This window comes from Arachis ipaensis, chromosome B06 (assembly GCF_000816755.2).
Source record: "Arachis ipaensis cultivar K30076 chromosome B06, Araip1.1, whole genome shotgun sequence".
NCBI classification, from domain to species: domain Eukaryota; kingdom Viridiplantae; phylum Streptophyta; class Magnoliopsida; order Fabales; family Fabaceae; genus Arachis; species Arachis ipaensis.
The window spans coordinates 58,746,228-58,800,176 of record NC_029790.2 but is presented as its reverse complement, the minus strand read 5'-3'; the positions used below and the strand labels follow the sequence as shown (position 1 = coordinate 58,800,176).

Sequence of the window (53,949 nt, the reverse complement as noted above, 5' to 3'; positions counted from 1 at the left end):
AAAGGTGTGCTATTTTATTAATCAGATGTTTTTAAAATGGTTTGAGTTGAATAAACAGGAAATTAAATTAGAGAAATTAAATAATTTAAATAAAAGCCTTGACTGGGAGTAGATTAGTTGGAAGCCCTATTCTTATTGCAGTACTCTCGAGATTAATTGATAATTGAAGGTTGTTCTGTTTAGTTATCCCTTACTAGGTAAGGGAAAGTCAAACAAGTTGGAATGATGTTTTACTCACAAGTCCCAATCCGCTTACTTGGAAGGATTGGCGTTAGTGACTAGAGAGCCATCCAACAATAAACCCAATAACAATTTCTCCTTTGAACATTCCAACTCAAGGGTTCCTTTCAATCAACTCCCCATCAAGTCAGGGAACTACTCGCTCATTGTGAATGTAGAACTCATAACATAGGAAAGGGAATGAAAGACATGATAAATAAAACTCAAAGGAATCAATTAAAAATAAAAGTAACTCTTGTATTAATAAATTCTAAAATAATCCAATAGTAAAATTGAGTAAATTAAAGGACATGGAAGAGTAAAGCCAAGTAAAGAAAATGAACTAGAATGACGAAGTCTTGATGAGGTAATAACTCTTCTCGATATCCCAATGCAAAGAACAATAGAAAATAAAAATCCTAAGAACTATGAGTGTGTAGAGAGAAAACCTAGAGGAGGAGTAAAACTAGATCTAAAAACTAAAATTGTGTAGAATGAATGTTGTTTTTGGTTTCTGTATGTCCTCTGGCTCTAGTCTGCTTTTCCGGGCCGAAAACTGGGTCAAAACAGGGCCCAAAATCGCCCCCAGCGAATTCTGCAGATTATGCAGATCACGCATGTCACGTGATCGCGTCATTTATGCGGACGCGTCATGCGGCGTTTTGCTTTGCCATGCGGGCGCGTCGTCCACGCCTCCATGTCACTTGTGCTATTCCAATCCGCGCGGTCGCGTGGGCCATGCGACCGCGTCACTGCGATTTCCTCTCTTCCGCGCGGTCGCATGAGCCATGCGGCCGCGTCACTTCTCGCTGGTCATCTCCTTAATTTATTGTGTTCCTTCCATTTTTGCAAGCTTCCTTTCCAATCTCCAACTCATTCATGCCCTATAAAGCCTGAAACACTTAACACACAGATCACGGCATCAAATGGAATAAAGGAGAATTAAAATACATAATTAAAAGTCTCTAGGAAGCAAGTTTTCAATCATGTAATAATTTTAGGAAGGAAATATAAATGCATGCTAATCATATGAATAAGTGGGTAAACAATAGCATGCTAACCATAAAATAGTGGTTTATCAACCTCCCCACACTTAAACATTAGCATGTCCTCATTCTTAGTTGAAGGAGATAAAATAAATGAGTAAGAACATGTAAAACTCATGCAATGCAATGCAACCTATATATATGAATGCAACTATATGATTTTTTTTGTCCACTTGATCAATAATAAATAAGCTCTTCAAAATAATTACAAATCAAATTCTACTAATTCAATTCTCATGTAGTAAGAACAGATAAAAATGATGCAGAATTGAGTCCAAAGATATAAACATAATAGTAAAAAGTCCTATTTATACTAAACTAGTTACTAGGGTTTGCAGAATTGAGTAAATGATGCAGAAATCCACTTATAGGGCCCACTTGGTGTGTGCTTGGGCTGAGCATTGAGCTTTACACGTGTAGAGGCTTCTCTTGGAGTTGAACGCCAGTTTGTAGCCTGTTTCTAGCGTTGAACTCCACTTTGCAACCTGTTTCTGGCGTTTGACTCCAGAATGCAGCATGGAACTGGCTTTGAATGCCAGTTCACGTCGTCTATCCTTATTCAAAGTATGGACTATTATATATTACTGGAAATATCTGGATGTCTACTTTCCAACACAATTCAGAGCGCACCATTTGGAGTTCTGTAGCTCCAGAAAATCCATTCCGAGTGCAGAGAGGTCAGAATCTAACAGCATCAGCAGTCCTTTTTCAACTTGAATCAGATTTTTGCTCAAGTACCTCAATTTCAGCCAGAAATTACCTGAAATCATAGAAAAACACACAAACTCATAGTAAAGTCTAGAAATGTGATTTTTAATTAAGAACTAGTAAAAATATAATGAAAATTAATTAAATCATACTAAAAACATACTAAAAACAATGCCAAAAAGCGTATAAATTATCCGCTCATCACAACACCAAACTTAAATTGTTGCTTGTCCCCAAGCAACTGAAAATTAAATAGGATAAAAATAAGAGAATATACTATAAATTCCAAAATATCAATGAAGCTTAGCTCCAATCAGATGAGCGGGACTTGTAGCTTTTTGCCTCTTGAATAGTTTTGGCATCTCGCTTTATCCATTGAGGTTCAAAATGATTGGCATCTATAGGAACTCAGAGTTCAGATAGTGTTATTGATTCTCCTAGTTCAGTATGTCTTTCTTTTGCTTTGGACCTCGACTTTAACCGCTCAGTCTCAAGTTTTCACTTGACACCTTCACGCCACAAGCACATGGTTAGGGACAGCTTGGTTTAGCCGCTTAGGCCAGGATTTTATTCCTTTAGGCCCTCCTATCCACTGATGCTCAAAGCCTTGGACCCTTTTTATTACCCTTGCTCAAATAACATGTCTCCTTTTTCCTTATTCTTCAAGAGCCAACATATTTAACATTCATAAACATCAACTTCAAAAGACATATGCACTGTTCAAGCATTCATTCAGAAAACAAAAAGTATTGTCACCACATCAAAATAATCAAACTAGTTTCAAGGATGAATTCGAAACCATGTACTTCTTGTTCTTTTGTTTTTAGAACAGTTTTCATTTAAGAGAGGTGATGGATTCATATTCATAACTTTAAGGCATAGACATTTAGACACTAATGATCATATAGTGAAGACACAAACATAAATAAAACATAAAGCTCAAAAATTGAAAAACGGTAAAATAAATAGACAAGGAGATTAAGGAATGAGTCCACCTTAGTGAGGATGGCGTCTTCCTCTTCTTGAAGAACCAATGGTGCTCTTGAGCTCCTCTATGTCTCTTCCTTGTCTTTGTTGCTCCTCCCTCATAGCTCTTTGATCTTCTCTAATTTTATGGAGGATGATGGAATGCTCTTGGTGCTCCACCCTTAGTTGTCCCATGTTGGAACTTAATTCTCTTAGGGAGGTGTTGATTTTCTCCAAATAGTTTTGTGGAGGGAAGTGTATCCCTTGAGGCATTAGTAGTTATGGAAAAACAAAAAAGCAATGCTTTTTCCACACCAAACTTAAAATGTTTGCTCATCCTCGAGCAAAAGAAGAAAGAAAGGATGAGAAGACGAAGAGATGGAGGAGATGGTGGTGTGTGAATGGTTTGGCCACTGGGGGTTTAAGGTGGTTATGATGTGTGAAAAGGAAGGAGTGATGGTTTGGATTTGAGTGGATGGGTGTAGGTGGGTATATGATGGTTTTGGAGGGGAATTGGAGGTGATTGGTGGAGGTTATTTTGGGGAAGAGAGTTATGAAAAGGTGTGAAGAGGAGAGAAGAAGTGGTGGGGATCCTGTGGGGTTCACAGATCAACTGGGGTCAAGGACTTAACATCCCTGCTCCAATTAGGCATGTAAAACGCCCTTGCTGTGTAATCCTGGCGTTTAACGCCAGACTGCTTCCAGTTTTTGGCGTTAAATGCCTAAATGTAGCTTGTTTCTGGCGTTTAATTCCAGGTAGATGCTTGTTTCTGGCGTTAAACGCCAGCTTGGTGCCTATTTCTGGCGTTAAACACCAGACAGTTGCTTGTTTCTGGCGTTTAAACACCAGACTACTTTCCTCCAGGTTATGCTATTTTCAATGCTGTTTTTCATTCTGTTTTCGATTTTTAAGTAGTTTTTATGACTCCACATGATCATCAACCTAATAAAACATGAAATAACAAAGAGAAAATAAAATAAAAATGATTAAATAACATTGGGTTGCCTCCCAACAAGTAGTTATCTAATGTCAATAGCTTGACAGTGAGCTCTCATGGAGCCTCACAGATAATCAGAGCAAGGTTGGGACCTCCCAACACCAAACTTAGAGTTTGGTTGTGGGGGTTCAACACCAAACTTAGAATTTGGTTGTGGCCTTCCAACACCAAACTTAGAGTTTGGCTGTGGGGGCTTTGGTTGACTCTGCAGTGAGAGAAGCTTTTCATGCTTCCTCTCCATGATTACAGAAGGAGATCCTTGAGTTTCAAACACAAGGTTGTCCTCATTCAGTTGAAGGATCAACTCTCCTCTGTCCACATCAATCACAGCTTTTGCTATGGCTAGGAAGGATCTTCCAAGGATGATGGATTCATCCTCATCCTTCCCAGTGTCTAGGATTATGAAATCAGCAGGGATGTAAAGGCCTTCAACCTTTACTAACACGTCCTCTACTTGGCCATAAGTCTGTTTTCTTGAGTTGTCTGCCATCTCTAATGAGATTCTAGCAGCTTGCACCTCAAAGATTCCCAGTTTCTTCATTACAGAGAGTGGCATTAGGTTTATCCCTGACCCAAGGTCACATAGAGCCTTTTCAAAGGTCATAGTGCCTATGGTACAAGGTATTAAGAACTTTCCAGGATCCTGTTTCTTCTGAGGCAATGTCAGTTGATTCAGATCACTCAGTTCATTGGTGAGCAAGGGAGGTTCATCTTCCCAAGTCTCATTACCAAATAATTTGGCATTCAACTTCATGATTGCACCAATGTACTTGGCAACTTGCTGTCCAGTAACATCTTCATTCTCTTTAAAAGAAGAATTCTCATCAGAGCTCATAAATGGCATAAGGAGGTTTAATGGAATCTCTATGGTCTCCAGATGAGCCTCAGATTCCTTTGGTTCCTCAGAGGGAAACTCCTTGTTGATCACTGGACGTCCCAGGAGGTCTTCCTCACTGGGATTCACGTCCTCTCCCTCCCTTGTAGGTTCGGCCATGATGGTTAAATTAATGGCCTTGCACTCTCTTTTTGGATTCTCTTCTGTATTGCTTGGAAGAGTACTAGGAGGAGTTTCAGTGACCCTTTTACTCAGCTGGCCTACTTGTGCCTCCAAATTTCTAATGGAGGACCTTGTTTCATTCTTGAAACTCACAGTGGCCTTAGATAGATCAGAGACTATATTTGCTAAGCTAGATGGATTCTGCTCAGAATTCTCTGTCTGTTGCTGAGTGGATGATGGAAAAGGTTAGCTATTGCTAAACCTGTTTCTTCCACCATTATTAAAGCCTTGTTGAGGCTTTTGTTGATCCTTCCATGAGAGATTTGGTTGATTTCTCCATGAGGGATTATAGGTGTTTCCATAGGGTTCACCCATGTAATTCACCTCTGCTATTGCATGGTTCTCAAGATCATAAGCTTCTTCCTCAGAAGATGCCTCTTGAGTACTGTTGGATGCAACTTGCATTCCATTCAGACTCTGAGAAATCATATTGACTTGCTAAGTCAATATTTTGTTATGAGCCAATATGGCATTCAGAGTATCAATTTCAAGAACTCCCTTCTTCTGAGGCATCCCATTACTTACAGGATTCCTCTCAGAAGTGTACATGAACTGGTTATTAGCAACCATGTCAATGAGTTCTTGAGCTTCTGCAGGCGTTTTCTTTAGGTGAATGGATCCACCTGCAGAATGGTCCAATGACATCTTTGGTAGTTCAGATAGACCATCATAGAATATATCCAGAATGGTCCATTCTGAAAACATGTCAGAAGGACACTTTTTGGTCAGTTGCTTACATCTCTCCCAAGCTTCATAGAGGGATTCACCTTCTTTCTGTTTGAAGGTTTGAACATCCACTCTAAGCTTACTAAGCTTTTGAGGAGGAAAGAACTTGGCTAAGAAAGCCGTGACCAGCTTATCCCAAGAGTTCAGGCTATCCTTAGGTTGAGATTCAAACCATACTCTAGCTCTGTCTCTTACAGCAAACGGGAAAAGCATAAGCCTATAGACCTCGGGATCAACCCTATTGGTCTTAACAGTATCACAGATCTGCAAGAATTCAGTTAAGAATTGAAAGGGATCTTCGGACAATAATTAGAAGGAGATGAGAGAGGGAATTTTCGAAAATAATTGAAAAGAAAAGAAAAATATTTTTGTTTTTAATTTAAAATTAAAATTAAAATTCGAAAAATTTAAAAAAATGAAATTAAATTAAAAGTTAAAACAATTAGTTAATTAAAAAGGAATTTTGAAAAAGAGGGAAGGGATTTTCGAAAATTAGAAAGAAAGAGATAGTTAGATAGTTTTGAAAAAGATATGATTGAAATAGTAAACTTTTAAAATCAAACAAAAAGTCAAGTAGTTAATTGAAAAAGATTTGAAAATCAATTTTTGAAAAGATAAGAAGTTAGAAAAGATTTTGAAATTGATTTTGAAAAAGATGTGATTGAAACTTATTTTGAAAAAAGATTTGAAAAAGAAATTTAAAAAGATTTTATTTTGAAAATTAAAGTTGATTACTTGACTAACAAGAAACAAAAAGATATGATTTTGAAATTTAAAGATTGAACCTTTCTTAATAGGCAAGTAACAACTTGAAAAATTTTTGAATCAATCATATTAATTGTTAGTAAAGATTTTGAAATTATGAAACAAAATAAGAAAAAGATTTTTGAGAATCAAATTGAAATGTTCGAAAATATAAAAGAAAAAGTGAAAAAGATTTGAAAGAGATAGAATTTTTAAATTGAAAATTTGATTTGACTCATAAGAAACAACTAAATTTTAAAAAGTTTTGAAAAAGTCAACTCAAATTTTTGAAAATTTATGAGTGAAAAAGGGAAAGATATTTTTTTGATTTTTGAATTTTTAATGATGAAAGAGAAAAACATCACAAAGACTCAATGCATGAAAATTTTGGATCAAGACAAGAAAAATATGCAAGAACACTTTGAATGTCAAGATGAACACCAAGAACACTTTGAAGATCAAGATGAACATCAAGACTTATTTTTGAAAATTTTTAAGAAAAGAAAAACATGCAAGACACCAAACTTAAAATTTTTTTTATTCTTTAGACATTAATAATTCAAGAATGCATATGAAAAATAAGAAGCAACACCAAACAAGAAATTTTAAAGATCAAGCAAGAAGACTTACCAAGAACAACTTGAAGATCATGAAGAACACCATGCATGATTTTTCGAAAAATGCAAGAAAGAGATAAACATGCAATTGACACCAAACTTAAAAATTGACTCTATACTCAATCAAGAAACATAAAAATATTTTTGATTTTATGATTTTATTAAATATTTTTTTTTGTATATTTTTTCAAAAATTTAATTGGAAAAAGAAAAATAAGGATTTCAAAATTTTTAATAGGAATTCCAGGAATCTTGCACTGTTAGTCTAAAGCTCCAGTCCAGGAATTAGACATGGCTTACTAGCCAGCCAAACTTTCAGTGAAAGCTCTGGTCCAAAACACTAGACATGGCCAACGGCCAGCCAAGCTTCAGCAGATACAAATCAGACATACAACAGCTCATACTTCATCCAACTTCATATGCTGATAAGTGGAAGCCTCAGTCCAAATGAATTAGACAAGGCTTTACAGCCAGCCAGGCTTCAACGTGCTTCATGAAACTCTAGAATTCATTCTTAAAAATTTTGAATAAAAAAATATATTTTTTTTATTTTTTCGAAAATAAGAATAATAAAAACAAAAAGGTTAAAATTAAAATAAAGTTACCTAATCTGAACAACAAGATGAACCGTCAGTTGTCCAAACTCGAACAATCCCCGGCAACGGCGCCAAAAACTTGGTGTGCGAAATCGTGATCATTCCTTCCTTGGTAACGGCGCTAAAAACTCAATACGCACGTTCATGTTCTTAATTCTGTTTCACAACTTCATACAACTAACCAGCAAGTGCACTGGGTCGTCCAAGTAATAAACCGGATTCGACCTCACTCTATTGTGAGTTTTTACTTGACGACGATAACCGGTGCACTTGCCGGAAGGAATTTTGCCGATCGTGCAATTTCCTAAATCGTAGCATAACACGTTTATGTGCATCACCTTACGTGAGTAAGGGTCGATCCCATGGAGATTGTCAGCTTGAAGCAAGCTATGGTCACCTTGTAAATCTCAGTCAGGCGGATTCAACTGATTTTATGAATTGATAAGTAAAAGATAAATAAAATATAAAATAGGATAGTGGTACTTATATAATTCATTGGTGAGAATTTCAGATAAGCGTATAGAGATGCTTTCATCCCTCTGAACCTCTGCTTTCCTGCTGTCTTCATCCAATCCTTCCTATTCCTTTCCATGGCAAGCTGTATGTTAGGCATCACCGTTGTCAATGGCCACCTGTCCTCTCAGTGAAAATGGTCCAATGCGCTGTCACTGCATGGCTAATCATTTGTCGGTTCTCGATCATACTGGAATAGGATCCATTGATCCTTTTGCGTCTGTCACTACGCCCAGCACTCGCGAGTGTGAAGCTCGTCACAGTCATTCAATCCCTGAATCCTACTCGGAATACCACAGACAAGGTTTCGACTTTTCGGATTCTCAAGAATGGCCGTCCATGGGTTCTAACTTATACCACGAAGACACTAATAACTCGGACTCGGTCCCCTGTATTAGATATCCAAGAGATATCCATTCAATCTAAGGTAGAACGGAAGTGGTTGTCAGGCACGCGTTCCTAAGTTGAGAATGATGATGACTGTCACGATCATCACATCCATCATATTGAAGTACGAATGAATATCTTAGAAGCGGAATAAGTTGAATTGAATAGAAAAACAGTAGTACTTTGCATTAATCTTTGAGGAACAGCAGAGTTCCACACCTTAATCTATGATGTGTAGAAACTCTACCGTTGAAAATACACAAGTGATAATGGTCCAGGCATGGCCAAATGGACAGCCCCCATGAAAGTCTAATATAGCATAAAAACTAATCAAAGATGATCCAAAGATATAAACATAATAGTAAAATATCCAATTTATACTAAACTAGTTACTAGGGTTTGCAGAATTGAGTAAATGATGCAGAAATCCACTTTTTGAGCCCACTTGGTGTGTGCTTGGGCTGAGCATTGAGCTTTACACGTGTAGAGGCTTCTCTTGGAGTTGAACGCCAGTTTGTAGCCTGTTTCTGGCGTTGAACTCCACTTTGCAACATGTTTCTGGCATTTGACTCCAGAATGCAGCATGAAACTGGCGTTGAATGCCAGTTTACGTCGTCTATCCTTATTCAAAGTATGGACTATTATATATTGCTGGAAAGCTCTGGATATCTACTTTCCAACGTAGTTGAGAGCGCGCCATTTGGAGTTCTGTAGCTCCAGAAAATGCATTCCGAGTGTAGAGAGGTCAGAATCCAACATCATCAGCAGTCCTTTTTCAGCCTGAATCAGATTTTTGCTCAAGTCCCTCAATTTCAGCCAGAAATTACCTGAAATCATAGAAAAACACACGAACTCATAGTAAAGTCCAGAAATGTGATTTTTAATTAAAAACTAATAAAAATATAATGAAAATTAATTAGATCATACTAAAAACATACTAAAAACAATGCCAAAAAAAAACATATAAATTATCCACTCATCACTTACCCATTCACTGTCTGAGATGGGATAGATGATATCTGCTTCCAGTAATCTGGTCACTTCCTTTTTGACAACCTTTAAGATAGTGGGGTTCAGTCTTCTTTGGGGTTGACGAACGGGCCTTGCTCCCTCTTTTAAAAATATGCTGTGCTCACATACTTGAGGGTTGATGCCTACTATATCTGCCAAACTCCACCCAATTGCCTTCTTGTGCCTCCTCAGCACACTTAGTAACTGCTCTTCTTGTTGAGAAGTAAGTTCCTTTGCAATGATAACTGGACACTTTTGCTTGTCCTCAAGGTAAGCATATTTGAGGTGTGGAGGAAGGGATTTTAATTCTAACTTCTGGTCATGGTCAGGCTCTGGGTTGTCTGGAGCTGGTAACAATGGTAAAGAACTGTCATTGTCCTCTGAGAATGTCCCCACACTTGGACCTTGTCCTGTGTGCTTCTCCTCTAATTCCTCCTGGTGAACTTTAGCTACAGTTTCATCTATGATGTCACACTGGAAGATAGAATGATCTTCTGGAGGGTGCTTCATAACTCCATTCAGGTTGAAACTTACTAATCGGCCATCTATTTCAAAAGAGTATGTTCCTGAAAAAGCATCCAATTTGAACTTTGTTGTCTTCAGGAAAGGTCTTCCATGTAGGATTGATGATGGCTTCTCTGAGTCAATTTGGGGCATCTCCAGAATATAAAAATCAGTGGGGAATGTGAGTCCCTTAATGCCCACTAATACATCTTCAGCAACTCCAACCACTGTAATAATGCTCTTATCTGCTAACACAAAACGAGCTGCCGACCTTTTTAAGGGAGGGAGCCTCAAAATATCATATATAGACAAACGTATTATACTCACACATGCTCCTAAATCACACATGCAATCAGAAATTATCACACCACCAATAGTACAATTAACTATACAAGGACCTGGGTCACTACACTTTTCAGGTAAAACTCCCATTAAAGCAGATATGGAACTACCTAAAGGAATAGTTTCTAATTCATTAATTTTGTCTTTATGTATACATAAATCTTTTAGAAACTTTGCATATTTAGGTACCTGTTGAATAACATCAAAAAGAGGAACATTTACCTCAACTTTTTTGAATATCTCTACCATTTTGGGATCAGGTTCCAGCTGCTTCCTGGGCTTCCTTACAAGTTGTGGAAATGGAATAGGAGTGGTGTCTTGTGCCGTATCTGCGCCCTGTGGTGCTTCCTCCTATGGTTGAACTTCTTCTTCTTCAGCTATGTCCTGTGTGTCTTCTTCCTCTTCAACATCTTCTATTTCCACTACCTCTTCAGCTGAGGCGTGTTTTGGTGGGCTTGGCTCCTCCTGATTCCTCTCCTGCAGTGTGGTTCCAGACCTTAGGGTGATGGCATTAATGCCACCCTTGGGATTGGGTAATGGTTGAGAGGGAATTCCACTGGAGCTCAAAGGCTGGTTATTGGAGTTATTCATTGATCCAATCTGTGATACAAGAGCTTGCAAAGTAGCGTTCAGACCATTTAGAGTGGCATTAATGTTATTTTCCATGGTTTGTTGTCTCCGATCGATAGATTGTAGTAAATCATCATTAGAAGATGAGGAAGGATAAGTAATTTCAGAGGTCTGCTGTTGGGTATTCTGTGGTCCTTGGGATTGTCTTAGGTGAGGTGCTCTGTAAGGCTGGTTCTGGTTCTGCTGCCTGTTGTTGTTATTATTCCACCTCTAAATTCCCTGATTGTCTCTGCCTCCTCTGTTGTTGTTGTCCCTCCAATTCTGGTTAGAATTGTCCTACCATCCATGGTTGTAATTGCCACCTTGATTGTACCCTTGGTTGGGGCGGTCATAGAAGTTATGAGTGGCTGCTACGGTGTTCTCTTCCTACTGGAGCTGCGGACACTCATCAGTATAGTGGCTATAATCAGCACAGATTCCGCAAACTCTCTGTGGGACTAACTGTTGGTTTTGCTGTGGTGGAGAAGGTTGAGCTTGCTGAACTTGTTGTTGATTCAATTGCATCTGCTTCAGCAAGTTGGTCATTTCATAGATACTCTGAGTTAGAGCAACAGTCTCTCTGCTAGAGGATACTTCTGCAACGGCTTTTGAACGGCCTTGTTTCTGCCTGTGATTCCGAGTAGATTCAGCTAAGTCGCTGATCAATTGCCATGCCTCATCAGTGGTCTTGTACTTTTTCATAGACCCATTGCTAGCACTTTCCAATGTGGTCTTATCTTGGGGCCTCATGCCTTGAGTGACCTAACTGAGTAATACTATCTTGTCAATCATATGGTGGGGGCATGCTTCCAGAAGATTATTGAAGTGCTCCCAGTATTCATAGAGAGTCTCAGATTCATCCTGAACAATCATGGAAATGTCTTTCCTCAGTTTATCAGTAACTTCGGCTGGAAAGAATTTTTCCAAGAATTCTCTTCTCAGTGTATCCCAGTTGGATACAGTTGCTGCTGGTTGAGTGTAGTACCACTCTCTTGCCTTCCCCTCAAGAGAAAACGGGAAAGCTTTCAGCAAAATTGAAGTTTCATCTGCTCTATCACACCTGACAGTAGAACAGGCTACTTGAAAATCTCTCAGGTGCTTGATAGGCTCTTTAGCAGGCAAGCCATGAAACTTGGGCATCAAATTGAGCAGTGCGGTCTTTATTTCAAATTCTATAGCCACCACTGGGTGATGCGCTTGAAATGGTTGCATTGTAAAATCAGGGGCTCCATCCTCCTGGATAGTAACTCTCCTAGCTGCTGCCATGTTACCTGTACGTAAATCAACCAAATCAGTAGAATGGGGGCTGGTTTCTTTCTCAAGTGACGTTTCAGATACGCCCTCAGAGAGGACTAACCGACGCCGAGCTTGCCTTATTTGTTAAATAGTTCTTTCAATCTCAGGATCGAATACTGGCAAGTTTGGATCAGGAAGTGAACGCGTCATCTAACGAAAGAAACAAGCAGCTCATGGTAGCAAGATAAAATAAAATACAAATAAATAAAATCCAATCAATAACTACCAACCAGAAATCTGCTTATCAATTTAGAAAGGTTGTCACAAAATTAAAATTAAAATACTGGGAGTATGATTCCCAGGTCGTCTCCCAACGAGTTGCAGAAAGGTGTGCTATTTTATTAATCAGATATTTTCAGAAAGAGTTTGAGTTGAATAAACAGGAAATTAAATTGGGGAAATCAAGTAATTTAAATAAAAGCCTTGACTGGGAGTAGATTAGTTGGAAGCCCTATTCTTGTTGCAGTACTCTCAAGATAAATTGATAATTGAAGGTCGTTCTGTTTAGTTATCCCTTACTAAATAAGGGAAAGTCAAACAAGTTGGAATGATGTTTCTACTCACAAGTCCCAATCCGCTTACTTGGAAGGATTGGCATTAGTGATTAGAGAGCCATCCAACAATAAACCCAATTTCAATTTCTCCTTTTAACATTCCAACTCAAGGGCTCCTTTCAATCAATTCCCCATCAAGTCAGGGAACTACTCGCTCATTGTGAATGTAGAACTCATAACATAGGAAAGGGAATTAAAGAAAGATATGATAAATAAAACTCAAAGGAATCAATTAAAAATAAAAGTAACTCTTGTATTAATAAATTCTAAAATAATCCAATAGTAAAATTGAGTAAATTAAAGGACATGGAAGAGTAAAGCCAAGTAAAGAAAATGAACTAGAATGACGAAGTCTTGATGAGGTAATAACTCTTCTCGATATCCCAATGCAAAGAACAATAGAAAATAAAAATCCTAAGAACTATGAGTGTGTAGAGAGAAAACCTAGAGGAGGAGTAAAACTAGATCTAAAAACTAAAATTGTGTAGACTGAATGTTGTTTTTGGTTTCTGCATGTCCTCTGGCTCTAGTCTGCTTTTCCGGGCCAAAAATTGGGTCAAAACAGGGCCCAAAATCGCCCCCAGCGAATTCTGCAGATTATGCAGATCGCGCATGTCACGCGATCGCGTCATTCATGCTGACGCGTATTGCGGCGTTTTGCTTTGCCACGCGGGCGCGTCGTCCACGCCTCCGCGTCACTTGTGCTATTCCAATTCGCGCGGTCGCGTGAGCCATGCGACCGCGTCACTGCGATTTCCTCTCTTCCGCGCGGTCGCGTGAGCCATGCGACCGCGTCACTTCTCGCTGGTCATCTCCTTAATTTCTTGTGTTCCTTCTATTTTTGCAAGCTTCCTTTCCAAGCTCCAACTCATTCATGCCCTATAAAGCCTGAAACACTTAACACACAGATCATGGCATCGAATGGAATAAAGGAGAATTAAAATACATAATTAAAAGTCTCTAGGAAGCAAGTTTTCAATCATGTAATAATTTTAGGAAGGAAATATAAATGCATGCTAATCATATGAATAAGTGGGTAAAGATCATGATAAAACCACACAATTAAACACATTATAAACCATAAAATAGTGGTTTATCATGGATCAAGCTAATGTAGAGGTAATTGAAAAATTACCACCACCTACCAATGTTAAGGCAATCAGAAGCTTTCTGGGGCATGCAGGATTCTATAGGAGGTTTATAAAGGATTTTTCAAAAATTGCAAAACCTCTGAGCAATCTGCTAGCTGCTGACATGCCATTTATCTTTGACACAGAGTGTGTGCAGGCGTTTGAAACTCTGAAAGCTAAGCTGGTCACAGCAGTAGTCATTTCTGCACCAGACTGGACATTACCGTTCGAACTAATGTGTGATGCCAGTGACCATGCCATTGGTGCAGTATTGGGACAGAGGCCTGACAAGCTTTTGCATGTCATTTATTATGCTATCCATGTTTTAAATGACGCTCAGAAGAATTACACAACCACAGAAAAGGAGTTGCTTGCAGTGGTTTATGCCATTGACAAGTTCAGATCTTATTTAGTAGGATCAAAAGTGATTGTGTACACTAACCATGCTGCTCTAAAATATCTCCTCACAAATCAGGAATCAAAACCCAGACTCATAAGATGGGTGTTGCTCCTGCATGAGTTTGATATAGAAATAAGAGACAGAAAAGGGACAGAGAACCAAGTAGCAGATCACTTGTCCCGGATAGAACCAGTAGCAGGAGCGTCCCTACCTCCTATTGAGATCTCTAAAACCTTCCCGGATGAGCAACTCTTTGCCCTTCAAGAAGTCCCGTGGTTTCTAGACATTGCAAACTATAAAGCTGTGAGAATCATACCCAAAGAGTACAGTAAGCAGCAAACAAAAAGTTGATTTCTGATGCAAAGTACTACTTGTGGGATGAACTATATCTCTTTAAGAGGTGTGCAGATGGAGTAATCCGTAGATGTGTGCCTAGAAAAGAGGCACAGAAGATCCTATGGCATTGCCATGGATCACAATATGGAGGACATTTCGGAGGTGAGCGTACAGCCACAAAAGTCCTCCAATGTGGCTTCTACTGACCTACTCTCTATAGAGACTCCCGAGAGTTTGTACATAACTATGACAGTTACCAGAGAGCTGGTAATCTGCCTCACAGTTATGCCATGCCTCAGCAAGGGATCTTAGAGATTGACTTGTTTGATGTATGGGGTATTGACTTCATGGGGCCTTTCCCACCATCATACTCAAACACTTATATTCTGGTGGCAGTAGACTAGGTATCTAAACGGGTAGAGGCAATTGCAGCACCTACTAACGATACTAAGACAGTGATGAAGTTCCTCCATAAGCATATCTTCAGCAGGTTCGGTGTCCCTAGGATACTGATCAGTGATGGAGGCACTCATTTCTGTAATAAACAGCTTGACTCTGCTCTAGTCTGATATGGAATTAACCATAAAGTGGCCACTCCATATCATCCACAGACAAATGGGCAGGCTAAAGTCTCGAATAGAGAACTAAAATGAATCCTGGAATGGACTGTAAGTACCCGCAGAAAGGATTGGGCAAGAAGTCTGGATGATGCTCTATGGGTATACAGAACCGCATTCAAGACTCCGATAGGGATCTTTCCATACCAGCTTGTGTATGGAAAAGCCTGTCATCTGCCAGTGGAATTGGAACACAAGGCCTACTGGGCAACCAGATTCCTAAACCTTGATGCTAAGGTAGCTGGAGAAAAGAGATTACTCCAGTTAAATGAGCTGGAAGAGTTCAGACTCAATGCTTTCGAAAATGCTAAAATCTACAAGGAGAAAGCAAAAAGATGGCATGACAAAAGGCTATCATCTAGAGTCTTTAAGCAAGGACAAAAGGTCCTGCTGTTTAAGTCTAGGCTCAGATTGTTCTGTGGGAAATTGAAATCCCGGTGGAAGGGACCATATGTGATTACAAGTGTATCACCATATGGTTATGTAGAGCTTCAAGATGTTGATTCTGATAAAAGGTTCATTGTTAATGGATAGAGAATCAAACATTATCTTGAAGGCAATGTTTTGCAAGAATGCTCAAAACTGAGACTAAATTAAAAGCTCAGTAAAGTCCAGCTAAAGACAGTAAAGAAGCGCTTGCTGGGAGGCAACCCAGCCATTATAAAAAATTAGATGTTTATAACAATTATATAAGTCTATTTAATTTTGTTACTCATGTTAGCTAATGTATTTCAGTGAATAAGTCAGAAAAATGGAGGTTTAAGACATAACGCAGAGGAATCACAGAGAAAAAGAGCTCACTAGCTTCAAAATGCAAGTAAAGAGGAATTTTGGGTGTTAAACGCCAGAATGGCTACCATTCTGGGCCTTTAACGCCAGAAAAGGTATCATTCTGGGCGTTAAACGCCAGAATAGGCAGTATTCTGGGCGTTTAACGCCAGAAACAGTAGCATCCTGGGTGTTCAGAAAAAAAACCCAGTAACAAAGGATTTTCTGGCATTTAACGCCAGTCAGGGTACCTGGCTGGGCGTTAAACGCCCAAAATGGCCACCAGATGGGCGTTAAACGCCAAAATGGGTATCATTCTGGGCGTTTAACGCCAGAACAGCAAGGGGAAGGTAATTTCATTTCCAATTCAATTTTTTTTCGAACTTTCAAGTTTTAGTTCAAGATTTTCTGCATCCAAATATTACAAACATTCATTTTTTAATTTCCATTCCCAAAAGTCAATAATCTTATAAATTCTTTTTAATTCTTTTTTAATTCTTTTTCAAAAGTCATTCATCTTTCCAATTTCTTTTCAAATCTTTTTAACTCATTCATATTATCTTTTATTTCTTAGATGCATAAACAAAAATTCAGATTTAACTTCCTCATATCTTTTTCATATCTTTTAAATTTTGAAACAAAATCTTATCTTTTTCATATCATGTTTATCTTTTATCAATCATATCTTTCAATCATATCTTTTTTCTAAAAATTCAACCCATTCCATTCCTCCCTTTTAAATCTACATTCGGCCATCCCCTTTAACCCATCATTCGAATCCTTCTCTCCTTCTATTCATCTTCTTTTTATTTATTTTTTCTTGAGTACAAGAAAATCTCTAAGTTTGGTGTGATTTCCGTGATCCCTGAGCCAAAACAAACGAATCTCATGGCTCCCAAAGGAAAACAAACCACTTCAAGAGGCAAGAAAGAAAGCAACCCAAAGCCACTTTGGATGCATGAGAATTTCTGCACCAAAGAACATGCAGACCATTACTTCAAAATCGTGTGTAGAAGATCAGTGATCCCGGAAGTTAAGTTCAATCTAAAAGAAGATGAATACCCGAAGATCCAAGAGAAGATTCAAAATAGGGCCTGGGAAGTCCTGGCTAATCCTGAGATACATGTTAAAAGAAACATGATCTAGGAATTCTATGCAAATCTGTGGATGACAGAGAAGCAAAGATTAGAGGGAACTACTTTCTACTCCTTTCGGACTATGGTCAGAGGGAAGATTATTTACTTCCACTTTGACAAAGTGAGAGAAGTTCTCAAACTTCCTCAACTACAAGATGATCCAGAATCCAGAATCCTTTAATAGGAGAATGGCCAAAGATAAAAGGCTAGATCAATTTCTAGAGGACATATGCCTCCCTGGAACCAAGTGGATTACCAATTCAAAAGGTGTCCCAAACCAACTAAAGAGTGGAGATCTCAAACCAGTTGCTAAAGGTTGGCTGGATTCCATTGGGTGTTCTATACTCCCAACCAGCAACCAATCTGAAGTCACTGTCAAGAGGACAATGATGATTCACTGTGTTATGCTGGGGTAGGAGGTAGAGATTCATCAGCTGATCCCTGTTAAAATCTACATGTTTGCAAACAAGGAATCCACTGAGGCCAAATTAGCCTACCCAAGCTTAATTAGTCTGTTATGTAAAGATGCGGGGTAAAGATGGGTGTGGATAAATACATCCCAGTTGAATGCCCAATCACCAAAAAAGTGATGGATGGACCTCAAATTCAAGATAACCTCATCAAGAGGGGGGCGCATGAGCTCCTCCCAGAAATTTCTCAGTTTGACTATTGGGCCCGCTTGGAGGCATCTATCACCAAGCTGCAAGAAGCTGTGAATCAACTCAAAGAAGAGTAGCAGAATCAAAATAGCATGCTCTGCAAACTGCTCAAAGAACAAGAGAAACAAGGGTGTGAGATACAGGAGCTAAAGCGCCAGAAGCTGTCCCTTGAAGAGGTTGTTGAGTCCTAACTCTGTGATGACTTTCAGTATTAGAAACCTATTTTAAGAGTTACATGAGCACTAGTATTAGAGTCATTTATTTGTATGTCTTTAATTTCTTTTCTTTTATTATTTGTCTGCTTTTATGTTTATTACATGATCATTGAAGATTAGAGTCTATGTCTTAAAGTTATGAATGATTCCATGAATCTCTCACCTTTCTTAAATAAAAAATGTTTTTATTTGCAAAAAGAACAAAAAGTGCATAATTTCAAAATTTATCCTGAAATTGGTTTTGATATGGTGGCAATACTTCTTGCTTTCTGAATGTATGCTAGAACAATGCATATTTTTTATAGTGAAGTTTATGAATGTTAAAATTGTTGGCTCTTGAAAGAATAATAAAAAAGGAGAAATGTTATTAATAATCTGAAATATCATAAAATTGATTCTTGAAGCAAGAATAAGCAGTGAAAAACACAAGGCTTGCAAAAAAAAATCTAAAAAAAAATGGCAAAAAATAAAAGAAAAAAAAAGAAAGAAAAAGAAAAAGCAAGCAGAAAAAGCCAATAACCCTTTAAACTAAAAGGCAAGGGTAAAAAAGATCCAAGGCTTTGAGCATTAATGGATCGGAGGGCCCAAAGGAATAAAATCCTGGACTAAGCGGCTAAATCAAGCTGTCCCTAACCATGTGCTTGTGGCGTGAATGTGTCAAGTGAAAAGCTTGAGACTGAGCGGTTAAAGTCGTGGTCCAAAGCAAAAAGAGTGTGCTTAAGAGCTCTGGACACCTTTAACTGGGGACTCTAGCAAACCTGAGTCACAATCTGAAAAGGTTCACCCAGTTATGTGTCTGTGGCATTTATGTATCCGGTGGTAATACTGGAAAACAAAATGCTTAGGGTCACGACCAAGACTCATAAAGTAGCTGTGTTCAAGAATCAACATACTAAACTAGGAAAATCAATAACACTATCTGGATTCTGAGTTCCTATAGATGCCAATCATTCTGAACTTTAAAGGATAAAGTGGGATGCCAAAACTGTTCAGAAGCAAAAAGCTACTAGTCCCGCTCATCTAATTAAAACTAATCTTTATTAATATTTTTGAATTTTGTTGTATATTCTCTTCTTTTTATCCTATTTTGTTTTTAGTTGCTTGGGGACAAGCAACAATTTAAGTTTGGTGTTGTGATGAGCGGATAATTTATACCCTTTTTGGCATTATTTTTACATAGTTTTTAGTATATTTTAGTTACTTTTTATTATATTTTTGTTAGTTTTTATTCAAAAATCACATTTTCTGGACTCTACTATGAGTTTGTGTATTTTTCTGTAATTTCAGGTATTTTCTGGCTAAAATTGAGGGACCTGAGCAAAAATCTGATTCAGAGGCTGAGAAAGGACTACAGATGTTGTTGGATTCTGATCCTCCTGCACTCGAAATGGATTTTCTGGCGCTACAGAAGCTCAATTGGCGTGCTCTTAATTGCGTTGAAAAGTAGACAACTTGGGCTTTCCAGCAATATATAATAGGTCATACTTTACCCGAGATTTGATGGCCCAAAGTGGCGTTAAACGCCAGCCAGAAACTTTTTGGCATAAAATGCCAGAACTGGCATACTTCTTGGCGTTAAACGCCCTTTTTGGCACCCAGGGTGGCTTTTAACTCCAATTTGAGGCATATGCACGTGGAAGCTTGAAGGCTCAGCCCAAACACTCACCAAGTGGGTCCCAGAAGTGGATTTCTGCACTATCTGCACTTAGTTACTCATTTTCTGTAAAGCTAAGTTACTAGTTTAGTATAAAAACTACTTTTAGAGATTTATCTTGTAACTCATTACATTTTTTACATCTCATATTGTATCTTTGACGTCATGAGTCTCTAAACCCCATAGGTGGGGGTGAGGAGCTCTACTATGTCTCAATGGATTAATGCAATTACGACTGTTTTCTTTTCAAATAAGTTTGATTCTGTTCTAAGATACTCACTCGTACTTCAATATGAAGAATATGATGATCCGTGACACTCATCATCATTCTCAACTTTATGAATGCACACCTAACAACCATTCCCGTTCTATCTGAGCTCATCGTAGTCATTGGGAGACAACTTGAGTGCGTATCTCTTGGGTCTCTGATCCACGGACCGAGTCCGTGAGATTAGAACCTTTGTGGTAGAGGCTAGAACCAATTGGCAGTATTCCTAGGATCCGGAAAGTCTAAACTTTGTCTGTGGTATTCCGAGTAGGATCTGGAAAGGGTGAGTGTAACGAGCTTCAAACTCATGAATGTTGGGCGCAGTGACAGTGTGCAAAAGGATAGAGAGATCCTATTCCAACACTAGTGAGAACCGACAGATGATTAGCCGTGCGGTAGCTGTACCTGGTATTTTTCATCCGAGACGAGAGATCCGACAGTTGATTAGTCGTGCAGAAACCATGCTTGGTATTTTTCATCCGAGAGGATCATACAGCTTGCCATGGAAGGAAACCATGCGTGTTTGGAGAAGAAGACAATAGGAAAGAAGAGATTCAGAAGACAGAGCATCTCCGGAACCTTAACCTGTTCCTCATTACTGAATCACAAGTATCATTTATTTCATGTTATTTACTTTTCATAAACAAAAAATCATTTTTATCATAGCTTGCTTCAAGCCGACAATCCCGGTGGGATCGACCATTACTCACGTAAGGTATGAGTTGGACGACCCAGTGCACTTGCTGGTTAGTTGTGCGGAGTTGTGAAAAGTGTGATCACAATTCCGTGCACCACCCATCCTAGTACTACTCTCGCCCAAGCACGCTTAACTACGGAGTTTTGATGGGATCCGGTGCATTAGTGCTGGTATGATCGCACCTGTTAAAGTATGCGCACATAATTATCATAAGCTTGTCTCTCGACGTAGGGTAAGTGGAGCTGCGAAGCCCTGCGGGGCCCGTTGGAGCTTGCCAAAAATCAGTTCATTAAGGCTCGCTTTAGCTAAACTATTTGAGATAGCATCGTTTAAAGAATGAGGATAAGCACGACGTAAAAAAAAAAAAAAGAGGTGCAACACGAGCACTTCCTAGGAGGTCACCCATCGTAGTACTACTCTTGCCCAAGCATGCTGAATTGCGGATTTCTGATGGGATCCGGTGCATTAGTGCTGGTATGATTGCACCTATTAAAGTATTTGCACACAATTATCGTAAGCATGTGTTGCGACATAGGGTAAGTCGAGCTGCGAAGCCTTGCGGGGCCCGTGGGAGTCTGCCGAAAATCAGTTTATTAAGGCTCGCTTTAGCTAAACTATTCGAGATAGCGTCGTTTAAAGAACGAGGGTATGCACGACGTAAAAAAAAAAAGAGGTGCAACACGAGGACTTCCCAGGAGGTTACCCATCCTAGTACTACTCTCGCCCAAGCATGCTTAACTCATCCTATTACTACTCTCGCCCAAGCACGCTTAACTGCGGAGTTCTGATGGGATCCGGTGCATTAGTGCTGGTATGATCGAACCTATTAAAGTATGCGCACACAATTATCATAAGCATGTCTCGCGACGTAGGGTAAGTCGAGCTGTGAATCCCTGCAGGGCCCGTGGGAGCTTGCCGAAAATCAGTTCATTAAGGCTCGCTTTAGCTAAACTATTCAAGATAGCGTCATAAAAAGAGGTGCAACACGAGGGCTTCCGAGGAGGTCACCCATCCTAGTACTACTCTCGCCCAAGCACGCTTAACTGCGGAGTTCTGATGGGATCCAGTGCATTAGTGCCGGTATGATCGCCCCTAGTAAAGTATTCACACACAATTATCATAAGCATATCTCACAACGTAGGGTAAGTCGAGCTTCGAACCCCTGCGGGGCTCGTGGGAGCTTGCCGAAAATCTGTTCATTAAGGCTCGCTTTTTACTTCCTTTGAGTTCGCTAGTTATAATTTTGTTTAGATCTTGTGTTAAATTTATGTTTTCTTGTTATTTCTCTTTTCTTTTCATTTTATGAACTTCGTGGATTTTGAATTTCTATTAGTGCATTGATGTTTTCTATGATCGATAGTGTTATTTGAATTGTTTTCTATTGATAATTGTTAGTGGGTACTTGTAATTTCCAATTAATTTACAATTTAAATATGTCTTTTGTTAATGCATACCATGTGTTTCATGAAATGTTTCTTTGATTATGGAGTAGTTTTCTTTACTCTTGGCCTAGGCTAAGGGAATTGGGTGATCTTGAGTCATTGGGTCTAGTTGATTTGGTGATTTGGGAACCCTTAGTGGTCAAGTTGATACCCATTGACACCAATCTACTACTAAGCCAATTAGTAGTTGGATTGGGACTTATGAGTTGAAATTTATCAAGCCATTTAACGTACTTCAAGCATTGAAGTAGACTTTTAACGTAATTCAAGCATAGAAGTAGACTTAATGAGTTTGGTTCCTCATAATTGTCAAGATATGGTTATTAGACAAGGATGGTGACCCTGATTCCTATGCCTAGCCAAGAGTTCCTTTTATTATTCATACTTGAAACCCAAAAATCCCAATTCCTTGATTCTTGTTATAGTTAGTTTAGTTGTTTACTTAGTTCTAAAGTAGCAATAGACTTATATGCTCTCTGATGACTTGCATCATCGACCCCCTTTTTCTTATCTAAAAGGACCATAAAAAGAGCATAATCTCATTTATCAATGCAATTTCATGAACTAAATGATATATATTATGGTACATTGTTTTGAAATGGGTTTCTGTTGAATTTCAGGTGAAAAGAACAACAAATAAAGTTGGGAGTGTGAAGCTGGGCGTGCCACTTGAAGCTCTGGGCGTGGCACGCCAAGCTTTTGAAGCCAAGTCTCAAAGAGGGTGTGCCACTTGGTACTATGGGCGTGGCACGCCAAGCTTAAGTTCCAGAGAGGTAATTTTGAGCCCCACTATGGGCGTCGCACGCCAAGAAGGGGGCGTAGCACGCCAGGGCATATGCCAGCCTGACCTACTCTCATTCAAATATAGATATCTTGAGCTACAAAACTTCAAATGGGGTGATTCTAGTGCCATTAGAATGTAGACATCCAGGGCTTTCCAACCATATATAACACTTTATAATAGACACTGGAATTGAGGAAGATATTGCCCCCGAAATCACAAGGAGCAAAATACGTCACTGTAGAGTTACCAGCCTGATCTCTTCATCTTCAAAGGAACATAACTTGAGTTGTAAAGCTTTCCAACGATATATAACACTCTAGGGTGGACGTTAAAACTGGAGGTGAAAAAGGCCATTAATTCAGCGTTGCAAAACCTGGGCGTGCGTGCCACTTGATATCGAAGGCGTGGCACGCCAGCTCTATTTTCATAATGGGCGTGGCACGCGGGTTCTGGGCGTGGCACGCCTGTTCTAATAGCCAGAGAGCAACATTGAAGGCGTGTCACGCCAAAGAGTGGGTGTGGCACGCTGGGGTACTGACAGACTGACCTCTTCACCTTCAAATGGGCATAACTTGAGCTATAAAGGTCCAAATGAGTTGATTCCAGTGGCGTTCGAAAGCTGACATCTAGGACTTTCCAAAAATATATAATACTTTATAGTGGACATTCAAGTTTTATGGCACCATTGCTGGGGATTAATTGTGATTAACAAACTACCGGTTGGTTGATTACCTAGATTAGACTTTTTTTTCCTTTCTTTTTTGTTTTTGTCATTTAATTTCTTTTAATTTTCTCTTGCTACTAAGGTGTTTGTGTTATTGCCTCACTAAAAATCCCTCATTTGTGACAATGAAGATTCTAATTTCTTTTGGTGATTATTGTTTGAGACAAAGTATTTTGCAAGTAAGAATGGAGTTTACCTCACATTTTAATCAATCATGTCATATGGGATATTGCCCATCACCACAAAATGATTCTAGTCATTATCCTAATGGTGGCTGGGAATATCACTAAGGAATGATAGAGTATGAGCAATCAAATAAAATAGAATACCTCCCATAGCCACAAAATAGTTCATATTGTTATGATAACTACCGAAATTTTGGCTGGGATTTTAATGCTGCATACCCCATTCATCAAGGACTATCATCCCGTAATTGTCTAACCTATTCACCTCTACAAAATCTTCTAGAATTTGCAATAGAAGAACTCTCCAAAAGATATCTCTTCATTTCCCAACTCAGTGAGTCTTTAAGGAAAAATATAAGAGAGGTGATTGAAGATATGGAAATCTCAAGGAGAAATCAAGAAGAGCAAATGAGACAATTGGCACAATATTTTGTTGATGAACCAACCAATGTCTTCCCTTGGCCAGATTGAAATTACTTGTCCCTTGCTTTGATTGCTTGATTTAGTTTCTTGCACTTTAAGATTCCTTGCATGTTTAGTTTGGTAGTTTAAATTCTTACTTATGGTCCCCAACCCCGGAATTCTAACCAATATTGACGCACATGTTTGTCCATTCTCTTGAGGACGATCCGAGACCAATACTCTCGGTTACTTTATATTGGGGTTGACTTTGTAACAACCAAATCAAAATTTGACGATAGGGTTATAAGTTGGTCTAGGACTATCCTATGACATGATTTTCCATCGATGAAAATTCTAGGCCGACCATAATTTTACCATCAAATTTTTGGTGCCGTTGCCGGGGAATGGTTACAACTTGTGCTTTGATATTGGTTATGTGAATATGTGAATATTGTACATAGTTTACTTGCTTTCATTAATTTGTTTTTAGTCTAGATTTCCTTTAATGCATGATCTATGATTTCTAAGTTGAATGACTCGGTCTCAACCGAATTCTAGTTTAGCCGAGTTTGATCTCGAAATTGAAAGAACCTTGTTACTGATTCACTCGAAAACTGTCTGTAAATAATTTTCTACCGGCAAGTGCACCGGATTGTCATCAAGTAAAATCTCACTGTAGAGTGAGGTCGAATCCCACAGGAATTGGTTGGTTGGTCAACGTTAATTGGAGCATCCTTTTCATCAAGAGCTTCTTGAATTGGTGGTTCACTGAACTCACCTTCTATGCAACTCTCTGTTTCGTTGGAGTGTGGACTCCCTTTACTAACTTCTTCCCTTTGTTCTACATGATGTTGCATTGAGTCTTTTGGGAGTGAGTTTGCATGTTCCTTTCTTACCCCTAGTAGCCTTTGTGGGTATGGAGCCTTAGGCTTGTATACTCTCAAAACCTCCTCCTTCTTCATATGAATCTCACTTGGTATGGGTGCCTCTTTTTCTTGTTCTTCTGATTCCTCCCCAGTAACCTCCATTTGATCCTCATCCTCCTTCCTAAGCACCACTCCGAAGTGTTTTGCTATATGCTCTAAGTGTGCTTCAATTTTTCTTCAAGTGATGGCCTATTCTTCTGTCGATGCTCTGAGCCATTGAATGAACTCTTCAGTTTCCGGAGAGAGAGAAGTGGTCTCTCTTTGTGATATTAGCTCTTCAATGAATTGTTCTTCAGAATAGGGTGGTGCTTTCTGTCTCAATTTTTCTTCATGCTCCTTTTCTGCTATTTTCTCCTCTTCCTTTATCTTTATCATTTCTTCAAGGAGGAGTTCAATCCTAGAAAGTGTATCTAAGGGAGGTTGTGAAGGTTGGGATGGTTGATTGGGATATGCTTGTGAATGGAATTGGTTATTTTGTGGTTGTGTGTTCTGAAAGTTGTATGACTTTTGTGGGTAATAGAATGAGTTTTGTGGATTGTGAAATGAATTGTATGAATCTGGGAAGGAATTTTTTGTTGAGACATACTCAAATGGTGAAGAATTTGGACATGTAAAACTAGGAGGTGAGGTTGGATAATTGAAAGGTGATGGCTCTTGATGAATGGGGTATGAATAAGTGAGATCTCTTTGATTTTGATCTTCCCAGCCACAACTTGAGTAGTGATCAATTTCACCAAAATATGGACTATTTTGTGGTTTTGGAAAGTACCCAGTTTCATGTTTTTGACACTCCCACCCACCATGAGCATAATAACAGGGATCATTCTGTGGGGGATTATCTTGTGGTGGTGGAAGGTTTCCCATGAAATTTGATTGGCCAAAATATGATGGTTGCTCCTTTCGTTCTTGCAAAAGGCTCTGTCTCAAACAATAATCACCAAAAGACATTGGAATTTCTATAGTGAGGCAATATCACAAACAGCTAGTGATTAGTGTGCTAACAAGTGAATGAGCAAATAAAACCGACTAAAATTGCAGAAATTAGCAGTAACAAACTGAAACAAAAGCTATTAACAAAAGAAAAGAAAAGTGCTCAATCTAGTTATCCTGCAATTTAGTAATTGTCAATGCAAAACCAATCTCCAGCAATGGTGCCATAAACTAGATTCACTCGAAAACTGTCTCTCAATAATTTTCTACCGGCAAGTGCACCGGATTGTCGTCAAGTAAAAACTCACTGTAGAGTGAGGTCGAATCCCACAGGGATTGGTTGGTTGATCAAGGTTAACTGGAGAATTGTTCTAGTTGAACTAAATCGAAATTGAGTTGAGAATTGCAGAATGTAAATTTGGCGGGAAACTTAAATTGCAAGAAATTAAATGATAGAAATTAAAGTGCGAGAAATTAAATGACAGAAGCTTAAATGGCAAGAGATTAAATGGGAATGGGGATTAATCATGAAATTAAAGAGCAGAATGTAAATAGAATGGGTAGATCAGAGATGGGAATTCATTGGGTTTCAGGAGATATTGAACTCTCCGGATCAAATCATTTTCATCTCTTCCTCAATCAATGCATTCATTGACATTGCTTGGCAATCTTAGATGATTAGATCCTAATGTCTTGGCTCACCAATCTCCCTAAGCATGAACAATTGCCCAATGTCTTGATTTAATTACTCATGAGAAGACTTGAAGTTCGGTCACTGATTATACCACACAAATTCATAGATCAAAGTATTGGTAGGATTAAATGTCATAATATCCATCCAACCCCAAATATAATCCAATGTGAGAAAGCAATTCTAGCATGAATTCTTCATCCCTCTCTCAAGGATCCAAAGAATTCCAATTATGGATAGCTTCTCTGTCAAGACAACTTGATAAACCACTATTTTATGGTTTATCTTGTGCTGATTTGAGTGGCTTTTATCAAGTCTTTACACAGTTAGTCATACTATTTGCATGGCTTTACAATTCCTTCCTAGTTTTGTTCTATGGTTGAAAACTTGCTTCCTAAGCCTTTAATTTGTGTATTTTAATTCCCCTTTAGGCAACGCTTTGGCAATGGTTTTTGACCTGTGGTATATGCGGCCGTTACCAATGCTCAAAGGCAACGGTTTTTTACCTAAGGCAACGGTAACAGAAAAACTGTTGCCACAGTTATTGGCATAGACAACCGTTTTGAGGGAAAATTTTAAACAACGGTTTTGATCCATTACTCGATAAGCAACGGTTTAGAACCATTCTTATTAACGATCTAACGGTTTAATACCGTAACTGAATAGGCAACGGTTTTAAACTGTTGTGGTTTTATTATTCACATAGCCAACGGTTTTACACTGTTACTGTTGGTGCCAGGTTTTGGCAACGATTTTAAAACCATTTCCAGTTTATAGTCATCTAGGACAACGGTTTTAAAGCGTTACCGTTGATGTCATTTTTCGGCAACGGTTTTAATACCATTGCCATTTTATAGTCATCTAAGACAACGGTTTTAAAGCGTTACCGTTGGAGTCATGTTTTGGCAACAGTTTTATTATGTAGTCATCTTTGACAACGGTTTCAACACCATTGTCTTTTGTAACTATTGACAACAATTTTTTTTGTTATATATAATTTTTTATTTACAATAGTTTTCTCGTGAATGAAATTAATTTAAGTTTTTTTTAATTATTTAGTGTCAATAAATAATCTAAACTATTTGAATCAAGTCACTAAAGAAAAATAATTGAACATTTCCCATCAAATTTAACTTATAAAAATTGTTGTAAGATTCGCAATATCATCTAAGTTTGCAAAAATTATAATAGCAAAAGAGAGTTGAAATAGCTAACTAGCAAATAGCCATCATGTCCACAAGTTCATGACTTTTACTTTGTAACATTTGCTTTTAAAAATTTGACCTTAATCAAGTTCGATTTCTCCTTCAACATAGTTTTCCTGTAAACAAAAAAAATCAAATAAAAACTACACATCTTTAATACTAATAATGTTAAATAAAAATCTTTGAGAGAGAGGACAAACATATATATCATAACATTCTTCTATTTAGATACACAAAACAATTGAATCAAGATCATCATAATCAACCATTATTTAAGATATGATAACATATAGAAACTTTAACAACAAATAATACCTCTTCATGCGCATCATTTTTCGGATTGCCTAAAGTGCTTCCTAATTGAGCAGCTAACATGTCAAGGTCCACTCCTGAGCTTTTTTGTTGCAGCATCATCTTAACAAGCGATTTTAGTTCATCTTCTTCTTTTTGCATCACATCAACCTTGTTCTCTAATGTTGCTTTCTCAGTTGCATGTTGCTGCTTAAGGGTGGCAATTTCTTAATTTTTCTTCAACAAAGTTGGTGTGGTAACTCTTCCATGACATCACACTCTCCTTGCCTTCTCTTTCCCAAATATGGATTAAAAAGCTCTAATTGCTAATTCTTTAGACTTTTTATTCTCAACTTGCAAATGTGCCTATATTAATGTGAAGAAAAATAATAGTAAATACACAATTGGACTAAAAGCATATATCATTTGACAACATCGAAACAAATAGTAGAGATTAAGAATAATGTCAAGATTCTTTAACTCAACGCAAGCATAAAAGTAACCACAAGTGATGGACAAATTGCCTAGACATAAGAAATCCATAACCTATTTTAACCAAATTAACTTCAAATTGGAATTCAATTAACGCAAATTTTTAGAAATTTTGGCAGCATTCTAGCAGTAAATAGGACATTTCTGAATTTAAACAAACAACAAAATCAACCCATATGAACTCACTAGAATCAAATCAGCACTAATCAGGATCAATTTATATGAATTAAACGGCAGCAAGCGAAGGCAATCTGTAGCAATATAAAAATTAGCATAATAAGGCCATCTTCATCATTGCTCAATCAAAACAAGGTATGAAATCAGCCATTAACAAGGATAAAGCAGCACTATACAAATTGAAACAAAACTGCAACAACCATCATTTGTCAATTAAAACAGCTCAGAAAACCATTCAAACCAAGCATCAGCAACAACCAAAAAGTTCAACCTAAATCCACTACAAATCAGATATTTCTTCCTAACCACCTATAATCCACTAAGCATGCATAACTAAACTCAATAATTTAACAAAAACTGAACAAACTAATTAAACTAAGAAAATGTAAACAAGGAAAAAATTGAGAACCTACAGAAGAAGCAGAAACAGAAAATGGCAAGGGGAGGAAGAATGGATGCAAAATATAAAAATTATCATAATAAGGCCATCATCATCATTGCTCAATTAAAACAAGGAATGAAATCAGCCATTAACAAGGATAAAACAGCACGCACTATACAATTTGAAACCAATTATTCCAAGCATCAGCAGCAACCAAAACGTTCAACCTAAATCCACAACAAATCAGATATAACTTCCTAACCACCTATAATCCACTAAGCATGCATAACTAAAGTGATCAATTTAACAAAAACTGAACAAACTAATTAAACTAAGAAAATGTAAACAGGGAAAAAATTGAGAACCTGTAGAAGAAGTAGAAACAGAAAATGGCGAGGGGAGGGAGAATGGAGGCAGAATATAAAAATTAGCATAATAAGGCCATCATCATGATTGCTCAATTAAAACAAGGCATGAAATCAGCCATTAACAAGGATAAAACAGAATGCACTATACAATTTGAAACCGTTCATTCCAAGCATCAGCAGTAACCAAAAAGTTTAACGTAAATCCACTTCAAATCAGATATAACTTCCTAACCACATATAATCCACTAAGCATGCATAACTAAACTGACTAATTTAACAAAAACTGAACAAACTAATTGAACTAAGAAAATGTAAACAGGGAAAAAATTGAGAACCTGCAGAAGAAGCAGAAATAGAAAATGGCAAGGGGAGGGAGAATGGAGGCAGAATATAAAAATTAGCATAATAAGGCCATCATCATCATTACTCAATTAAAACAAGGCATGAAATCAGCCATTAACAAGGATAAAACAGAATGCACTATACAATTTGAAACCGTTCATTCCAAGCATCAGCAGTAACCAAAAAGTTTAACCTAAATCCACTACAAATCAGATATAACTTCCTAACCACATATAATCCACTAAGCATGCATAACTAAACTTACTAATTTAACAAAAACTGAACAAACAAATTAAACTAAGAAAATGTAAACAGGGAAAAAATTAAGAACCTGCAGAAGAAGCAGAAACAGAAAATGGCAAGGGGAGGGAGAATGAGGCAGAATATAAAAATTAGCATAATAAGGCCATCATCATCATTGCTCTATTAAAACAAGGCCTGAAATCAGCCATTAACAAGGATAAAACAGCATGCACTATACAATTTGAAACGGTTCATTCCAGGCATCAGCAGCAACCAAAAAGTTCAACCTAAATCCACTACAAATTTGATGTAACTTCTTAACCTCCTATAATCCACTATGTAAGATCCCATATTTTAAAAATTAAATAATAAATTATTTATGTTTTATTTTATTTATTTGAAAGCATATTTTCAGAAATTTTTGTATTAATTGAGTACTTTTAATTATTGATTTAAAGCTTTAGTGATTTAAAAACAATGACGATTTTATATGCGCTAATTTGAATAATTAGATTTTGAACTTTATTTTATAATTTTAAAGAAAATTAATTTGATTATCTCTAATTATTGAATTGGAGTGCTTAGAATTTGTATTTTCTTGGTGATATTCCCAGCCACCATTAGAGATTGATGATGGTGGGTAATATCCCATAAAATTTTGTTTGACCATAAGATGAGTTAAACTCTATTTGTATTTTGTAAAATGCGACATCAATGAAAATTGAAATTCATGTCACAGAGAAAGAATTTCTTAGTGAGGCAATAGCTCAAACACCTTGCGATTAACTTAAAACAGAGAACAAAAACAAAGAAAATGCTTGATCTAGACTCCTCACCCACTTAATCATTGTTGATCTAAATCAATCCCTAGCAACGGTGCCAAAAACTTGATGGGTTGGAAACGAATTCCAACACCTAAACTCACCGGCAAGTGTACCAGGTCGCATCAAGTAGTAAAACTCACTTAGAGTGAGGTCTATCCCACAGGGATTGATGAATCAAGCAACTTTAGTGGGTGATTAGTTTAGTCAAGCTAACATTGGTGAGTGATAATTGATGCAGCAGAAGTAAATGACAAGAAAATTTAAAGTGCATAAAGTAAATTAGACATAAACTTAAAGAGCAAGAAATGTAAATTGCAGAAACTTAAATGATAAGAAATGTAAATTGCAGTGAATGTAAATGGGAGTGGGTGCTGGAAATTAAAGAAAGCAATAGATCAAAGCTTAGAGCAATTGCAGGAGAATTAAACTTGCAGAAAAAGTAAATCAGATCATGAACAAAAATGTAAAATGCCAAACAAATGTAGAAGAATTAAATTGCTTGAAAGTAAATTGAATTGGGTGCTGGGAATTTAAAGGAACTGAAAAAATGAAGTGCAGTAAACTAGAGAAATGTAGAAGTGAATCTGCAAAATATCTAAACAGCAAGGTAAAATTGCTTGAAGAACAAAACAGGAAGAAACTTAGCTCAATTGTAAAATCTAAAAGAGAAATTGAAGATCCAAAAATAGCAATGAGCTCAAGAAGCAGATCTGGATCTCAATTCTCTCTTGATCAAATAGAAAATAAATTGCAGAAGAAATGTAAGTAAAGCAGCAAGTGAAAGTTGGATTCAATTCCTTGATTTTTAGAATTATGGAGAAGAAGAACAAGATGAATTTTAGATCAAGAATTGAAACAAAATTTCTTCAATCTCAATCCAAAATTCCAAACAGAAATCAGAAGTTCTACTAAAAACTAGAGAGTACAAAGCTCCCTCTTGGAGCCAGCCTTCCCAACAATGATGAAAATGATGCCTTATATAGGCTTTACAAAATGAAAATGAAAATGAAAATGAAAACAAATTACAACTAAATGAAATTCCTATTCTAACTTGTTCTTGTGCCTTTGAGTGATGATGTGAGCTTTGCTTGCTTTAGATTTGAAGAGAGATTGGTCCAGTTGGCCTTAGTTCAATTGGTGAAGAATTGAATTAAATAGGAATTTTGGTTAAATTTTTAGGCTGTGGGTTACACTCCCAGGATCAAGCTCGGTTCTTGGCAAGAGCTGAGCCTTAGTGCTTGTTTCCTTGGCACTTGTGGTAGCGCTCTTTGTGAGAGCTCTAAGCTCTTGGCAAGAGCTGAGCACTCCTTGCTTGAGGAATGAGGTCCATCTTCGAGTCCTTGGTGAGGCATTTGGGTGCCCAATTTTTGTGAAGGAAAACAAGGCTAGCGCATGCCTTGAGTGGGAGCTCCTTAGTTCGAAACTTGTGGGGTGCATTAGCAAACATTTTCCATAGAATTTTCATGAGGAGAGAGCATGACAAAGCTCTTACCAAGAGCTCTAAGCTCTCCAACTGAGCGCTTCTTCCTTGGTTTCCTTGTGTCTCCCCCTTCGAATCTTGGTGGTTGCACTTTGGTTTATTTTTGCTTATTTTTGGTTCTTCAAGATGCCTTTCACTCATGCCCCAAATTCATTCTAAATATGGATTTCCATATATCGTTGGAAAGCTCTAATTGTCGGCTTTCCAACGAAACTAGAAGCACATCAATCGGACATTTGTAGCTCAAGTTATAGCCCCTTGAAGGAGGCATGGTCATGCTGTGAGCGCCCAAGCTTAACTTAGTGAAAATTCTTGCTTCCAAGTTGAAATTGCATCACGATAAAGCTAGGCTCTTCGCATGAACCGAGCTTTGTGTGTTGATTGTCAATCTTCCTTGATTTGGTCATGGGCCACGCTTTTAAAAGTGTGGCCTAAGGCTCCAAAGTGTGCTCCAAATTCAAAGTGTGCCCCAAAGCTTTTTTTTTTTCTCCTTTTTAGCTTATTTTATGCTTCTTGGCTTCTTTTTCTCCTTATTTCCTACAAGATTTATAAAATTAAAAGATCAAAGAAATATACTAATTAAGTACAAAAGCATTCAATATTTAAGCACAATTCATCAATTTCTTGTATGAAAAAGCATAGAAAAACATGACATGGTGACATGTCATCACAACACCAAACTTAAACCTTGCTTGTCCCCAAGCAAGAAAAGAATCATGCAATTAAGATTGACAATCCAAGGGAAGAAGAATAGCAAGTTAATGTTCATGGTAGGCTAGTTTCTTATGCATGCTACAATCACAAAAAGAAATATAAATGAGTGATGCTTCTATCTAGCTCAATTTATGAAATCTTTTTCTTATAATTCTTCCTTGAAACAAGCTTTTGATTTTCTTATTAGCTTCTCCTTTTGGGTGCTTTGCCCCATGAGTTAATAACAAAGCTACGACTTTTAACTGCTTTGTTTTCAAGTATTACCACTTGATACATAAGCACCACAAGCATTTAATTAGAGGACTTCATTAAGCTCATTTGTTTCTTTTCTTGACTCTCTAATCATTGATGCTTAGAGCCTTGAGCTTTGAGAGAGTGCATTTGCACTTTGAGCCTAATCTTGACTCTAAGTGTTTTGTTTTCAAGCTTTTTGATTGATACATAAACACCACAAGTACTTAACATATTGTCATTGGTACTCAGAGCTTTCAGCTTTCTCATTCTTTCCCTTTTTCTTTCTTGCCCTTAATTTGTATTTACTTCTTTTAAGGTTTTCATGATTTCAAAAGATTTCACAAAATGTCCTAGATGAAAACTTCAATTAAATAAAATTCAATGCAATTGAGCAACAATTAATCATACTTAGCTTTCCAATACTTTTATGCACATGCTAAACTCTTCTTTAATGCCTTGTTTGTTTATAATCATGATGCTTTACTGCTTTTAAATTCACAAAACTCAAGTTGGTAGTCATAATGCCACAGAAACATGTTACAAATCAAGATTCAAGCTATGCTTATTCATACCACACATGCATACAGAGAATATAAAGACAATCATGCAATTTAAAGTGCTAGAAACAAATGAGAGGAAAAGGAACTTTTCAACCTTGTAATTCATCTTCTCTACTGTTGTCCTTTTCCTCCTATTTTTTCCTTCTTTCCCTTGCCATACTCAGAATGCTTGCTCATCCTCAAACAATAATTAGAACAATGGCTATGGGGCTAAGATGGATCATGAATGTCTTACACAATGAAATATTAGTAATACATATGTTCTAAGCAAGCAAAAATGAGGAATAACCATCAAGGCACAGAGAAACAGAAATATTGTGATTGTAAGCATAAGAAGGTGTGCATAATACATTGCATAAAAGATAAGTGGCACACCAAACTTAGTGTGACACTTTCACTTGGAATTGATGCAAGTATCTAGTAGATATGGGAACCAAATTTTTGTTGCATAGCAACACCAAACTTAGAATGCAATCTTATGTCAATTTATTTGACCTAATACTAAACAAGAGGAACTGTTATATGTTGAATACAATTGCCAAGCCAAAAAGCTGTCATGAATAAAGATCTCTTTGTGATGTATTAACAAAAATAGTTAAGAAGCAAAATAAGTGGAAGCATTAAAAATAAAGAAATAACTAGAGTAAACAGAATAACAAAGTGTCAAACCAAAAGAAAGATAAATTTGCAGAGGCATTGTGATTATGCAGACAAGTGGTGCTACTGGATAACTTGGATAGAAAAATAAGTGGCACACTAAACATAGAATCTTAGTGTGACACTTCCATGTAGAATTGATGCAATCATCCAAAGGGATTGAAAATAATTTGTTGCAGGGCAACACCAAACTTAGAATGTAACCATATGCCCTTTTATTGAATTTAAACAAAGCAAAGAAAGAAAACAAAGCAAAGAAGAGAAACGTTACCTACTGTTGGCATGTTGTTCTTTACTTTCTTCCTCTTCTTCTAATTTGTTAAGAGGAATGACCTCAAGAGAGGAGAAGATTCAGCTATTGCCCCTTGTCTTGGCCTTTCCTCAGTAATCTTCCTTTTGCAAATGGCTTGATTGATCTTGCTTGCTGGATTAGGGACAGGATTGGTGCTCTTGCTAGTTGCCTTCACTTCTTTGGATTCAAGACTTGGTTGCTGTGTGATTATTGAAGTTTTGTATTCATCCAGAGCCTTTTGAATTGGTGGTTCCATGATCTTTTCCTCTATGTACTTCTCTGCTTCACTTGAGTTTGAAATTCTTTGGTTGTCTTTCTCACTTTCTTGCTCTTCCACTTCCTCCCTTGCACTCAACATTTGACTTAATAGCTTTTTCATGGAGGAGGTTTGTTGATCTTCCCAATATTTCTTCATCTCCTCTTCATATCTTTTAATCTCAGATTCAATTGTTGAGGCTTTTTGGTCCAGGGTGGTTTGAGGAGGTTGTGAGTGTTCATGTTCTCTTGTCATCTCAAGTGCAGTTTCAGGTTCAAATACTTCCACCACCTCTTCCTTCTTCACTAAAAATTCACTTGACTCAGTAGCCTCTTCCTCTTGTTTTTCCTCCTTCTTCGTTGCACTCAACAATTGAGCTACCTGCACTTCCATGTTTTTGATGGAGTTCTCTTGTTCTTTCCAAACTTTCATTGTCTCCTCCTCATATCTTTTTAGCATGGACTCAAGCTTTGAGAGACTTGAGTGGTTCATGGAAGTTTGTGTGAGTGGTGAGTTTTGAAAGGGGCTTTCTATTGAAGTATGGTCAAGTGATGATATCTTTGGATGAATATCATATGGAGCATTAGAATTCCCTTCCCAGTCACCATTAGAATCATGACTTGCATCATTTTGTGGTGGAGGGAAATATCCCATCTGGTTTTCTTGCTCATCTTGTTTCTCTGAAGCAAAACTCCATGGATTGGAGTGCTTAGAATTTGTATTTTCTTGGTGATATTCTCAGCCACCATTAGAGATTGGTGATGGTGGGTAATATTCCATAAAATTTTGTTTGACCATAAGATGAGTTTAACTCCATTTATATTTTGTAAAATACAACATCAATAAAAATTGAAATTCATGTCACATAGAAAGAATTTCTTAGTGAGGAAATGGCTCAAACACCTTGCTATCAACTTAAAACAGAAAACAAAAACAAAGAAAATGCTTGATCTAGACTTCTCACCCATTTAATCATTGTTGATCTAAATCAGTCCCTGGCAACGGTGCCAAAAACTTGATGGGTTGGAAACGAATTCCAACACCTAAACTCACCGGCAAGTGTACCGGGTCGCATCAAGTAGTAAAACTCACTTAGAGTGAGGTCGATCCCACAGGGATTGATGGATCAAGCAACTTTAGTGGGAGATTAGTTTAGTCAAGCTAACATTGGTGAGTGATAATTTATGCAGGAGAAAGTAAATGACAGGAAAATTTAAAGTGCAGAAAGTAAATTGGACATAAACTTAAAGAGCAAGAAATGTAAATTGCAGAAACTTAAATGACAAGAAATGTAAATTGTAGTGAATGTAAAGGGGAGTGGGTGCTGGAAATTAAAGAAAGCAATAGATCAAAGCTTAGAGCAATTGCAGGAGAATTAAACTTGCAGAAAAAGTAAATCAGATCATGAACAAAAATGTAAAATGCCAAACAAGTGTAGAAGAATTAAATTGCTTGAAAGTAAATTGAATTGGGTGCTGGGAATTTAAAGAAACTGAAAAAATGAAGTGCAGTAAACTAGAGAAATGTAGAAGTGAATCTGAAAAATATCTAAATAGCAAGGTAAAATTGCTTGAAGAACAAAATAGGAAGAAACTTAGCTCAATTGTAAAATCTAAAAGAGAAATTGAAGATCCAAAAAAAGCAATGAGCTCAAGTAGCAGATCTGGATCTCAATTCTCTCTTGATCAAATAGAAAATAAATTGCAGAAGAAATGTAAGTAAAGCAGCAAGTGAAAGTTGGATTCAATTCCTTGATTTTTAGAATTATGCAGAAGAAGAACAAGATGAATTTTAGATCAAGAATTGAAACAGAATTTCTTCAATCTCAATCCAAAATTCCAAACAGAAATCAGAAGTTCTACTAAAAACTAGAAAGTACAAAGCTCCCTCTTGGAGCCAGCCTTCCCAACAATGATGAAAATGATGCCTTATATAGGCTTTACAAAATGAAAAAGAAAATGAAATTGAAAACAAATTACAACTAAATGAAATTCCTATTCTAACTTGTTCTTGTGCCTTTGAGTGATGATGTGGGCTTTGCATGCTTTGGATTTGAAGAGAGATGGGTCCAGTTGGCCTTCGTTCAATTGGTGAAGAATTGAATTAAATAGGAATTTTGGTTAAATTTTTGGGCTGTAGGTTACACTCCCAGGATCAAGCTCGGTTCTTGGCAAGAGCTGAGCCTTAGTGCTTGTTTCCTTGGCACTTGTGGTAGCGCTCTTTGTGAGAGCTCTAAGCTCTTGGCAAGAGCTGAGCACTCCTTGCTTAAGGAATGAGGTCCATCTTCGAGTCCTTGGTGAGGCATTTGGGTGCCCAATTTCTGTGAAGGAAAACAAGGCTAGCGCATGCCTTGAGTGGGAGCTCCTTGGTTCGAAACTTGTGGGGTGCATTAGCAAACATTTTCCTTTGCATTTTCATGAGGAGAGAACATGACAAAGCTCTTACCAAGAGCTCTAAGCTCTCCAAGTGAGCGCTACTTCCTTGGTTTCCTTGTGTCTCCCCCTTCGAATCTTGGTGGTTACACTTTGGTTTATTTTTGCTTATTTTTGGTTCTTCAAGATGGCTTTCACTCATGCCTCAATTTCATTCTAAATATGGATTTCCATATATCGTTGGAAAGCTCTGATTGTCATCTTTCCAACGAAACTAAAAGCACATTAATCGGAGATCTGTAGCTCAAGTTATAGCCCTTTGAAGAAGGCATGGTCATGTTGTGAGCGCCCAAGCTTAACTTAGTGAAAATTCTTGCTTCCAAGTTGAAATTGCATCACGATAAAGCTAGGCTCTTCGCATGAACCGAGCTTTGTGTGCTGATTGTCAATCTTCCTTGATTTGGTCATCGGCCACGCTTTTAAAAGTGTGGCCTAAGGCTCCAAAGTGTGCTCCAACTTCAAAGTGTGCCCCAAAGCTCCTTTTTTCTCCTTTTTAGCTAATTTTGTGCTTCTTTGCTTCTTTTTCTTCTTATTTCCTACAAGATTTATAAAATTAAAAGATCAAAGAAATATACCAATTAAGTACAAATTCATTCAATATTTAAGCACAATTCATCAATTTCTTGTATGAAAAAGTATAGAAGAACATGACACGGTGACATGTCATTACAACACCAAACTTAAACCTTGCTTGTCCCCAAGCAAGAAAAGAATCATGCAATTAAGATTGCCAATCCAAGGTAAGAAGAATAGCAAGTTAATGTTCATGGTAGGCTAGTTTCTTATGCATGCTACAATTACAAAAGAAATATAAATGATTGATGCTTCTATCTAGCTTAATTTATGAAATCTTTTTCTTATAATTCTTCCTTGAAACAAGCTTTTGATTTTCTTATTAGCTTCTCCTTTTGGGTGCTTTGCCCCATGAGTTAATAACAAAGCTACGACTTTTAACTGCTTTGTTTTCAAGTATTACCACTTGATACATAAGCACCACAAGCATTTAATTAGAGGACTTCATTAAGCTCATTTGTTTCTTTTCTTGACTCTCTAATCATTGATGCTTAGAGCCTTGAGCTTTGAGGGAGTGCATTTGCACTTTGAGCCTAATCTTGACTCTAAGTGTTTTGTTTTTCAGCATTTTTCTTGATACTTAAACACCATAAGTACTTAATATATTGTCATTGGTACTCAGAGCCTTCAGCTTTCTCATTCTTTCCCTTTTTCTTTCTTGCCCTTAATTTGTATTTACTTCCTTCAAGGTTTTCATGATTTCAAAAGATTTCACAAAATGTCCTAGATGAAAACTTCAATTAAATAAAATCCAATACAATTGAGCAAAAATTAATCATACTTAGCTTTCCAATACTTGTATGCACATGCTAAACTCTTCTTTAATGCCTTGTTTGTTTATAATCATGATGCTTTACTGCTTTTGAATTCACAAAACTCAAGTTGGTAGTCATAATGCCACAGCAACATATTACAAATCAAGATTCAAGCTATGCTTATTCATACTAAACATGCATACAGAGAATATAAAGACAATCATGCAATTTAAAGTGCTAGAAACAAATGAGAGGAAAAGGAACTTTACAACCTTGTAATTCATCTTCTCTACTGTTGTCCTTTTCCTCCTATTTTTCCTTCTTTCCTTTGCCATACTCAGAATGCTTGCTCATCCTCAAACAACAATTAGAACAATGGCTATAGGGCTAAGATGGATCATGAATGTCTTACACAATGAAATGTTAGTAATACATGTGTTCTAAGCAAGCAAAAATGAGGAATAACCATCAAGGCACAGAGAAACAGAAACATTGTGATTGTAAGCATAAGAAGGTGTGCATAATACATTGCATAAAAGATAAGTGGCACACCAAACTTAGTGTGACACTTTCACTTGGAATTGATGCAAGTATCTAGTAGATATGGGAACCAAATTTTTGTTGCATAGCAACACCAAACTTAGAATGCAATCCTATGTCAATTTATTTGAACTAAAACTAAACAAGAGGAACTGTTATATGTTGAATACAATTACCAAGCCAAAAAGCTGTCATGAATAAGGATCTCTTGGTGATGTATTAACAAAAACAGTTAAGAAGAAAAATAAGTGGAAGCATTAAAAATAAAGAAATAACTAGAGTAAACAGAATAACAAAGTGTCAAACCAAAAGAAAGATAAATATGCAGAGGCATTGTGATTATGCAGACAAGTGGTGCTGCTGGATAACTTGCATAGAAAAAAAGTGGCACACCAAACATAGAATCTTAGTGTGACACTTCCATGTAGAATTGATGCAATCATCCAAAGGGATTGAAAATAATTTGTTGCAGGGCAACACCAAACTTAGAATGTAACCATATGCCCTTTTATTGAATTTAAACAAAGAAAAGAAAGAAAACAAAGCAAAGAAGAGAAACGTTACCTACTGTTGGCATGTTGTTCTTTACTTTCTTCCTCTTCTTCCAATTTGTTAAGAGGAATGACCTCAAGAGAGGAGAAGATTCAGCTATTGCCCCTTGTCTTTGCCTTTCCTCAGTAATCTTCCTTTTGCAAATGGCTTGATTGATCTTGTTTGCCGGATTAGGGACAGGATTGGTGCTCTTGCTAGTTGCTTTCACTTCTTTGGATTCAAGACTTGGTTGCTGTGTGATTATTGAAGTTTTGTATTTATCCAGAGCCTTTTGAATTGGTGGTTCCATGATCTTTTCCTCTATGTACTTCTCTGCTTCACTTGAGTTTGAAATTCTTTGGTTGTCTTTCTCACTTTCTTGCTCTTCCACTTCCTCCCTTGCACACAACATTTGACTTAATAGCTTTTTCATGGAGGAGGTTTGTTGATCTTCCCAACATTTCTTCATCTCCTTTTCATATCTTTTAATCTCAGATTCAATTGTTGAGGCTTTTTAGTCCAAGGAGGTTTGAGGAGGTTGTGAGTGTTCATGTTCTCTTGTCATCTCAAGTGCAGTTTCAGGTTCAAATACTTCCACCACCTCTTCCTTCTTCACTAAAAATTCACTTGACTCAGTAGCCTCTTCCTCTTGTTTTTCCTCCTTCTTCGTTGCACTCAACAATTGAGCTACCCGCACTTTCATGTTTTTGAGGGAGTTCTCTTGTTCTTTCCAAACTTTCATTGTCTCCTCCTCATATCTTTTGAGCATGGACTCAAGCTTTGAGAGACTTGAGTGGTTCATGGAAGTTTGTGTGAGTGGTGAGGTTTGAAAGGGGCTTTCTATTGAAGTATGGTCAAGTGATGATATCTTTGGATGAATATCATATGGAGAATTAGAATTCCCTTCCCAGCCACCACTAGAATCATGACTTGCATCATTTTGTGGTGGAGGGAAATATCCCATCTGATTTTCTTGCTCATCTTGTGTCTCTGAAGCAAAACCCCATGGATTGGAATGCTTAGAATTTGTATTTTCTTGGTGATATTCTCAGCCATCATTAGAGATTGATGATGGTAGGTAATATCCCATAAAATTTTGTTTGACCATAAGATGAGTTTAACTCCATTTGTATTTTGTAAAATACAACATCAATAAAAATTGAAATTCATGTCACATAGAAAGAATTTCTTAGTGAGGAAATGGCTCAAAAACCTTGCTATCAACTTAAAACAGAGAACAAAAACAAAAAAAATGCTTGATCTAGACTTCTCACCCACTTAAGCATTGTTGATCTAAATCAATCCCTGGCAACGGTGCCAAAAACTTGATGGGTTGGAAACGAATTCCAACGCCTAAACTCACCGGCAAGTGTACCGGGTCACATCAAGTAGTAAAACTCACTTAGAGTGAGGTCAATCCCACAAGGATTGATGGATCAAGCAACTTTAGTTGGTGATTAGTTTAGTCAAGCTAACATTGGTGAGTGATAATTGATGCAGGAGAAAGTAAATGACAGGAAAATTTAAAGTGCAGAAAGTAAATTGGACATAAACTTAAAGAGCAAGAAATGTAAATTGCAGAAACTTAAATGACAAGAAATGTAAATTGCAGTGATTGTAAAGGGGAGTGGGTGCTGGAAAATAAAGAAAGCAATAGATCAAAGCTTAGAGCAATTGCAGGAGAATTAAACTTGCAGAAAAAGTAAATCAGATCATGAACAAAAATGTAAAATGCCAAACAAGTGCAGAAGAATTAAATTGCTTGAAAGTAAATTGAATTGGGTGCTGGGAATTTAAAGGAACTGAAAAAATGAAGTGCAGTAAACTAGAGAAATGCATAAGTGAATCTGCAAAATATCTAAACAGCACGGTAAAATTGCTTGAAGAACAAAACAGGAAGAAACTTAGCTCAATTATAAAATCTAAAAGAGAAATTGAAGATCCAAGAAAAGCAATGAGCTCAAGAAGTAGATCTGGATCTCAATTCTCTCTTGATCAAATAGAAAATAAATTGCAGAAGAAATGTAAGTAAAGCAGCAAGTGAAAGTTGGATTCAATTCCTTGAGTTTTAGAATTATGCAGAAGAAGAACAAGATGAATTTTAGATCAAGAATTGAAACATAATTTCTTCAATCTCAATCCAAAATTCCAAACAGAAATCAGAAGTTCTACTAAAAACTAGAAAGTACAAAGCTCCCTCTTGGAGCTAGCCTTCCCAACAATGATGAAAATGATGCCTTATATAGGCTTTACAAAATGAAAATGAAAATGAAATTGAAAACAAATTACAACTAAATGAAATTCCTATTCTAACTTGTTCTTGTGCCTTTGAGTGATGATGTGGGCTTTGCTTGCTTTGGATTTGAAGAGAGATGGGTCCAGTTGGCCTTGGTTCAATTGGTGAAGAATTGAATTAAATAGGAATTTTGATTAAATTTTTGGGCTATGGGTTACACTCCCAGGATCAAGCTCGATTCTTGGCAAGAGCTGAACGTTGGTGCTTGTTTCCTTGGCACTTGTGGTAGCGCTCTTTGTGAGAGCTCTAAGCTCTTGGCAAGAGCTGAGCGCTCCTTGCTTGAGGAATGAGGTCCAGCTTCGAGTCCTTGGTGAGGCATTTGGGTGCCTAATTTTTGTGAAGGAAAACAAGGCTAGCGCATGCCTTGAGTGGGAGCTCCTTGGTTCGAAACTTGTGGGGTGCATTAGCAAACATTTTCCTTTGCATTTTCATGAGGAGAGAGCACGACAAAGCTCTTACCAAGAGCTCTAAGCTCTCCAAGTGAGCGCTACTTCCTTGGTTTCCTTGTGTCTCCGCTTCGAATCTTGGTGGTTGTACTTTGGTTTATTTTTGCTTGTTTTTGGTCCTTAATGATGCCTTTCACTCGTACCTCAATTTCATACCAAATATGGATTGTCATATATCATTGGAAAGCTCTGAATATCAGCTTTTCAACGCAACTAGAAGCACATCAATCGGACATCTGTAGCTCAAGTTATAATCCTTTGAAGGAGGCATGGTCATGCTGTGAGCGCCCAAGCTTAACTTAGTGAAAATTCTTGCTTCCAAGTTGAAATTGCATCATGATAAAGCTAGGCTGTTCGCATGAACCGAGCTTTGTGTGCTAATTGTCAATCTTCCTTGATTTGGTGCTGATTGTCAATCTTTCTGTGCTCCAACTTCAAAGTGTACCCCAAAGCTCTTTTTTTCTCCTTTTTAGCTTATTTTGTGCTTCTTTGCTTCTTTTTCTTCTTATTTCCTACAAGATTTATAAAATTAAAAGATAAAAGAAATATACCAATTAAGTACAAAAGCATTCTATATTTAAGCACAATTCATCAATTTCTTGTATGAAAAAGCTTAGAAAAACATGACATGGTGACATGTCATCAGTAAAGTGTTGTATTTTTACAGAGGGATAGGTTTATATTTAAGTCTTGTATGAATAATTATTATGTATTAATATTAATTATGTGAGTATATGTTTATCTGACATAGTTGAGTTGAAGTAGATACCAAACTAAAAGGAATTTCATTTTTCTTAAAATCTATCGATCAATTAACATGTAGAGGCTCAATATTAAATAGCTAATAAAAGGAAAATAGAGTTGTAACGCCTTATTCTTAGTACGATCATGACGTGCTAGAAGTTAAGGTGTTACACACTAAGCAGCATAACTAAATTGACTAATTTAACAAAAATTGAACAAACTAATTAAACTAAGAAAATGTAAACAGGAAAAAAATTTGAGAACCTGCAAAAATTTACCTTTCAAAGTATTGTCTATGTTCTCAGCCTCAGTTGTATTAATATAATTCTTGTCCTGCTCCTCTATAATATCTCCTTCATTCTCATCCAATTGCTCTTCACCATCAGGTTCATTGTTAAGTTTAAAAAATGTATCAATCGGCATTAAAGCGAATTGATGTATTTTTCCCTTCTTAGTTGGCCTTTCTTGCAAGCTGCCACAATCTTCAATATCATCTTCAATTGTGGTCTCTTTTCTCTTTAAATCTTAACTTAATCTGAAATCTACTTCTGTAGTATTCTTGTGAGCCATAGCAGTAGATTTAGAAGGAAGTTCTTTTTCTTGTCTACATGTTGATCCTTGTGAGTGAGTCATACTTGCTTCCATCTGTACTTTACTTTTCTTCAAATTCTGCCCTTTTTCCTTTGCAACTTTTGGCTTTTCTACAAAATTCTACTTATCATTTGCTAGGACACCATTTTTTCTTAACTTCTGCTCCCTTTCCCTATCACTAAGGCTTTTTGTCCATTACTTTGTCAACTAAAATAAAAGACACGAAGATATGTTTTAGACTAACTATAAGTGATTTTTTCAATCAAGAGCTTATTGCATCTAAAGAATTTCTAGAAGTCAACCACATATATTCAAAAGAGAACATCTCAACCAATCATGAGACTAACAATTTTTATCTAACAAACTATGCAAAGAAGCTTAAGCAATCAATTAATCAGTAAATATTCTTAACAATTAAATGTTCAAACAAATTTAAAAAGATAATATATTAAATGATTTACCTGTAGTGTAGCTCAATATCTAAGGTAGTCACAGCTATAGAGAGACCCGCTATTTGATTCTCTTTTTCTGGTTTTAAAGAGACAAACTAAAACAGCAACAAAGAATAAAAATATAAGTAATTCATAACCAGATTTTTTAACAAAAAATTCATTTTTAAAACCAGTTTTTAGAAATCTTGTTTTCAAAAGTGATATATAACTAAAAAATCAAACAATAGAATTATCAAGTTTAGCAACACAGAAATCCAGAACACAATGCACTAACAAAACGTGTTCATCTTCAAATAGACAGCATCATCATATGTTTCTTCTACCACACTCTATCACCAAGAAAAAATCTAAAACAATTAGTACAATGATGAGTTTTGCTAACTATAACTCAAATTGATGAACAATGCACAAACAGTTTTTGAACAATACAAATTTGAACAATACACAAACGGCCAAATACAAATTTCCCTTTCTATCTTATTAGCCAAATAAAGCCTCAAAACAGTTTTTGAACAATGCACAAACATCACCACTTTTCTTTTTCTTCTTAAATCCAACAAAAATACCCAACAGCCAAAGCCCTAACTAAGCAACAGAAAATCAGAGAAGAACACTTACCACAGATGACAACCCACAAACGGCCGATGCAGTGAAGTAGCAGCAGCAAAGAGACAATCCACAGATGACAACCCTTTTTTTATTTTAAAGAGACAAACTACAATAGTAACAAAGAATAAAAATAGTAATTTTAGTCAATATTCTTAAAATACTTGTTATCAAAAATCAAAAGCAATATTAACAAGAACACAAAATGAGAACAGCATTTTGAGATAACAAATTACCAAATCAAAATTAGAATAGCACTGTACCAAAAAGTATTTCAATTGAAACTCTTCTCAAATTCCTTCTATAATTGAGGTCCAAAAAATTATTTTGTTAATATAATTTGGCTCACTTTTAAACTAAAGGACTTTTAATAAAGTATTGATGCCAGTGCATCTTGGCTAGTTTTACTAGCCATTTTTTGTATGCTTTAGGTTGGTTTCATGCATTTTCTCAGGAAATAAGCAAGTATTTGGTTGAATATACACTTACATCATGATTCAAGAAAACATTGTAAACTTTACATGATTTCATGAGAATTATGCATGAATTGAATGATAAAATGGATGATGCATGATCTCATGACTTGAAACAAAGCTTTGATGCACCTTGTTTGTTTGATTCTAGGACAAAGGAAGCAAAGAAGAGCAACGTTAGCAGCCACGTTAGTCTCACTAATGTGGAATGGGAGCAAGCTTGCAACGTTAGTGGTAAAGTTATCACCAATAACGCCTTCGAAAGCCGTCATAACCCACGTTAGTTGCTACGTTAGTTACATTAACGTGGATACTAACGTGGAAGAGAGGAGAAGCCCCAACGTTAGTGGGAACGTTAATGGCATTAACTTTGAAGAAGGAGAGCATGGAAAGTTAGTGGCAACGTTAACGCGACTAACTTTAGCAAAGCAAAGGAAGACCCACGTTAATGGCCACGTTAATGCCACTAACGTGAACCATTAACATGGAGAAAGGAGGCAGCTGTGAAGTTAGTGGAAACGTTAATGCCAATAACTTTAGTGAAGCAAAGAAGGCCTACGTTAGTGGCCATGTTAGTGCCACTAACGTGGACACTAACGTGGGTAAAATCTCACCCGGCAGCCTGACCATGCCTTCTTCAAACAAAAATAACTTGAGCCACAAAGCTCCAAATGAGGTGATTCCAGTGGCATTGGAAAGCTGACATTCAGATTTTTCCAATGATATATAATGGTCTATAGTGGGTATGAAATTGGAGCACAAACAATAGGCATCTTTTAAGCCACAAAAACACCAACTGGTAGAAAGTGTGACATTAGCCACACTAACTTCAGCACTAACGCCACACTTGTAGCGTTAGTATGGCTAACGGTAACACTAATGATTACCACCTGGACCTCAACTTTATTTACTTCTCTTTCAAAGACCACCCAACCTCAAGCAAGTAAGCCCACAAGTGTCAACCAATCAAGGCTACAAGAAGCATCTAGAGTAAGAATTTTCATTTAATTGTAATTTGCTTTTAATTTCATTTCATTTTGTAATTTAGGAGAGACTATATAAAGGCCTTTGATGTTAGGATTTTTGCTAGTAAAGAATTTATAAAAATAGTCGCATTGTAGATATAGTTTCTAAACCAACAGAAATCCCTTCGTACAAACGTTTTGGTTGTCACAAGTAACAAACCCCTAAATAAATTGATAACCGAAGTATTCAAACCTCGGGTCGTCTTCTCAAGGAACTGCAGGGAAGTATGTTCTTATTATTGGTTATGAAGATTGTAAATTGAGGTTTCGAAGGTGAGGAACAAGTAATTTAAATTGCAATTAAAGTGAGTAAAAGACTGTAATTTAAATAAATAACTGTAAAACACACTTTTGGCAAGGTATGAGAAATTAGAAGTCCTATCCTAGTTATCCTTATCAATAATGATGAAAATTGAATCTTAATTCCACTTAGTTAACCTTTGCTAGAGCAAGGGAAGGTCAAGTGACTAATTAGTTAGATCCTCAAATCCTAGTTAATCCCTAAGGAAAGATTGGGATTATTGAAGTTCAATTCAATTAGCAAAGATAACGATTATCAATCATGTTTGAGTTTGATAACTCCTGAGTTACTGATTTCTTAACCAAGACCGAAAGGGGAAAAGTAAATCTACTGGAATAAAAATATCTTCAGATTGGGGATAAAAGTAACATAAATAAAAGAAAGCAACATTAAACTGAAATACCTCAATTAACATTAATTCAAAGAGCAATCTGTAACATAAAAGAATTCATAATTTTATTAAGAACATAATAAAAAGGAGTATTGAACCTGGTAAAGAGATAATCCGGAAAGCGAATAAAATCTTAAATCTAAATCCTAATCCTAAAGAGAGAGAGGAGAGAACCTCTCTCAAAACTAAATCTAAATCATGAAAAACTAACTAATTGGAGAGTCTCCCTGAATGGATGCATTCCCCCACTTTATAACCTCTGGTCTATGCCTTCTGGACTTGGATTTGGGCTAAAAAGGGCTTCAGAATTCACATTGAGCGTTTTCTGCAATTTCTGGTGCGTGGCCTCTGTCACGCGTCTGCGTGGGTTACGCGGTTGCGTCATTGGGAGTTTTTCCTTGTCACGCGGTCGTGTCAGTCATGCGTCCGCGTCATATGCGTTTCGCTCAAAGCACGTGGTCGCGTCAGTCATGCGACCGCGTTAATGTCTCTTCGCGCTGGCATGCGGCCGCGTCGCCCATGCGATCGCGTGGATGCCAGTTTCTTCAAAAACTCCGTTTTGTGCTTTCCTTCCATTTTTGTATGTTTCCTTTCCATCCTTTAAGTCATTCCTGCCTTAGAAGATCTGAAACTACTCAACACACGAATCACGACATCGAATGGAAATAAAGGGTAATCAAAATAATTATTTTTAAGCATAGGAAACATGTTTTTCACATACATCACATAATAAGGAAGGGAAAGTAAAACCATGCAATTAATATGAATAAGTGGGTGAAGGATTGAATAAATCACTCAGATTAAGCACAAAATATATCATAAAATATGGGTTTATCAACCTCCAGGTTAAAGAGTAAGTTAAGGTTAAAGTGGTGGAATCTCATGCAATGCAATCTACTCTAAATGCAACTACCTACATGCATCATGCAATTCTTAATTGTTATTCATTTGTATATAAAGCTTACATGTAGTTGAATTAATTCACATTCTCAAGGAGTCATATATATATATATATATATATAGCCAAACCTTAGATAATGATAAAGGACTTTTACAGTTGAGATGGGAGAGAAAAATATTTTATAAACTTGCAAGACAATTAATAATTCAAGCAGAGATATAAATTAATGAGCTATTGAACCCTTACTGGATTTTGTGTTTACTCTCTAGTCACTCAGTGTTTATTGGGTTAATCACTCTATTCTTCTTTTTATCCTTCCTTTCTATAACTTTGTTCTTCATCTAACCAATCAACAATTATAGAATATAGGCATACAAAAGTCATGAGGTCTTTAATTAAGGTTGTAATGGGGTCAAGGAAAAAGTAAAGGTATATGTATAAGGCTAAGTGAGCTAATTAAGTGAATCTTTGATTAGTCTAAGATCTCACCTAACATACATACTTTGTAAAGCAAAACTTCTTTACCTATTTTCCCACTTTTTCCCACTTTTGATGTTACATGCTCATACTTTAACTTTTGTCCCATGTGCATTTATTTTGCATTTGGGGAATTCTTTTGTATCCCCTTTATTCAAATACTGAAAAATAACATTTTTTTATTGCACATGGTATTTCAATTATTTGATTTTACATGAGCATGCTTCCCAAAAATTTTTTTATTTGAATAATTTTATTCTTTTCAACTTTTCTACCTTTTGTTTTTATCATCCATGTTTCCAATAGGTTTCCCACACTTAAACAATTACACACTTTCTATCTTAAGCTAACCAAGGATTCAACTTGGGATTTTTATTTTGTTTTTCTGCTTAAGGCTAATATTGTAGTTTATAGAATAAGAGGGGGTTTAAAGGTTCAAGGGGCTGACAAGGGTGATGCAAAAGGTAGGCTAATTTGGGATAAGTGAGCTAAAATCAAACAATGGCCTCAATCACTCTCTTGGTATGTATTTCTATTCTATAATTGGACATATAGATTAAAACAAAGTAAAGAACATCAGAATAAATAAGAAGGTGGAACACACAGGAATAAAAATTTTGGTTTGAATGTAACCATACAATTAAGCTCAAAACTCACAGGCTGTGTATTCTCTAGCTCAAAAATCATTTATCAATTATGTATGTCATGCAAGTAAAATTAAAAGTTCCCATTATTCTCAATGTAAAACTTAAGGTGGCTTTAAAGTTCTAATGTTTCTCCTTGATGAAATGTTGTTAACTAACTAACATATAATTCTATATATACAAGGTGTGTGGACTGTTTCTATTATGTCCAAGTTTCTAGTTTACTTCCTTTTTATATTTTCAATTTAAACTAAGCTATCTGATGAGCGGATATTTTATACGCTTTTTGGGGTTAATTTCATATAGTTTTTAGTGTGTTTTAGTTAGTTTTTAGTTTATTTTCAGTAGTTTCTAGGCAAAATTCATATTTCTGGACTTTACTATGAGTTTGTGTATTTTTCTGTAATTTCAGGTATTTTTTGGCTGAAATTGAGGGAGCTGAGCAGAAATCTAATTCAGGCTGAAAAAGGACTGCTGATGTTGTTGGATTCTGACCTCCCTGCACTCGGAATGGATTTTCTGGAGCTACAGGACTCCAAATGGCGCACTTCCAATTGCGTTGGAAAGTAGACATCTAGGGCTTTCCGTTAATATATAATAGTCTATACTTTGCTCAAGGATAGACGATGTAAACTGGCGTTCAATGCCAGTTCCATGTTGCAGTCTGGCGTCCAGCGCCAGAAACAAGTTACATGTTGGAGTTCAATGCCAGAAAAGGATCCAAAGCTGGCGTTGAACGCCCAAAACAGCCCTATGCACGTGATTAGCTTAAGTCTCAGCCCCAGCACACACACCAAGTGGGCCCCAGAAGTGGATTTCTGCACTATCCATCTTAGTTTACTCATTTTCTATAAACCTAGTTTACTAGTCTAGTATTTAAACAACTTTTAGAGACTTGTCTTGTATCTCATGACATTTTAGATCTAAACTTTGTACCTTTTGATGGCATGAGTGTCTAAACTCCATTGTTGGGGGTGAGGAGTTCTGCTGTGTCTCGATGAACTAATGAAAGTATTTATGTTTTCCATTCAAACATGCGTGTTCCTATCTAAGATATCCATTTTTACTTCAATATGAATGTGATGAACGTGACAATCATCATCATTCCTCCACGAACGCGTGCCTGACAACCACTTACGTTCGACTGTAGAATGAATGAATATCTCTTAGATCTCTTAATCGGAATCTTCGTGGTATAAGCTGGATTGATGGCAGCATTCAAGAGAATCCGGAAAGTCTAAACCTTGTCTGTGGTATTCCGAGTAGGATTCAGGGATTGAATGACTGTGATGAGCTTCAAACTCGCGAGTGCTGGGCGTAGTGACAGACGCAAAAGGATAGTAAATCCTATTCCGGTACGATTGAGAACCTGCAGATGATTAACCGTGCGGTGACAGCGCACCTGGACCCTTTTCACTGGAATGATGGATGGTAGCCATTGACAACGGTGATCCACCAACACATAGCTTGCCATAGGAGGACATGCGTGCGTGAACCAGAAACAGAGGAAAGCAGAATTTCAGAAGACAAAGCATCTCCAAAACTCCAACATATTCTCCATCATTGCATACAAATATAATTTGTGTTCTGCCCTTTTATTCCTTGCAATTAAATTTGATAAGTGAATTATTTTATTGTTTTCCTGACTAAGAGTTACAAGATAACCATAGATTGCTTCAAGCCAGCAATCTCCGTGGGATCGACCCTTACTCACGTAAGGTATTACTTGGACGACCCAGTGCATTTGCTGGTTAGTTGTGCGAATTTGTGAAGAACTGTGATTTCCAACTTTGTGCACCAAGTTTTTGGCGCCGTTGCCGGGGATTGTTTGAGTTTGGACAACTGACGGTTTATTTTGTTGCTTAGATTAGGAAAAATTTTTCTTTTTGGTTTAAAATCTTTTATTATTTATACCTTGTTAAAACACTTTAAATTTATAGCTCAATTAGCTTGAGCGTGGTGCTTATGTTCTTAGTAATTGGCTATCCTATTTTTAAAATCTTTTTCAAAAATAATTTTTCTTTGAATAAATCTTGTGCCAAACTTTAAGTTTGGTGTTTTCTTGTTGATTTTTCTTTGTTTTTCGAAAATTTTAGTTTGGTTTTCTAAAAATTTTATGTTTGGTGTTCTTTCTTCATGTTCTTGTGCTCTTGTGAGTCTTCAAAGTGTTCTTGAGTTTTCCTTGTGTCTTGATCTTAAAATTTTTAAGTTTGGTGTTCCTTGGTGTTTTCCCTCCAAAATTTTTGAAAACAAGGAGCATTAGATCTAAAAAAATTTTAAATCTTGTGCTATCTTATTGTTTTTCTCTCTCCTCTTTAAATTCAAAAATATATTCTCTCTCTATTTTAAAGCAAATTTTCAAAATTTACCTTTAAAATTCAGATTTTTATTTCAAAATTTAAAACCTTTTTCAAAAATTATCATATCCTTTTCAAAATTTCCTAACAGTGTCTTTCTCCTCATTTTTTTTTGAAAATCTTCACCCATATTTATTTATTTTAATTTATTTTGTTTTCGAAATAAATAAATAATTAAATAAATAAAAATATTTTTCTTCTATTTTACATCATCTCCCTTTCTCCATCATGGACTTAAGTAGAAATGAACAGTCCAGGAGGACTTTGGGGTCATATGCTAACCCCTCTACTGCTTCATATGGGAGCAGTATCTGCATACCCTCCATTGGAGTCAGTAGCTTTGAGTTGAATCCTCAGCTCATTATCATGGTGCAGCAAAGTTGCCAGTATTCCGGTCTTCCACAGGAAGAAGCTACATAGTTTCTGGCACAGTTTTTACAGATTGCTGACACAGTACATGATAAGGAAGAAGATTAGGATGTCTACAGATTATTACTATTTCCATTTGCTGTAAAAGACCAAGCTAAGAGGTGGTTAAATAACCAACCTAAGGCCAGTATAAGGACATGAAAACAGCTGACAGAAAAATTCCTGAATCAATACTTTCCTCCAAAACGAATGACACAGCTAAGGCTGGACATCCAAGGCTTTAAACAAGGAGATAATGAATCTCTTTATGATTCTTGGGAGAGATACAGAGAGATGCTACGAAAATGCGCCTCTGAAATGTTTTCAGAGTGGGTTCAGTTAGACATCTTCTACTCTGGGCTTGCAGAAAGAGCTCAGATGTCTCTAGATTACTCAGCTGGTGGATCTATCCACATGAGAAAGACAATTGAAGAAGCTCAAGAGCTCATTGATATAGTTGCCAGAAATCAGCATCTGTACCTAAGCAGTGACCCTTCCATGAAAGAAGAGGTTAAAACAGTAACTGCTGAACTCAATCCTGTAAAACAAGCTTCTGAATTCAATCAGCAATTGGACTTTCTAACAAAGCAGTTAGCCGAATTCAAGGATAGACTACAAGAGACAAGAATGGCTAATATAAATATGGAAGAACAATTGAAGCAAACAAAGCAGCAACTGTCAAAACAAATAACAGAAGAATGCCAAGCAGTTCAATTAAGAAGTGGGAAGACATTAAATACCCCACCTCAAGGCAGCAAGAAGCCAAGAAATGAGAAAACCACCCAAAATCCACCTAAGGACAGTAAGAGCCCAGGAAAAAATAATTCTGGCGCTAAAACGCCAGAAATTGGGTGGAAGGCTGGCGCTGAACGCCCAGACCATGCTCAGGACTGGCGTTCAACACCAGAAACAAGCAAGGATTTGGCGTTGAACGTCCAAAAGAAACACAGTTCTGGTGTTCAGATGCCAGGAACAGATGAGGAGCTGGCGTCTAACGTCACTCCAGCTTCTAACTCTGGCACTCAATTGCCAGTGAGGGATCAGACACACACAAGTGCTAATGACAACCCATCTAAAAAGGCTTCTTCAACCACTTTTGTAGGAAATAAACCTACAGCAACTAAGGTTGAGGAATATAAAGCCAAGATACCTTATCCTCAAAAACTCCGCCAAGAGGAGCAGGATAAGTAATTTGCTCGCTTTGCAGATTATCTCAGGACTCTTGAAATAAAGATTCCATTTGCAGAGGCACTTGAGCAAATACCTTCTTATGCCAAGTTCATGAAAGGGATCTTGAGTCATAAGAAGGATTGGAGAGAAACTGAAAGAGTTCTCTTCACTGAAGAATGCAGTGCAGTCATTCTGAAAAGCTTTCCTGAAAAGCTTAAAGACCCTGGGAGTTTTCTGATACCATGCACATTAGAAGGTAATTGCACCAATACAGCTTTATGTGATCTTGGGGCAAGCATCAACCTAATACCTGCATCCACTATCAGAAAGCTTGGTTTAACTGAAGAAGTTAAACCAACCCGGATATGTCTCTAACTTGCTGATGGCTCCATTAAATACCCATCAGGCGTGATTGAAGACATGATTGTCAGAGTTGGGCCATTCGCATTTCCCACTGACTTT

At 36.9% G+C, this 53,949-nt stretch overlaps 1 long non-coding RNA gene across 1 annotated transcript; it reads left to right on the top strand.

The window, feature by feature from the left end:
• On the top strand, window positions 19,812-45,444 carry LOC110263995. The gene is made up of 3 exons (XR_002349721.1): window positions 19,812-19,823; window positions 24,244-24,246; window positions 45,339-45,444. It is a non-coding gene; the product is annotated as an uncharacterized LOC110263995 (long non-coding RNA).